A 72,089-nucleotide genomic window follows, 5' to 3' on the forward strand; every position below is an offset into this window, starting at 1 on the left:
TATATGTATGTGTATGTGTATATGTATACAGTATGTATAAGAATCCTGCTTTGTTTCAAATAAGCCTGAGGCTGCTAAACATTTTTGCCAACAATGTTTACTCCTCAGTTACTTCTAAAATCAAATCATAAACAACTTCACGTCTTTTCAATCCTAGACCAGATTGAAGTCTTCACTTTGGTTGATTCTATGAATTAACTGAAGGGATCCAATCCAAGTCGGTTCCTGGGATCAGAGGTTTATTCAGAGGTTTATTCTTCCAAGCTTCCAAGCTTCCAAACTTCTCCCTCTCCAGAATGAGTTGGGAAGACTAGATCTCCTGGTCCTGGTGACTATCTCCAGAAGCAGTAAATGCTCCAACACTGGACGTTTTTAAGAAGAGACTGGACAACCATTTGTCTGAAATGGTATAGGGTCTCCTGCCTGAGCAGAGGGTTGGACTAGATGACCTCCAAGGTCCCTTCCAACTTATTATTATTACTATTACTATTATTATTATTACTATTATTATTACTATTACTATTATTACTATTATTATTATTATTATTATTATTATTATTATTATTATTATTATTATTATTATTATTATTATTATTATTATCCAACAAAAGTGTGAATAGTCAAGGCCATGGTTTTCCCAGTTGCAATGTATGGCTGTGAAAGTTGAAGCATAAAAAAGGCTGATCGTCAAAGAATGGAGGCCTTTGAACTGTGGTGCTGGAGAAGACTCCTGCGAGTCCCTTGGACTGCAAGGCGATCAAACCGGTCAGTCCTAGAGGAGATCAACCCTGACTGCTCTTTAGAAGGCCAGATCCTGAAGTTGAAACTCAAATCCTTTGGCCACCTAATGAGAAGGAAGGACTCACTGGAGAAGAGCCTAATGCTGGGAAAGGTTGAGGGCAAGAGAAGAAGGGGACGACAGAGAACGAGGTGGCTGGATGGAGTCACTGAAGCAGTAGGCGTGAACTTAAATGGACTCCAGAAGATGGTAGTGGACGGGAAGGCCTGGAGGAACGTTGTCCATGGGGTTGCGATTATTATTATTATTATTAACTGAACACTCATTCTGAAGCTCATTCATAATTTCCTAAAAGCTTGGAAAAATCTCACGATTTCAGAAGACCTTTAAGGACTAAATAAAGGACAGACTGAGACCTTGTACCACCATGACTGCTTTGTACTGAGGCATGTTGTTCCTGCATTGTGATATTGTGACTGCTGGGTTTATTGCCAACTGTAAATGCCTGAAAGTCAGCTAGCTTGAAGCAGCAAGGATGTCATTCTAAATAAATGAATAAATAATGAGCCAGCAGATGCTTTGGAGAAACCACAGTAGGACAAGAGAACAAAAACTTTCTCAAGAACTGGTAGGGATGTGCAGAGAGATTCATTAATTTCACATTTTATTACAAAAGCATCTCCCTGGTCTTTCCACGAACCACCCTTATTTTTCTGCATTTTTAGCAATGCAGTTTGTGAAGCAGTTATTTGATTTTTTTATTATTATTTTTTTTAAAAAAAGCATCCTGAAGATTGCATACATTTTTTAAAAAAATGCAGGCAGGCGTTTTTGAATGCACAAGTTTCAATATCGGCATTTTATGATGCATGCCTCAAATTAGATATCTAAATTGAGATGTATTATCCTTTATATAGTTGTCCTCTTTCAAAACCTTTTAGCTTTGTAGATTAAAATGCCAGTTTATTTTTCAGACCCTGCTTATGACACATAAGAATATACTTTGCAGGTACGAAGCAAATTTCAGTTCAAATGAAAAAGAGTATCATGACGAAGTTCATGAGGACTAGAGTAAAATCAAGGGCTCTCGTCTAGATAACCTTCACTGCAGCAGATTTGACTTACATTTAGTGACTATTACAAGTTACAAGGGCACTGGAAAAAGTGATTTGTGACCGTTTTTCACACTTACGACCATTGCAGCCTCCCCATGGTGATATGATCTAAACTCAGATGCTTGGCAACTGACTCGTATTTATAATGGTTGTCCCCTTTTGCGACTTTCTGATCAGTAAAGTCAATGAGGGATACAGCTTCACTCAACAAGCATGTTACTAATTGAAACAAATGTAGGGATTCACAACAGTGGCAAGAAAGATCGTAAAAGAGCCTTGGTGGAGCAGTGGGCTAATGCCTCCTTAAGTAACACCAGCTGCCTGCAATTAGTGCAGGTTCGAGTCCCACCAGGCTCAAGGTTGACTCAGCCTTCCATCCTTCCCAGGTAGGTAAAATGAGGACCCAGATTGTTGGGGGCAATTAAGCTGACTTTGTAATAATGCCGCTTGGGGGTGTGTGAAAGCCCTAATAAGCAGGCATATACATAGAATGAAGGCTACTGCTAAGTTTGTAAGCTGCCCTGAGTCTTCGGAGAAGGGCGGGATATAAATGGAATTTTAAAAAAATGAGGCAAAACTCACTTAACAAATGTCTTGCTTAGCCACAGAAATTTTGGGCTCACTTGTGGCTGTAAGGCGAGGACTATCTGATTACAAAAGCTTACAAATATAAGTGTAAGCTGTAGCCGGAAATTTGTATTTTGGGAGGGGCTAAACAAGGCATACATTTATAATTAAATACACTAGCTGGACAGTAGTTCTCCTATCAGCACATCCACTCACTGCCTACTTCCTGAGTCAAAACTCTATTTTGAAACTTCAACTAAATAATCCAAGCTTTATATATGATGCTAGAAACATTTTTAATTTGGCTCGCGGGGCAAACCCATAAAAAAAAACACAACCACCACGCTACACGTACTGTTATTTCTTAGATTTATATCCTACCTAAGATGGGAGTAGAACGCACAGTCTCCTAGTGTCTGGTGCAAAATCGCCCAGCTGGCTTTCAATTCCTAAGGTGGAACTAGAACTTCCGAGTCTCCCGGTTTTTAGTCCGATGTGTTAACCAATAGACAAAACTGGCTCCTGTGGTGTTCAATAAACTAGTTCTGACATTTTGCACCATCGTCCATTTCTAGACCACTTTTGGAAGCAACCTGCATGGAACAGATTACCGTGGATGGGGCTTGTAGATCAGTGGTGAGTAACTCATTATGGGCAAGCTAGTCTCATTTCAGAACAGCCAAAGAAGCAAATTAGCTGGAATTTCTACTTATAGAAGTCACCCAGGCCTCCGCTGATAACTGTTCGGATAGGCTGACCTCTTGGTGGAATCATAAACATTACAATTAAAAATGAGCCACGGAATAGGAGAAAGCGTCCGCGCTCCTGTGGAAAAAGGCATTTAGCCAAAAATATAAGACAGGAGCTTCTTCTCCTTCCCAGCCAGATGCTAATTAAATATAGCTGAAGACTACACAGAAAAGAGGAAGGGGGAAAAAAAAGCCCAATTAATTAATTGGCAACCTGCTGACACTATAATTAAGTTATGAAAATGCAACTCCCTCTCTACTAGATGTTGAAAATTGGTCAATTACATTTATTGGGAAAGTTTATTTGGCATCTTTATTACAAACTATAAGGAACAAGATAGTTCCACGTGTTCTTCTTCCACTCTGCCTTTTTCCTTCTGATTATATATATATATATATATATATATATATATATATATATATATATATGATCATTTCAAACTTATTTGTTCTCATCAGTCAGCCATACCCTTCTGAGATTCGAACCTTTCTCAGAAGGGTATGGCTGACTGATGAGAACAAATAAGTTTGAAATGATCATATCGGTCTCCCTTTATTCTTTGTTAGCAAGCCAAAAAATTTAATGTGAGCTGCCACTGCTGTGGATATATATATGATGCCTGTGGATATATATATGATGCCTGTTTTGAAATTCAGTTCCCTGTAAGATTTTCATGTTCCTTGCCGTAGGTGATTCTGCATGTTTTTTTTGCCTCTCTTCTCAATAAGTGAGAACAAAACCCAGCTAGTTGCTGAATGTGCTATTAGTAATAAGGCAACACTTAGTTCTTCTGCAGAACCACTGAGGTCTAGTTGATCTCAGACAATTAGTTGATCTGAGATATTAAATCATATGGAAAAAACCTCCACACTGTCTTTAGACAAGACCTTCTGAGAAATTGGTACTGAGTTTAATTAGACTCTTAATATGCTTTAGATGCTTTTATTTGTCCATTATTGCTTTGTAACTGCTAGAATATATTCGGAGAGCCAGTTTGAGTTTAAGGCACCCAGGCTAGAATCTCTCGGTTCTAAGTTCACCCTAGCCACAAAGCCAGTGGGGTGGGCCAATCATGTCCCTCAGCCTAGGAAGCAGGCAATGGCAAATCATTTTCAAAAACTTGCCAAAAAAAGCCTGCAAAGGCTAGTCCAGGCAGTTGCCATTGAGTCAAGACTGGCCTGAGATTTGGGCACCTTGTGAGAAGAATCAACTCCCTTGATACGTCAGCAATGGTGAGCAAGGTAGAAAGAAAGAGATGAAAGTCAATACACTTTCAATAGACAGTGGCTGTGATGCAACTTTGGAAAATCTGAATGTTGGACAGATCATCCTTGAGAAGTTCTATCTGTATGGTTGCTAAGGGTCAACACTGATTTGAGGGCATTAGCAATCAATCAAAGCATACAAGAGTAGTGTGAATGCCTTCCAAACAAAATATTACTTGAAGGTCACTGTAACCTTAGCAATTTGATGAATATTTTTACCAAGAAACCTAATAATTAATATATATATATATCCTAGTAGAGTCAAGCATAATAAGGCTTCATGAAATCAATTAATGCTGGATGGATATTAATCTTTGATTATTTCAACACTAATATTCATAATTTCATTTGTTTTCCCTTTAGTCCTAGGGCTTCAAAATAGACTCAAAGTAATTAAAAAGACTCCAGCCGTGATGCTGTCTACATATTCAGTTAAACTAATAATATTTGTAATTACCACCACTAACAAAATAGATTCAGTGCCTTTTCTTCTCAATCTTTCAACTGCTTAGAGGAGAAGGATGAACAATGAAACAATTATAAACCTTTTGTAAATTACACAATTAAATAAACAACACTATTTCTCACACTGACACTACACAGAGAAGACTGACGGCAAGTCCAACTGAAAAAAGTTGGAAAGAACCAGCTCTTCCCATTACAGACTTGACAGAACCCGCCTCCTAAAACAAACTCTCATGATGACTATTTCAGCTGGTAAATATTTTCCATGAAGAAAACTTGAGAGAACAATCTCGGGTCATAACTGCAAGCAGCGTAAACAAAATAGAGCAAGGAAAGAATGACGTAATTCTTTGGAGAAAAGACAAAAGAGAAAATGGATGCAGCAAAGATGTCTAGTCACTTTTGTGCTTGAAACATCCAGCTAAAGGTCAAAACAAAGTGTTCAGTTCCCAAAGGTGGTGAGACAAGGATCGGAAGATATTAATGCTGAACCAAATTAGCTAAAGCAAGACTCAGAAGTGAACATTTGCCATTCTATTCCTGAACATATTTTGTAGTTGAATCTATTTTCTCTCTCTGGGTTGACCTTTTTTTAAAAAGAATCCCATTTATATCCCACCCTTCTCCGAAGACTCAGGGTGGCTTACAATTTAAAGCACAAATCAACCTACCTTTGTAGAAGTAGATTTTTTTTTCTTCTCGCAGACTTTTTAGGTTGAGTGAGTTTAATGAGTAATCCTATGATGACTTGGTTTTTCCCCCCTAAGGGTACATAATGTCCATCCCAGCTGACTCTTATGCCTAAAGCAAAATTAGATCTTCCTGTCTCCTGGTGATTGGCCCAAAGTCACTCATCTGGCTTTCATGCTAAGATGGGACTAGTATTCCCAGTCTCTCACTATCTAGCCTGGTGCCTTGATCATTTAGACCCAGACTGTCTCTTTGTGTAAACTGGGCTTTGTGTAAGAGATGGCCCTGCTGATTTTGTATCAAGTCCTCATTCAACACCATTCTTGTTCTCATCCAAATTATGAAAAGGCCCCAACTGGTAAAATGCCCTCTTCCCATGGTTGAAATTAATCTTGCTTTCAACTAAATTAGAATAGTTTGGCTGCCCTATAATGTGATGATTCCAGCAGACACATCCAATGCTGTTCTCCTGATCTTTTACTTCAGCCAAGCTTTCAACACCTCTGCACGAGACAACACTTAACATCTCATGAGTTCATACACATATGCTAATGATTGCTATCGCACACCTGTTTATACACCTCCCCTGCTGTTCAAGACCTCTCACAACTTTACCATGTCAAAGCTGTTTACATTTTTCACTGTGGCACTTAAAGACCTCATCAAAATTTGTTTTTCAGGGTTTTTTTTCCCCTTTGCTTTCAATATTTGGTCTTAGGTTCCACTGGCTCCATGGAAAATCAATGAGCAACACATCATTTAGGGATGAGATTCTACAAAAAGATTCAGGTGAATTCTTAAAAAAAAGCAATTCACCCAGAAAGCTAAACTCCTAGATGATTTTTTACAGGCATATTGTTTGACCAAGCACACTGATGCTGGCTGGCTGTCCACATAATTCAGAAGTGGGCAATTTTAGATGTTTGATCTTATTACAGCAATCCCATCCACTAGTGTCAAATGTCTCTTAGAGGAGAAAAAAAGAGAGATTAAAAGGAAGATTGGCATTACACCTATGTCAGCCTTATGAACTGGTCTGGACAAGAAGATATCCAGAAGTACTAACTAATTTTATTGTAAACTTACATTAATGGAATCTTGCAAGTCTGAAAGTGCCCATCTCTCCACTCGCCTTTACAGTCCAAGCAACCAGACTTTTGCCATGCCCCAATTCCTTCTGCAGACTCAGCATCCTCTTATCTAACCATTGTCTCCACCTCTTCCTTCAGTCTCCCAAGGTCATTCTCACATAACATTGCAACATCACACTTCTGCTGTATTAAGCAAGCTTGGTTTACTGTGCAAGTTCAGTCACTCATGATTTATTCAATAATCCCTAACTAAACAAACCATGGCTTACTATAATGTGCGCCCAAGGCCACATTGTAGTTGGGTTCTGTGAGATAGCTGTGTTTGATGGTGAACCTCTTTGTGCTCAAAAACCATCCATTCTGCCCATTTGAGATATTCAGAATATTTCTTTTTCTCTTCAGCACAACACCGAAGTATCTCATCTGACACCAGGTTTTTTTCCTATAAATGGGCCTCTGCACATGTGTAGAAATCCTAATCTAGAGAAATGACATGGATCGTTGCTGTGGAAAGCTGCTTCGAAGGAATGCTTCACGTGAACTAAGCTTGCAAGAAATGAGGAATTCTAAAGTTCAGTGCTCCTATTTTTTTTTTTTAAAAAAACAAACTTTATTTTTGATTCTTACACACACACACACACATACACACACACACACACACACACACAAACACAAACATATTCAGGCCTCAACAACAATTGACAGCCTCACCACTCCAAATCTGTCCTTGAAGGAACAAGCGAGCTCACCCTAGCATAAATATTGCGGGCCTTTGTCTGAAGCCACTCATTGTCTATGAGATATGTAAGGAGTTGTTTTCTCATCTTATTTCTGTTTTCTTTTATTCTCCCCACCACCCATTTTTTAATTGGCTCATCTTAATGCAACATCAGAGAGGAACCAGGGAGGGGGGTGGGGAAAGATGCTCTTTCATGATTTTGTAGAACTAGACAAATAAAGCCTGAAATCCTACTGTGCAGATAACTCAACAATCAATTGGAACCCAGCAGCTAATCGATGCAGTTTCAGCAGTGATTATTTTATGTACAGTCAGCCATCTGCAGCCTTTGATTTACAATCCTATTGTCAATAAGAAACAGTTGGATGTTGTCCAAATAGATCTGCAGGGAGAAGAGGTATGCGGCTTCCTTTTTTAGGCTGTGATCTGCCCTGAGGTTTGGAGGCCACCTTCTAAAAAGCAGATAGGACAGGAATAAAACTAAACTGAAGGTCATTTCACTTTGCCATTAATGTGACCCTCAACTTGTCCTTAACCATTTTTGCCTTCAGTTATATTGAAAATCAGGCTACGAAGATAACCTTTACAAAGATCTGAGAGATCAAACAATGGGTATTCAATTGTTTAGGTTATGAAGATATACATTACATGTGGTTTGCAGATGATATGGAGGTAGAAGACAATGGCAGAAGACCCAAGGACTCATGTATCAAAGGGATCTCTGGCTTTACAGAGGGAACATCCTCATCCTAGTTATCATTTGGTTTAGTCCCAAGTAGGTCAAACAAATATGCAGATCAGCACACCTACTTTGTCACAGAATCACGGAATCATGGACTCATAGATCTGGAAGGGACCTTGGAGGTCTTTTAGTCTTATCCCATCCCAGAGAAGTGGTTGTTCAATCTTTTCTTGAAAATCTCCAGCAATGGAGCACCCACAACTGTGGGAGGCAAGATGCTCCATTGATTAATCGTTCTCACCGTAATGAAATTCCTCCTTAGTTCTAGGTCAGATCGCCCTTTAATGAAATTCCATCCATTACTTCTTGTTCTCAATGCTTTGGACAATAGGTCAACCTCCTTTTCTCTGTTTGCAATGAATCATGGGAAAATGTTCATCATCATCATCATCACCATCTCATCATCATTAATCTAAGTTCTAAAAAAATGTTGAAAGTTGTATGTCTTTTATTATGAAGCTAGATTACAAGAATTCTCTGGCAGTGGGCACGAAGCTCATGTATTGACATTTAAAGCCATTGAGAAGATAGGATAGGATTGCTTATTTCAGGACAGTTTAGAAAGCATCGATGTGACAGGTATAGTGTGAATGAATCAGAATAATAAATAAAATAATTGTGGAAATACCTGCCAACTATTTCCTTAACAGCAAGGACATATGGAGCATCGTAACAGAGGGAGAGGCATCTTGTTCAACAACAAAACCACGTTGGCACTACAATATGAGCCACAGTAAAAACTGCTAATTTCCTAATGAGTTTCCCATAATTAACAAGATTTGTGCAGCATTTTTATAAACCTGGCAGATGGTAAAGTTTTGAAACATTTTGTCCTGTATCCCCCACCCCCTTTATGATTCTTCATTACAATCCAAATACCATGAAATGGAGAGAAAAAAAAAACAACCCTCAAATTAGAACCTCGGCCAAGTGTGATATCTAGATTTCACAAAGATTGAATTCTTTGAGAGATACATTCTCTCACCTTTCCACTGTTTGTTACTGCAATCCTTTTGTCGTTCTGAAAACTGTCACTTAAATAGAACGTAATAATCAGAAAAGGCATCATACCGTATTTCAGCTGGGACTGTGTCAGAAAGCTAACAAGAGATTTTTAAATGTTTGGGGGCTGTGTAGTTGTTGAGTGTAGCCATCTCTTCATCAACAAAGTTCAAAGAAGTAGTAGTTGCGTGGGCGTGTTGAGAGAAAAGATATTGACTCTAACCCTGAACTCTGGGGGGATTAATCTCATGCACCACTTTCTTTACTCACAGGAGAAATAAAAAGGTCCTTGTTTTTGTTGTTGGTGTTATGAGAAAGGGGAAAAAATAATAATGAATGTTTTGGAATATGCAAGGGATTGGGTGGGGAGTTGGGGAGTATGGCTTGAGATTTGCTGCTTTCTGGAAGAAGCTGCTCAAGATTTTTTTTATTTTTATTTTATTTTTTTTATTTTTTAATCCCATTTATATCCCGCCCTTCTCCGAAGACTCAGGGCGGCTACAATCTAAGCACAATCAATGTGCTTAGCAATAGCCTTCATTCTATGTATATGCCTGCTTATTAGGGCTTTCGGGGGCCCAAGCGGCATTATTACAAAGTCAGCTTATTGCCCCCAACAATCTGGGTCCTCATTTTACCTACCTCGGAAGGATGGAAGGCTGAGTCAACCTTGAGCCTGGTGGGACGCGAACCTGCACTAATTGCAGGCAGCTGGTGTTACTTAAGGAGGCATTAGCCCACTGCTCCACCAAGGCTCTTTTGCTCTTCACCCTCTTCACCTTTATATATATATAAAACTCCTTCAACCATTTTCTAGCAACTTCACAGATCTGCTGGCAGATATACTCTTCAGAAAGCCTACTGAAGGATGTTAACGTGCCTGAATGCCAAGGGAGTATGTCTGCTTGCCTATGATGCTGGACAGATTATTCTTATTTTTATCCTTATCACTGTCGCGTGCTGATATTTCCAGCAATTTATTTATTTGCTTGTTTGCTTCCTTACTCACTTTGCCAGTGGTGGAGTGGTGAGGTGTGAACAGAAATTGTTCTCGACATTTGGTGACAGGAGAAATTCAGATAAATTTATTTGGGAGCAGCCTAGAAGGGGGTGGGTGGGAGTTGGGGATGGGGTATTTCATCAGGGTGACCTTATGAAATTGCAAATGCTCCCATCCTCAGCGTATCTGGAGATCGCTTTTCCTGCTTGTTGCACCATTTTTAGCTTATATTAAACTAAATGGGGGGAAAAACATGCTATATGATATGATATAAAACTAAACGCTACTGTATCCTGCAGCATTGTCTGCAGATACAAGAATAAATAATCAAGCAACTGGTTTGCTGGTAGGCGAAGGCCATGGCTGCGGGGGCGGTGCAGGTAGGATCATTGTGTAGTTTTTGGCAGGTGTGCTTCGTGCATCCTTATCTGGATTGTGAAGATGGAACGATGGTAACTCACAGCCTTATCATCCATTCATCTGGATTACCTTAATGTGGTGCATATGGGCTTGCCTTGGAAAACTGTCAAAAAGCTTTAGTTGATCCAGAATGCAACTGTCAGCCTTACCAAGTAGACCAGACAGGAACAGCTATATTAATAAAATCTTGCAAGCCTGAAAGTATTCCATTCTCAATCCCACCCCATCTCCTGTACAGGCCCAAACCCAGGGAGAGAGTCCTTCCTGGGTCTCTGCTGTGGGCTTAGCCTTTTATCTGTCTGTTCCTTTGCCAAGGTCATTCTCGCATACCATAACTTCAGCAACCTGCTTGTTGACTAGTATAAGCCAGCATGGATGTTTGGGTGGGGATGCAGTGGCTTAGCCGTTAAAGATGCTGAGCTTTTCAGCTGGAAAGATGACAGCCCAGGTTCAAGGGCCACGTGATGGGATGAGCTCCCATTATTGGCCCAGCTCCTGCCCACCTCGCAGTATTAAAGCATGCAAATGCGAATAGATAAATAGATACCACTTCAGCGGGAAATTAATACAGTCTGTGCCCATTCTTGACATATAGTCTTGGTGGTCACATGACCACAGAAATTGTTTTTGGACAATGCTGGCTCCCTTGGCTAAGAAACAGAGAAGAGAGTTGCCCCCCCTAAAGTCAAAAATAATTGGACAGGGGAAACCTTTACTCTTATAAGCCAAGATAAGCATAAAACACCTGTTCTCTGAGCCTTGCCAATGGGTCCCATTGTGCTTCTAAATGTAATTTAAAGGGTTGTATTTAAACCCCAAATGGCTTGACCCCAAAGTATTTGTAGGTCCACCTTCTCTGACAGGTTTTGACTCCTCCAACTTATACATCTCAGGAGAATGTACTAGTAGTGACCACCCACTTTGCTAGCTTTACACAAGCTATTATTCTGGAGAGCATTGGAAGTATGACGTCTGGCCATTGATTTTATTGCTTCTGTAATTGTTTATACGTTAACGGCTGTCTTCTTATCTTCCTTTTGATTTAGCTGTGTATTATGGGTGTTTCACTACGCTACTTGTATTGTCATTTTTATTTTTATTTTTATTTATTATACCGTGGAAGTTTTATTGTATTGTTTATAGATGTATTATAAATTGCCAAGAGTCTCTTTGATTGTGGTGGACATAAATCAAACAAATAAATAAGAGTGTCTTGGAAATTCTGTGGACATTATTGGAGTGGGGAGGGATTTTTTTTTTTGGGGGGGGGGTCTGATTGTATTTTTTTTTTTTAGAATGTGTCTATGTGTTCTCCAAAGTAAAAGAAGAATTGGAAAATGATAGGAATTGTTGGAGTATTTGTGAATGATATTCAGGGATGCCCTCATTAGTCTGCCTACTAAATAGCATTGTATGAATACAACTGGACTCTGACTTACCAAATATGGGGATTTTTAGTCCATGGTCCTTCCTTCATCATCAATAGATACGTCAGAGTCTCAGTGGGATTTCTTTAGATGGTGATGTTGCAGAATGAACTTCCTCAGAATGGACCATAAATCCTAAAAACAGGGGGAAATGGAAGAGAGAGAAGTAAATTTGCATCTTAGAAGCCAAGTATAAAGTCATCTTAGAGAGACAACAGTCAAGGAACAGAAAAGTAGTGAATGCACCAATTTATCTCAGAGAGAAGAGAATCCAAATTTAGAGACTCTTTATCACAAAAATGATACAATCGCAGTTATACCTTATATAAGAATTGGATTGTTATGTACCTTAAAAAAAGACGGGTGCGGGGAAGAGCCTAATTTTAACTTCTTAGTTTCTTATTCTGATGTTCAAGGCAGGGTGTAATCTGATGATTAATCCAGGCCTAAAATTAATTACATGGGACATGTATAATTCTTTTTTTCCCCACTTAGAACTTTCCACTAAACTAAAAATCAAGAAAAGTAAATGGCAGGCCACCTTTCCTATTTCATTGCTTTGAATAATAATATTTCTGACTCTTCCACATTTGTTAACAAATGCTGTAACAAAATGTAAACATCAGAATTTTGTCACTAGCAGATAAAATATGCCAATGCAAACTGTAATGTGCACAAAGCCATTAAAATATATTTCACATGCAAAAAAACAAAAACTCAAACAACCCCAAAACTAACCCAACTTTCTGAAGTATGGTTTAACAATAAGAGATAAACTTGTCCTTCTATTCTGTTTTCCTGGGCTATCTTTTCTTGCTTTGCCCCCATCTCAAACCCCACCTAGATATTATTCCTGCTAAATTCCTGATATTATACTTAGCAATAACTTCGGAAAAGAATCTGACACTCTATGGTTAGGTCCTGCCAAGAAATTGACATTGACTGCAATTTCATCTCCTGTTTCTTCTCAGCTGGGCACTGAAATGGCTTCACCAAATGGAGGATGTTTAAAAGAGTAATTTGGAAGGAGATGTTGCTTTCCAAAAGACACATCTGAAGAAGGCAAATGGAAAACATTGGCAACATCCAAATACTTCACATGGTAGAGTATTTTTTCCCCAGTTGGCCTTCATTCTTTGATCAGTCATCAGAAGAGATGACATGTCTTGGCACATCTAGACCCCAAGGATTAGCTGATGGAAGTTAAAATATAAATCAGCTGTGATGAGCAAAGACATCTTCCTATCCTCTCCAAAATGTTATTGAACTATGGATAATATGAAGATGCTGGGTCATTTGCATGGAATGAAATGCAAGGTACTTTCTGTCTCCTCATGTATTCTGTTGGCTCTTACAGATGCCTTTCCACTTACGGGACCACCAAGTGCAAAAAAAGGAATTTGATTTTCTCTGTACTAGGTTCAGCACCACTGACTTAACAAGCGCCACGACACAAGAGACATTGTCATGAATCTGTACAAAATTCACAGCTATAAGATAGTTCTCTAAATGAGAAACCCAAACAACAATGGGCATAGTTAGCTTGACATTGCATGAAACTTTTTAAAGCCTGCAATCTAAACTAATAAGGTACCAAAGGCATTCAAGGAAGACTCTCACAAAGTTTTGCCAGATAAAATATCTTCTAGAACATTTGAAATGTGACAGACGCAGTTGTGTAGCTCTGCAGCCTGCCATTAACTTATCCAGATGCACAAATAAACTAAAAATAATAGGGAACAGAGAGGATTCTGGTTTCTAATCAGTTTAGCATGATGGATTTTTCTGCTGGTGGGTCACAAAGCTCCCATCATCCTCGACTGTCGAAAACCAAAAAGAAATCACAGCACCTATGCGCCCTCGTGTAATGGATGTTTTGCTGATTCAAAGCTCACTATGGAATGTTATGATCAACAATATAGGAGATGCTCGCATTTGACAGGGCAAAAATAATCAGAGTGTTTATGAAAAAAAAATAAACTTTGTGAACTAGACTGTGAAATGACAACCTTTCAAGATATCCGTGCAGAAATTTACTATGGACATAAGGCAACTGGGAGAATTATGCTACACTCACGTTGGTTGCAGCCTCTTCTGATATTGCACTGGGGTATAAAGAGTGGGCTTTGCAATTTCCCAGAAAAAAAATTCTTCTGTTCTTTTCCCTTGTGCTCAGGGGAACATACTTGAACATAATATGTGCTATTCTCCAAAGCACCTGAAAGCAGGACAAGAAGCAACGGATGGAAATTAGTCAAGGATAGAAGCAACCTAGAACTAAGGAGAAACTTCCTGACAGTTAGAACAATTAACCAGTGGAACAACCTGCCTCCAGAAGTGGTGAATGCTCCAACACTGGAGGTTTTTAAGAAGAGACTGGACAGCCATTTGCCTGAAATGGTATAAGGTTTCCTGCCTGAGCAGGGGGTTGGACTAGATGACCTCCAAGGTCCCTTCCAACATCATCATCATCATCATCATCATCATCATCATCATCATCATCATTATTATTATTATTATTATTATTATTATTATTATTATTATTATTATTTTCCAATTTATCCCTGTGGTGGGTTTTGAGCTGCATTATTATAGGAGGTGGCGGAGATGGTAACTGCTGGTCTCCTGTTTTGCTTCCTTTCATATTTCTATTATTCTGAAGACTCCCTGTCTGGATACAGAACCTAATTTGAAAGCGCCCAATGGAAGGAGTTCCCTCTTGATGGGTTCTTTTTGAGCATAACTACCTGGGAGGCCGTGGAAAGATGCAGTCCCTTGAAAAGAGGATTGCTCAGTAAAAGAAGGACGTTCACACCCAGTCTTTGGCTAGTCACAGCTAAATAAAGGCAAATGTAGCAGATATCTAGTCTAAGACATTTCCCCCTTTTTTTAGAAATAAATGTAAAAAGAAGACAAGTGCCTTTGCATCGGGAAATTAAACGGAAGACGGCATGAGAGAATGTTCACACATAGGATTATTCTACATAGGCTTTCCATCAAATCATTTGTCCCATTCCTTTCCCTGAAGATGTTACCTAGTTGGGTAATGAAAACTCTACAAGAAAACACCAAGCTCAGAGTTGTCGTTGTCCTCCTCCTCCTCCTCCTCCCAAAAAAGCTTAGACTCTGACTACTCATCCCCCTCCTCTTCTTCCTCTTCCTCCTTCTTCTGGGTTTCCACAAAGAAGAGGGAGTCAAACTCTTCTCCAAAGCACCTGAAGGCAGGACAAGAAGCAACGGATGGAAGCTAATCAAGGGTAGAAGTGACCTAGAACCAAGGAGAAACTTCCTGATAGTTAGAATCAGTGGAACAACCTGCCTCCAGAAGTGGTGAATGCTCCAACACTGGAAGTTTTTAAGAAGAGACTGGACAGCCATTTGTCCGAAATGATAAAGGGTTCTTGCCTAATCAGGGGATTGGACTAGAAGACCTTCAAAGTCCCTCCTAACTCTGTTATTCTATTCTGTTCTTTTCTGTTCTTCCTCCTGCTTCCCCCCACCCCCCCTACTCCCCCACCCCACCCTGTTGGGCCATGAAAGGTCTGTAAGAAAACAACCAAGCTCAGAGTTCATCAAGGATCCCATCACCTAACCCTTGAAAGAGCCCACAATCATTTAAAATTTAAAAAGTGGGCCATTACACCATACCCCAGCTTTGTGGGACAATCCATCCCCTAACACATCTGCAAGAAAACCTACAGGCAAAAGCTGAAATTGAGAAAGGAAGGAATTTTGGTAGACATTTGGTAGAAAGCACCTAACAGAAAATATCCTCTCCTACTGCTGAAATCTTCTTCTAGTCTGAATTCCCTTATGGAGTTGTTCATACATCAATTGTGCAGAATGCTGCAAAACCTTTTAAAAATAATAATAATTCACACTTCCTTTCTAAAATAGCAGCACCTCTTCAGATCTATTTTAAAACAGCTCACCTAAGTGAAAGCCTATTTAGGAACCCAAATATATATTTGCATGTGTGTACTTATTGTAGATATGGTTTGATTTTTTTTTTAAAAAAAACAAACCTCAACAACTAAATATTCAAATTGGGATTGCTTATTTTATTTATTTATTTTTATCCACAATGGGCCTCATTTTCTACCATTTGTGGGAAGCATTTTTTCTGTTGTTGTTGTTAAGATTTTAAAATATAGATTTATTCAAAAGGGACTGTAGCAGCGTGGAAGATGGAGGCCAATAAACACTAGCACAGTGTGAGTTTGATTTTTAATGCATAGCGACTTGGCAGCCTCTGAACATTTGCTGCAGAATATGGCTATGCTAATGCGTCTCCCATGTGACGGTATTCATAATGTGAAGATTTGCTTTTTATTTTAATTTTTTTTTGCATGGGAAGAACCTGAGTTCTGGAATTAAATCTTTATTTTCATCTTTAATAACTCTACCAACAGGAGTGATTTGAAAGGCTAATCAATTACCATCACCATTGCAAAGCCCAAATCGAGATTGGAGAAGAGCTTAAGGATCCACAGGGAATTAGAGAGAATTGGTAAGAGTAATAAATTTTCAAGGCCTATTTCTGTAGCCCTGTTTTGTTTTGTTTTTTTAAATTTTATTTATTTATTTATTTATTTTAATTCCATTTATATCCCGCCCTTCTCCGAAGACTCAGGGCGGCTTACAAGCTTAGCAGTAGCCTTCATTCTATGTATATGCCTGCTTATTAGGGCTTTCACACACACCCCAAGCGGCATTATTACAAAGTCAGCTTAATTGCCCCCAACAATCTGGGTCCTCATTTTACCTACCTTGGAAGGATGGAAGGCTGAGTCAACCTTGAGCCTGGTGGGATGCGAACCTGCAATAATTGCAGGCAGCTGGTATTACTTAAGGAGGCATTAGCCCACTGCTCCACCAAATGCCCTCCATAGAACCGATGGAGAAAAAACATAGATATTAAAGGCACTCTTTTTTTCATGTACACTTTGCATATTTTCTCCAACTTGAGAAGCAAATATCACTAAAAAAATATCTTCCAACCTTTTTGAATTTCCTCCCTTATTATTCCTGTTATTATTTAGCCATCTTATCTATCCACATTTGAAATAATGGCTAAATCCTCACCTGAGCTATGTGCTGCAAATATATATATATATATTCTGATTTGTACTTAGATCCAGGGTCGCTTTCCCATATCTTATTCCTCTGCTTATTTGAGCTGGGCACAATCAACCTTTTGAAATTCTGCATTATTCTTGTAAAAATTCTTCATGGAGAGAAGCTTCCCAATATTTCTCAATGACAGGCATAAGAGAAGATGCTTATGGATAGGAAAGTTACCCATCACTGGAGAAAGTCTGAATATATGAATGTATCTAAACCGTTCACTTTAATATGTGCTAATGCTGATTTGGTACATGCTGTTAGCAATTTGGGGGCTTGACTTAGAGCCTAAGGATCTTGTCTAAGGGTGTCTTCAAAATATGGTCTAAATAAAAAAAAAGTGAAGACAGTAACCACAATGGTAGGATCAAAGTTCTCCCCAGTTGTTTTCTTGTGTGCGGAATAGTTCAACCGATAGTGGTTCAAAGGATGTTGAAGGAAAAAGTTGAATTTACAATCCTTGTCACCCATTTCTGATCCCCCCCAGAGAGACAAACAACTCCCCCTCCCCATGTCAGAAAACCACAATAAAGAAAAAAGAGAAATGAGTCACTTCTTGTAACAAGGGCATCCAAACAAATAGACAATGGATGAGATGATTAAGATAGAGATAGATAGATAGATAGATAGATAGATAGATAGATAGATAGATAGATAGATAGATAATGTACACCAGTCTACTTTATTTTGAGAAAAACTGAACAACTAATCAATGAGATGGGTGGATTGCAATGAAATAAAGTTCTAGCCTGTAGGGCAGATTTGGTGAATATTCTGACATCCCTTCTTTGTTTCCACAGAGTTGCATATAAATGCTGAGTTAGTACTAAATTCAACATTTTTTCCGCAGCAACAAGGTGAATGGGAGGGAGAAAGCCCTACAGATTAGATTGTCTGCATGAGAGCTCAACCTGAAATCAACCCCATTTTCTTTTTTCCTCCTCTCGAACATCTGTCTAGCCTAATTATAATTAAGCATGTTTTGAATATTAATTGTTCTAATGTCATTGATATAGAGGGTAGGATACGATGAATTGTAACTCTTCCGAGGTCCTGCTTTATTTATGGTTTCCTCCAGATGTTCCAATCATTTCGTGGAGATTTTTCCACCAGGAAAACAGTTGCTGAGACTTGTGAAATGCTTCCCCTCACCAACTGTCATGGAAATAACGTTCTCCCCAAACAGTAGGTGAGATCTCCAAGAATATCACCCCACCCCTTCTGAATCAATCATAAAGTATCTAAAGCATTTGTGGAGCGGCTGAGCCCAAAGGATTTTGCTGAGAGTTTTGCAATTACTGCAATTATCGGTAACTCTGTGCATTGAGAGAGTTGCAAAGAAAACAAATATATACATATACCGGGGTACTTAACTAAATGCCTTTGATATGTATTACCTTGCGCTGAAAGGATCCAGTGCTTCACTAGGATAAAATTTTGTACCTTCAACATTTATTTGCTACAAATTGCACCAGTTGAGTCCTACAATATTATTTACAGCTAAGCTACATGTGTTACGAATTCATTGTTATATTTAGAAGATTTCTATGGCATCCCTGGACAGTGAGAAAAGCTGACCAATAGGAGTGCTGATTTACCACCAGCCTATCAAGTTCTTAGAAAGTGCGGGCACAGCAACACAAGGAAACTGTGTGGAATGCATAAGTGCCCATAGTAGGTGAACTCATTTCAATTATGACAGTGACAATGAAAAATAGCTTGAAAGAAGAAGAAAAAAAAAGATAAACAAGATCGAATACCTAATGTGGATAGATCACCAAATACCTTAGGTGGGAGATCATCAGTAAATATCAGGGTAGTAGGCGAAATGGGAAAGTGCCCAAATGAAACCAAAATCCTGGAAGAAGAGAGTAGAAAACCACTTCTATATTGCTGCTGAGAAAACAACATGGATATGTCCATCAAATCGGCAGGAATCAACTTAGGAAATAGCAGAAAAAAACCCAGTGGTTCTTGTATATTAAATCATACAAATGTTCAAAGTGCATTTTCTTTCTCTTTTGCAGGAAGTCTCCTTTTGTAAAAAAAAAGAGATGAATTACAAAAACATCAAAGAAGCATCCCAGGAATTTAGAGAAAACCAAACCAGGGTTTTTTATAGATTATCCTTGCTTATTCCTGATTCCCCTAGCTACATCAGATAGAAATGGGGCAGCAATAATGCCTCTCTGCAATTGATCAACTCTAATATTGGAAACCACATTTGGGGCAGGTATTTGAGATATGCCTTATGCACATCTTATGCTCTGTATTCCTCACCATCCACGGTTGATGGAGAAAAATCAGAAGCGGTGGTTGTATCCCTGTAAAATTGAAAATGCTTATACTGGGTTACATGATTGGGAGTATTGCATATCGTTCTGGTCACCATGATACAAAAAAGATGCTAAGATCCTAGAAAGTGTGCAGAGAAGAGCAGCAAAAATGATTAGGGGGTTGGAGGCTAAATCATAAGATGAACTATTGAGAGAGCTAGGCAGCGGTGGGATTCAGCCAGTTCGCACCTCTTTGGAAGAACCGGTAGCTACTTTTTTGTTGCCCAGGCCCAGAATGGACTTCTGGAAGCGGCATCCACACAGAGAACCAGTTGTTCATATATTTGAATCCCACCACTGAAGCTAGGTATATCTAGCCTATCTGAGAGAAGGATTATGATAGCAGTCTCCCAATATTTGTGGGGCTGTCACAGAGAAGAGGGGATTGACTTATTCTTCAAAACACCAGAAGGTAGGAAAAAGAGGAAATGGGTGGAAGCTTGTTAAAGACTGGTCCAAGCTAGAAGCAAGGGGGAATTTTTTTTTGGCAATGAGAACAACTGATCAATAGAATAGCTTGTCTCCCATAGTTGTAGGTCCTCCATCACTGGAGCTATTCAAAAATAGATTGGGCAATCATTTGACCAGTTTGGTATGAGGTCTCCTGCCTTGAGCAGGGTTTTGGGCTAGAAGACTATGATTCTAGTTCATCCTGAATCTTGAACTATCAAAGTTGCTGACTGCCCCAAAACACAAAAACTGTTGTTCTGTTCCAGCCTATGACCAGCCCTGTTTGAATGTCAGGGACAATCTCTTTTTATAGTCAACAGGCTGGAAAAAACTCATCCAAATTTATTGACAAAGAAATCAAAAGTTCAAACAAGAGTTAAACCAAAAGTTCAAACAAGAGTTAAACAGGAATCAACAGACCAGGACTCTAGCAGAAGATCTTCAAATGGTTGCCTTCAGCAAGCAGCACCTCCCACACCTTCCCCTTTTATCAACAGTCCCAAGGCATGGCTTCTCATTGCCTTCTCCTGAGTTGCCTCATTGCCTTCCTCTGTTCTGCTCTGCTAGATTGCCTCCTGCTCCTAGCGTCCCTGAACAGAGCCAGCTGTGGATCATCTTCTTCCACTACCTCGTGCTCACACGGCTGAGTCTGATGGGGAACAAGATGGGAGGGGCCAGGCTGAGAGTCCTGCAGTGCATCAGAACCTCCCTCTGACACCAAAGGCTCTCCAAACCCCTCCTCCTCCTCCTTTTCAGAATCATCAGGCCCAGCTGCCAGAACCACAGGCTGACGCTGAATCACAACAACTGTGCTCTGATGAATGCCAATGAAGGATCTCTTCCAATCTTCTGGTTTATCTCAGAAAGGTCCACGTGGCACAACACCAGGGAACCTGCAGTCTCATTTTCCTTCTCCAACTGCAGGTGTTAAACGCTTGAAGAGGATATGTGAGAGTGAATTGCTCCACAGGAGTACATCCTCTGTCCAGTGACACAATGCCAAATTCAAATAGCCTCCTTTACAATGGAAGAGGAGCAGAGAGATTAGATGCAAAGAGATTGGTTTCACATCCCTATAAAGGAGAGGCAATGTCTGATCAAAGCTTTGAAGTGGCTGATTTTTCTAAGCATAGATATTTCTTCACAGAACAAGCATCGTTAGTCATAAAGATTCCCCAGGGTTACTTTCTTGCTCTTTCCTGACCAGCTAATTTTGATTTGGCTGGTAATGCATGAGCTACTGGGTATAATCCAGCTCCAACTTTTACTTTTCCATCCTATTACTAGGCACTTTTAATTAAAAGTAGAGGACTTGGCAGAAGTTATCACCAGTTCAGGAACTGTAATGTCCTTGTGCAATTTGATAAAACCAAATAGAAAGCTGAGGTACATAGGTATGAAGAGAAATTCTGGCTCATTTTTTTCTTCTTTGCCCTTTTGGCCCTTACTTATTTAATTATAAAAAATAATCTGCCATTGAGAACTTGCCAGCTTAGAAGCAGTTGGGCCTCCAGACAGGAATAAGAAAAAGAAAATCACCACCACCACCACCCCAAATGAAAAGAAAATATAATTAAGCAGTGCCCCTCTTCAGATGTTCAACTGCAACAGCAATAAGAAAAGAAAACATAAATTATCAAGGCATGGGCATGTCTAGTTTAATGAAGACAAGGATGAGGGGTGAAATGATAGCAGTGTTCCAATATCTCAGGGGCTGCCACAAAGAAGAGGGAGCCAAGCTATTCTCCAAAGCACCTGAAGGCAGGAGAAGAAGCAACGGATGGAAACTAATCAAAGACAGAAGCAACCTAGAACTAAGGAGGAATTTCCTGACAGTTAGAACAATTAACCAGTGGAATAACCTGCCTCCAGAAGCTGTGAGAGCTTCAAACACTGGAAGAAGAAGAAGAAGAAGAAGAAGAAGAAGAAGAAGAAGAAGAAGAAGAAGAAGAAGAAGAAGGAGAAGGAGAAGGAGAAGGAGAAGGAGAAGGAGAAGGAGAAGGAGAAGGAGAAGGAGAAGGAGAAGGAGAAGGAGAAGGAGGAGAAGCAGAAGGAGGAGGAGGAGGAGGAGAAGGAGAAGAAGAAGGAGAAGAAGAAGAAGAAGAAGAAGAAGAAGAAGGAGAAGGAGAAGGAGAAGGAGAAGGAGAAGGAGAAGGAGAAGGAGAAGGAGAAGGAGAAGGAGAAGGAGAAGGAGAAGAAGAAGAAGAAGAAGAAGAAGAAGAAGAAGAAGAAGAAGAAGAAGAAGAAGAAGAAGAAGAAGAATCAGTGTGACCCACATTCTCCAACTAGAAGGAGGCCAGAAAATGAGAAGTTCCCCATTTTCATGAGACAAGGGACTGAAGCCAAAAAAAATATTGCTTTTCAATGTTGGCACCAACACATAAAAAAAGTTTCCTCCCAGAAGTGAGATTGAAACCAAGTTCTTTTTTTCAGAAAGGACAACCAGAGAGACTGTATACCAATTGGTGGTTATTTTAATTGGTTTCTGTATTTTGTGTTATGATTTGAGGATTAAGCTAGGTTGGCCGGCTGGTAGGGCTCCAGATGTGCTCATTTTTATTGTATGTTTCCATTCTTGTAAGTCACTCAAGACTTTGGCAGCATACAAATCCAAACTGATTAATTGGATTCTTGCTCTTTTGTGTTCAGTCCATCTTTGACCTTTTAACAAGGAAGATCTTCTCAAAGAAGGTTGAAACGCTACATCCTCAGCCTTCGACTGGACTATGAATAAACCAAACAATCGATCAAATTCTTGCTATTTCTGCCAACACAATCTTTGGTCTTTTGGCAAGGCAGATCTAGAAGAAGGGTAAAACTCTGCTTCTTCAGCCTTCCACTAGACTATGAATCATGGGCCATGCATTAAGAGACGGTTAAAACAACATTCTACCAAAAGTGTCATCCTTTCTAGTGCATCCTCAAAAGGCCAAAGTTTGATTCATCCAACTTCCTGCAGTCCTATTCATACATTCAGAAACAAAATGTGAGTTCTGCTATAATTTTAAATCCATCTGGAATGCATCCACAAACCTGGGTTGTTAGTCTGTATTGCCAGAACAGACGTATGTGGGTGTTTAACTCTTTGTACTATAAGCTGCTATGATCTCCGAGGAATTCATAGACAAAGACATCTTTCTTTTAATGGTGAGCTAGAATAGACGTAGCATGTGCAGTTGAAAGGTAAGCTACAAATCAGCCAATCTATCAATTGCCTTAATGCCCTTTAAAGAAATACCCAACATATCTCATTTCTGACATCAAAACTAAAATGGTGCTAGCTCAACCAGCCACCAAAGTTTCATTTCATTTCCTCTCTCTCTCTCTCTCTCTCTCTCTCTCTCTCTCTCTCTCTCTCTCTCTCTCTGTGTGTGTGTGTGTGTGTGTGTGTGTGTATGCTACATCTCATATTATTATGTTATCCGCAAATATACCATGACTATCTTCCTATGGGAAGAAGAAATGTCAAATATTTGAACAAGATGCTTTCTGCTTAGGTCTTCTCAAGTCATTTTAGATGTTATGACCAGAGCAAAATATCTACCAACATGTTGAAATTATGAATATCCATCTGGGCAGCAAAACTTAAAACAATGTTGTTTTCCTCTAACAGATGGAATTCCTTTTGCCCATAGGATTTTAGAGAGATGTCTCCTGGGAAGACAAGCTGCAGATCCCTAATGAATATATCACTTCATAAGCTCTGCTAGATTTTCAGAAAACAAGGAAAAGATGGAGAGATGTTTCACTTTCTTCCCTCTCCGCCCAGTTTTGTGCACGCACTGATGTTCTTTTTTTTAATATTTTCCTTTTCACTGTTGTCAATTTAGCATTGTCAACTTGCAGGAGAAGGAATGGCAGAATCTGGGAATGGAGTTAAAAGAGGAATCAGCCTAGAATTCCAAAATAGCTACAAACTAAATCCACCCCACCTTGATTGCTCTTAACCCTTATCTAACTCTAACCCAAATGCCAACCATTAGTTGAGAAGATTCCTATGCATCCAAACAGTTTAATTGGACTTTCACATATGTACTTTATCTTTAATGCCTAACACATGTCCAACTAGGGGCAAGAGTAAAGCTTTCTATGATCACTACTAGCTTTAAGGACTTCCAATTCTTCTTGAATCATGGCAGCATGCTTAATATTATGGCTGCTGAGGAATAGCAGTAAAAGGAGACTTTCTGTCTATGCTTATTAACTTCTTAGAGGTATCTGACTGAATAATCTCTGCCTAGTATCTTAGACTTAATGAGCCCTTGGTTTGAATCAGCTCTTTTTTGAGGCACCCAACATCCCGTTTCTCCTACTTCGACACAAAAAACACCCGGGGAACTTGACCGCATGTTCCACATGTTCCTCTGGGCTGTTTCCAGAGGAGGCAGAGGAGGAGAGGACCTGGAGCTTATGGAGCGAAGGAACTGGATGAGGCTGTTGGCAAACCCAGAGGAAGAGAGAGAGGCTTTTGGAGGAGTTGGTGGCGGCAGCAGCGTGCTCCAGGGGTGAAAAGAAGCAAGGCCTCTTTAAGGAAAGGGTGGAAGAGTCAGGATCAGAAAAAGGAAAGAAGGCGAGGTTGTCAGAATACAAGCTAACTTGAGGGCTAATCCACATGGAGCCCCATTTCCATCTGTCCTGTGTGCCATCGTTCACTCCCTAGAGACTAAAATGGACAATGTGAAATTTGAGCGGGCCACAAACAAGGAGTATATATCGGAGGTGGTGACCCTTTGAGAGCTGTATGCAACGAAATTTCATTTGGATGTATGCCGATTGGTGTACATTCAAAGTGAAAATAAAGTTATCATCATTATATGCAAATTAAATGAAATAGTACAATTTATTTTTACGCTATTTTACATTTTTTTCCACTCTTCTAATAGCTTTTCCCTGCTGCTGTTGTCCAGCAGTTGCTGAGCAATTTTATGCTGTGCTCAGCAACTCTGGGATAACTAAAATCAGAAAGCTGGAAAGGAAGCCAGGGGTTCAAAGGGTTAAAATTCTATTTTCAACCTAGCACTGGTAAATGTGGTATCGATGACTTATTAGTAGGTAAAGGAATACTGGTTTGGCTATCCGAAGACCACTCCAACTGGAGTGAAGAAGTGCTGCACTACAATTGTACCTGAGCAGTGGCAGAACATACTCTTTCCTTATATCCAGATAGTCAAGCTGGATGTTCTTTTTTCGGAAGTTTTTTCAAACTGTGTTTTCAAAGGCAGGGAGGGAATGGTTTGCAGAAAATGGGTTTTATGCAGATGAAGAATGTCTACGGAGATTCTCAGTCCTCCAGCTCATGGTTGTCTCAAACGTCCTTTTTCAAAAGGCAACTGGTCTTTCTTTGTTTTGGCTTGAAGACGTTTTGCTTCTCATCCAAGAAGCTTCTTCAGTTCTGACTGAAGGATGGAGAATGACCCACCCTCCCCCATCCTTCCCCACCATTCAGTCAGAACTGAAGAAGCCTCCTCGATGAGAAGCGAAACGTCTTCAAGCCAAAACAAAGGAAGTCCACTTGTCATTTCAAGAAGGACGTTTGGGAAGTGACGACGGAGACTGTTCAATTTAGCAAGGCTATGAAAGGGAAAAAAAAACAAAAAAAAACCAAGACAAGCCAAAAGACATAATCTAGGCTTGCAAACAAAAGACCTTCAGGGGTGAATCACAAATATAAAGTGACAAATACCTAGATAGCAACACTGACAGCATGAGGGTGTAAATATCGCAGGTAATACCAAATGAAAATAGCATTTTTCAATCTTTTTGTGCCCTAGAGCAGGTGTTTCCAATCTCAGTAGCTTTAAGACATGGTGGCTGGGGAATTCTGGGAGTTGAAGTCCACACTTCTTAAAGTTGCCAAGGTTGGAGAACCCCACCTTAGACGCCCCGAGATATTATTTGGTTATGATCACCCAATGATTTACTTTTTAGACAGTTTCACTGTTCTAGCCCCTTCCTGCTCCTTACCCCCTATATCTGTTTTAAATATTAGACTCTAAAATCTGGAAGTATAGCAAAAGGAATCTAGGTTTCAGAACTTGGATATGCCCTTGAGCAGTTTTGCTTCTTGAGCTTCAGTGTCACCAAACGTCCTGGAAAGCCAGGCTGTCAAAACAAAAAAAAAACAAAAAGGATTAATAATTATCAAAATTATTATGTTTCATGACACCTGTCTCCAGCAGGTCTGGAAAAGAAAAACAAATTGCTCTTCTAACCATTGATTATGTAGAGAAAGCTTCAAGACAAATCGACTTTTCACGCGCTTTCTTTCCCCCAGCCTGTGCTGAATGTATTTGTCTTTCAGATCAAGCCTTTTGTAAAAGTGACACCCACCGAGTAGCTTCAGCTAAAATCTTGGACTTCAGCCAAGCATGGCCAGTAAATGTCCAGAACCTAGAGAGCCAGAGGGCAAAAGGACGACTATGGCTTTTTTTTATTTTTTTTTATTTTTTAAAATATATATATTGTACCTATCAACAACCTGTTTAGGGTTCTGCTTCCAATAAGGTCAACAGAGCAGGCTAAGCTGTATTGGTGAACAAAGAATATGGAGACAGCAAGTCATTCATTTTATAATAATAAGTTGGAAGTGACCTTGGAGGTCATCTAGTCCAACCCCCTGCTCAGGCAGGAAACCCTATATACCATTTCAGGCAAATGGCTGGCCAGTCTCTTCTTAAAAACTTACAGTGTTGGAGCATTCGCCACTTCTGGAGGCAGGTTGTTCCACTGGTTAATTGTTCTAACAGTCAGGAAATTTCTCCTTAGTTCCAGGTTGCTTCTCTCCTTGACTAGTTTCCATCCGTTGCTTCTTGTCCTGCCTTCAGGTGCTTTGGAGAATAGCTTGGCTCCCTCTTCTTTGGGGGCAGCCCCTGAGATATTGGAACACTGCTATCATTTTATTTATTTATTTTATTTATTTATTAAATTTGTATACCGCCCTTCTCCCGAAGGACTCAGGGCGGTGAACAGGGCAATACATATCAAAAACAAGATACAAAAATTAAAAACGATTAAACAAGATGCCCACAAATAAGTTAAAACACATTAAAAGTAGGTTAAAACAGATTAATAAAACCCAACCCCATCCCATCAGGCCAGGCCAGCTTGTTCGAAAAGGTAGGTTTTGAGATCGCGCCGGAAGGAGCGGAGGTCAGGCGCCATCCGGAGCTCGACCGGAAGATGGTTCCATAAATCTGGCATGCCCACAGAGAACGCCCTCCCCCTGGGGGCCACCAGTCGGCATTCTTTGACCGGTGGCATCCTGAGGAGGCCCTCTCTGTGGGAGCGCACTGGGCGGAGGGAAGTTTTAACTTTTAGAACTGGTTTTGGTTTTATTCCTTCCTCTTCCTGCAGCTTTTTTTCTGTTTATATCAGTCTCTTAGTTAACTTGCAGAAGGGAGAAATATTCAAAGATGCGGAATGCAAAAGACTGTTTTTCCCCCTGATCAACTAAGAGAGGTGGCAGAGCTGCAGGCTACTAAACAATACACAGTTGTGTTGCTCTGACCAGGCCAGGAGGGATCAGGGATCAGGGCATAAAGTTCCTTTCAAAATTCTCCACTAAATGTAAGACTAGAGAAACTGGATGGAACTCTGTTGTTGTTTTTCCTTCCCACAGCAAGGAAGAATTTTCCAACAAGTGCTTAAGGCATCAGTCTAGAAACCTGAGTTCTAATCTCACCTTAGGTATGAAAGCTGGCTGGGTGACTTTGGGCCAATCACCAAGAGATGGTGAGTTCTTGACCCACCTTAGGCACAAAAGATGGCTGAGTGACTTTGGGCTAATCACTCTCTCCCAGACCATCCACCTCCCAAGGTTAAGTTATGGGGGGCTGGGGGGAGAAGAAGGAGGAGGGAGTATTATGTATGTTCACCCCCTTGAGATACTTAAAGGTAAAGGTTTCCCCGCACATGTGTGCTAGTCGTTTCCAACTCTAGGGGCCGGTGCTCATCTCCGTTTCAAAGCCGAAGAGCCAGCGCTTGTCCGAGGACGTCTCTGTGGTCATGTGGCCGGCATGACTAGACGCCAAAGGCGCATGGAACGCTGTTACCTTCCCACCGGAGTCGTTCCTATTTTTTGACTTGCATTTTTACGTGCTTTCGAACTGCTAGGTTGGCAGAAGCTGGGACGAGTAACAGGCGCTCACTCTGTTGCGCGGCACTCGGGATTCGACCCGCCAAACTGCCGACCTTCTGATCGACAAGCTCAGCGTCCTAACCCACTGAGCCACCGTGTCCCCCTGAGATACCTACAGAGTGATAAAGGCGGGATAAAAAAAAATCTTAAAAATAAATTTCTCATGGATAGGATTTCACATCAGCAGTGACAGAAGCCACAGTAGAAAAAGGCTGCAAGAAAAAGTTGCATCTTGACATTCCACCCTGGAATTAAAAGAAAGGGGGAGAAAGGAAGAGCAAGAGCGAGCAGATGTTTTATTAACCTCTCCTCTCTTTTTTGCTCCTGCTTTTTCTGCCTGTCCCTCCTTTCTTTTTTCTTTTTGCGTGGGACTGTGTAAGGGAGCCTGCAGAACACTGGAGATTAGATTTTTATAATGAAGACAGGATATTAACCTGTATACATATACCCCTTGGCTCCAGGAACTACAGGAACACCGCACTCTTTTCCATGAGAATTTTATCAAAACTCCATTTTCCTTTAAAGAAATGTAATACACAAATTATCTTTTATTAAACTGAATGAGAAGTGAAGTTAGGAGGGGAAAAATGCAGGAGAATTTCTCCGCCTGGTATGAATTATCTTCTGTATTATTACTCTGGCCTTTCCGATCAAAATCAACTTGGCCTATTAAAATTTCAGAGCTATACCTGTTGCCACCTATCACGTTAGATCAGAGATTGGCCTTTTACATTCCCCACTCTTGAATATTTCTTCTACCTGCATGGAAGGCAGCCAGGCCAGTGCTTCTCTCCTTCTGAGTAGTTGCGTGCCTTGCTGAATATTTTATGTGGCCAAGCTGCAAGGAGACAGAATCATGCAGGGTATTTATGATTATAGATGCAGAGAAATAGAGTCACAAAATAAGAGATTCTCAAAAAAATGTATTGGACCTGGCAGCTTTTAGAATGTCAGACATAAATCCTGCTTATATAAATGAGATATTAAAGAAGCTACCAGTGTTATATACAGTGACCATTCTAATAGTCAGAAATAAAGACTCAGAACACTTCCTTCCTTCTTTCCTTCCTTCCTTCCTTCCTTCCTTCCTTCCTTCCTTCCTTCCTTCCTTCCTTCCTTCCTCTTCCCCAAGTCTACACTAACCTCACCAAAGTAAAATGATGTTTGATATTGAATGTTTCAAAGCTGAGCTGATTACTAATTGATTACTGATTATTTCCCCCATGGTTATGCAAGATTATATCTCATATAATGTCAAGGAGAGTTAGATCTGTAGTATTAGCCAAAGGGGGAATTCAATGCTGTCCCAAGTGACACACCCAGATCTGTCATTTCTCAAACAGCTGTCAAGTGTCTAGAATATTAGATATGTTTTAAGATCCTCCCCCAATCTTTCCACCCTTTTCTTTCTCCATCACGATGTTACAAGCGAGAACCCTGCAGACGGTTTTTATGACTTGCACAGATTCATATAACTACAACTGTTTACCATCTAAATTCACAAGCCATTTCCTAAGAGTGAACCTTGAAAAACAGCGGAAAGTTGCAAAGTCCTATGGTACAGATTGAATTTGATTGTGTTCCTTCTTCGGGTACACTTGCCTAACACTGTTTATATATAAATAACAGCATCTTTCCCCTCTCCATTCTCATTCAGTTTGATGAAACAGAATGACCTTGCTTTCGCAGAAGACTTCCACATTCGTATGTAAACCACACTTGTGTGCATGTAAATCACATTTACATACCATTCAAAGAGACAATATTAAATCTGGGAAGGAAGCAAAAAGACTACATAGAACCCATCTCCTCCAGGAATCAATGCTCAGATAAGCAGGGATCAACACCAGAGAAACAATCAGGATGAAAACAATGATTCATCAAGGAACCACCAAGGAGTAAAAAACTAAACTCTCATCAAAACCAGCAGAGGAAGCTGCTGTACATAGACAGGCTGCAACCCACACATTTATTTGCATTGATGATGTTATCTAGTTGGGTAATGAAACATCTGCAAACAAACAATTAAGCTCAGAGAGCACCAAGAACTTCCTAGTTCAACCCTGAGCTAGAGAGGTCCCATTTTATTGGATATTACATCAAAAGGATGGGAGGGGAGGGGAAGGGAGAGGAGGAGAGGAGAGGAACCATATGGTCCAAGAGGTATATGTGAATAGTCTGTCTTTTGTTGAAAAATACTCTCTTCATCTTGCTTGGCTTTGCTTGCTTCTTATTTACAAAAAGGTGAGAGATGAGAGAATGTGGAAGAGGCAGGGGGCTTCAGAAACTGGTAGCACACATAAAAGTCATGACCCCTTTCAGTTGCCTTCTACAATAAAGTCAGCTCAAAATCTCCACCAAGAATAATTCAAAAGAAAGCCTCAATGACCCTGAAAATCTCATTTTGTGGAGGAAGAAGAGAAAAAAAAAGAGGAATTTCAGAGGCATTTTTATAGCATTATGCAAAACTGACCACAGTGATAGGTAAAACCTGGAGATTAGATTCTGGGTCGAAAGAGAATCCACTTCCCATCAGTCTGCTCAACAGAAAATGGAGGATATTGGTGGTGGATTGTAAACACTTTGCAATGAAATGAAAATTAAGTCTGAGAAATCAATCATCTCCAAACAAGAGTCAGTTGGAATTCCACTATTTGTAGGGGGAAAGAAGAAAATATTTGGGGGAATTCTTTGTCTCTCCCTCGTGTGACTTATATCTGCCAATCACTCCTTTAAAATCTCTGCAGTGATTAGCTATTTTATCTGGGGATGTTAGATAAATATGTTAGATTGTCATTATTCAATGCTTCTGAAAGTAATTCTGAATCCTGCAATTGCTCTACAGATTTATTAGAGCACTACTTAGCATTGCTAATTTGCAACTGGCTATTTTTTTTTTTTTAATGACAAGCCGATAAAGCGATCTGTTAAGCGTGAGGGGGGAAATTCGGTGAATGCAATGTGTTCACTACTGCGGGGAGTGTTTGCAAAAACATTTGGTAGTACAAAATGGGTCCTGGGGCAGTTCTAAGCACATTCCATTTGACAGGATTTGAACAGGGGTTTTGCAATTTGAGCTATTTCTGTCGTGATACTTACACTCAAAAGTTCCAACAGAGATCTAGAGCATGCCTGGCAGGTAGTGTATAAGGAGAATCATCTTATGCTTTAGTAAATATTATGAGACACATCATGACTCTGTTTTCACAGCATGTTTAACCCCAGTTAGCAACCGACTTAGATAGATCATATGATTGCTAGAGAGATCTGTCTAGCAGCACAAAAATCATGCTTTAATAAAAAAGAAGAAAACACGTTCTAGATTGAGAAGATTAGAAGAAAAGAGAAGAGGATGACCCACCAGCAACGTGGATTTACTCAGTTATAGTGGTGATGGGTACAACTTTAGAAGACCTGAAAGATCAGGTTAGGGGCAGATCAATATGAAGAAAATATAGTGCTCAAAAAAATAAAGGGAACACAAGATAAGACATTCTACTATTAAATACAGTACATTGTGTTGTTTAAGTGTTCCCTTTATTTATTTTTTTTGAGCAGTATACTGTATATCTACCTGATCTCTAAGAGTTGAGCTGAAGACACGTTATCATCAATCAATCAGTTTTGGGGATTTGGAGAGTACAGCTGCATTCTCTGGGAACTGCCTGGTGTCTGTTATTAACTGTGTGCTCTCACTATTAGCAGAAATTCTAACCCATGTTAATAAAAATAAGACCTTGAGGTTCTGCCCACTTAAACAGCATTCATGATGGAGTATAATAAATGTTGATAAGTAATGATGTCAAAGGCCAACCATATTTTTCTTAACATGGGTTAGAATTTCTGCTCAAAGTGAGAAAACACAGTTGATAAAATGGAGGTTGAGCAAATAAATAGGGACTAAGATGCATAGAGAGGTAATCTGAGGTAATGGTTAGAAAGCGGGAGACAATGAGGTCTCATCCCACCTCAGACACACAGCCAGCTGGATGACCTTGGGGCCCATTTCTCTCTCTCTCTCTCTCTCTCTCTCTCTCTCTCTCTCCTAGGACAGGGGTAGGCAACCTTGGCTCTTTTATGATTCGTGGACTTCAACTCCCAGAATTCCTGAGCCAGCTCCCAGGAATTCTGGGAGTTGAAATCCACGAGTCATAAAAGAGCCAAGGTTGCCTACCCCTGTCCTAGGACAAAGGCAAACCACTTCCAAAATCTACCAAGAAAACTGCCAAGACCTACCTAAATAGTCGCCAACAGTCAGGACTAACTTGAAGGCACAGAGACACACACATCAAGATCCATCTTGGATTTCCCTGCTCCCATCACAGCATTCCATTCTCTGATATTGGTTTACTTGTGATTCATTCCGGAACAGCCCCTCTTCCCCTCCAGAGAGAAGGAGAGAGGGAGGGAGGGAGGGGAGAGAGAGAGAGAGAGAGAGAGAGAGAGAGAGAGAGAGAGAGAGAGAGAGAGAGAGAGAGAGAGAGAGATACAAATCCATAGGAGACATTCTTGCTTGCTTATGTACTTGGTTCCAACTTTGGGGGGAAGGGCAGAGGGAAACTGTCACAAAGGAGGAGAAGAAGTGGCTGATGATGGTGCTGGACCACCAAATGCATCCCTTCTTTTCAAGATAACTCTGCAGAAACTTTCGTTGAAACTTTTGAATGTTCCCATTACACTTTCAAGAAGTTTTATTACTGGCACGATTGGATAGCAATGGATAGAAGAAGACAGCCTACATTTATGTATAAAGATATGGAACAAAGATGATCACAATTTACCTATAAATCAGATTAAACAGTTCTTGGCAAAGACATCTTAATTTTCTAGCCTTATTGATCGGGCAATGAAATTCTAAAGACTTCTCTCGTTCTTTCTTGCAATTGATTTTTTTATTCATTTGACATGACCTAACACTCTACAGCAGCTTTATCAATCTAAACAATACTTTCCTTGACATTTTTAATAAGAAAGAAAGCTAATTAAATAATTTCCTAAAAACATACTTCAGAAAAATCAATGAATGGATGTTTCCTTCTGAAAACATTTTGAGATTCTCATTAATAGAAATGGTATACAAATTTTCACTATTGCAACTACCATTAGATTTGCACCAGAATTTTTAAAAGCCGAATATTGTTTTTTTAATACTTGTATTTATTACTAACAGCTGTTCATTGCTCAGTTTCATCAAGTAGTTTCAAGCTGAGGTGAGTGAGGATATTCAAGTATCTGTTTAATGAGTAATTGTACATTAGTCTCCCTCCTGAAATCACCTCTGCCCTTTTCTTTATCTTGCATATTCAATTGTAATGCATAATTTACCTGCATAACTGACACATTTTTACATTTTTTGGTGTCTTCCATGCAGGATTTTATAAAGTTGTTTAGTTTAGTTTTTGTTTTTGTTTTTCTTTTGCAATTTATCAAATACTCTATAAATCAACTAGAATCTAGTCTTTGGGCCAAGAGTTCATGGTATAGACCAGGGGCATCAAACTGCAGTCCATGGGCTGGATGTGTCACAGGCCATGCCCACCCCAGCTCCACAAAGGGAAAAAAAGTCATGATATGTCACGTGACATGATTGAGTTTGACAACTGTGCTATAGACACATTTACTTCGTGACACATGGTCCTGTCTTAGGCATGAAAACCAGCTGGGCACCAATCACCAGGAGCCTGTAAATTCTAGTCCTGCCTTAGGTATAATTGTTAACCAGGTGACATTGGGCCAATCCCCAAGAAACTGTGAGTTACGGACATGCCTTAGACATGAAAGTCAATTGGGTGACTTTGGGCCAGTCTGTCTGTCTGTCTGTCTGTCTGTCTGTCTGTCTGTCTGTCTGTCTGTCTGTCTCTCTCTCTCTCTCTCTCTCTCTCTGTGGAACTCACCTGTTGTTGTGGGGAAAGTAAGAGGAGGAAGGAATATATGTTTGCTACCTTGAGTTATTTATAAAAATGAAGGTAGGATAAAAACAAACATGCCATCTCCTTTGTTACACTCTACTTATTTATTTCTCCATCTCCACTTTCACGTTTATCACACACACCCTCTCTCTCCCTACCTCTACCTGTATTATCTCTATCATCTCTATCTCTGTAGAACATTGGTAAAGAATTGTTTTGCAACAGGTAAAGAATACAACTGGGGGTACACAGGAATCTGAAAGTTCTTGCATACAGAAAGAAAGACTTGAGAAGATTGAGAAACAGGAATGCTAATTGAGCTGATTGGTATTCCAGCAGTTTGATTCTGCATCACATTTAAATGGCTAGAGCTGTAAATACACCCATTTTCAGCATCCTTGAGAATGTTGCAGTTTATGGAGACATAAAATTCATGAATCAAGCAACATTCATTGATGTAACAAAGGTTATAACTCCAAGAGGATGTATATCCTGGAGAAGTAATTGTGGCATCGATAAACAGGAAAGATGGTTTGCATCTGTTGTGGCTAGATGCTCATTGACTTAACATTAACCAGCCAAGCAAAAGTAGGCATATTCAGACCAAACCAATGATGACCCAGGTATGACCAAATAGGAGGCAAACAGAATGATAATACCTTTTCACAGACTTTATACTGCCACAATGGTGCACAATTCAGCACTCCAGGGAAATATCCTGATTCAGCTGAGTGTAAATCAGAGCTTGTCCAATCTGACTTGGGCTCAAATCCAAAATGAGAGTGGGAACATCAACTAGCGTGGAAAATATACAACCTTTTTTTTTACTTTAAAAGAATAGTGTAATAAAAAGGAACAAAATTTGCAAGCAGGACAGGATTGAGGTATGTTTTCACCAAGATGTCTGCCAAACTTCAAAAGGGTAAGTTTGGTAATTTCAAGCCCAGGATCCTTCTCAAACGACAAAAAAGCTGTTGCAAATTAGGATGTTAAAGTTTTTTTATTTATGTTTTTGTATACCAAATGACTGCCATATAGAATCTGGCACTTCTTATACAACATCAGTTAAAAAGAGTATTTATTTGTAAATAAAGCAATACCCAAAGACATAAGAATTGAGACAAGAAATTGGAAAAGAAATTACAGAAGGTAGAACTCTAATTACTGAAGTGGGTTGGTTGTAGAAAAAGCTTTCCAAAGCATTCCTATAGTTATTGATACTGTGGGACTACAGCATTTTCACTATATCAATTGCAGATTTTTTTTAAAAAACCCACCTTGTTGGGAACATTTTATATCTTACAACATTACTTGGATAATTCCTTGGTTTTTAGATGAAACATGGATTTTTCAGAATTTGCCAACCAACAATGTCACCCTTTTGTTTTTCTGGTATGATATTTTTATTTGGGACAAAAATAAATGGTCTCTAGGAAGAAAGAACTATGTGGGTCTCCCCTAAGACCTAATGATTAGATGTTCCTCAAAATTAGAAGGCAAAGAGTAAGTCACTCCATTTCTGCTCATCTCTCTATCCCCATCCTGGTGCTTTTACGGAGAAACAAAAATTGAAAGCAGCAGGGTTTCTTCCATGGATGAGAACCGCCATTCTGCATGTGTAGGAGCATCAAATTGTTTGTGAACCTTGTAATGGCCTATATTGCATTCTAGTATACCTTGTAGAGTCACAAGAATTAATCCAAATCATTATCCAGTTTTAAGTTTGGCTGAATCCTGTGTGCATCACTGACACATACATAAGGTAAAGGTTCCCCCGCACATGCGTGCTAGTCATTTCTGACTCTAGGGGATGGTGCTCATCTCCGTTTCAAAGCTGAAGAGCCAGCGCTTGTCCAAGGATGTCTCCGTGGTCATGTGGCCGGCATGACTAGATGCCAAAGGCACACGGAACGCTGTTACCTTCCCACTGTTGTGGTCCCTATTTTTCTACTTGCATTTTTACGTGCTTTCGAACTGCTAGGTTGGCAAAAGCTGGGACGAGTAACAGGTGCTCACTCTGTTACGCGGCACCCGGGATTCGACCCACCAAACTGCCGACCTTCTGATTGACAAGCTCAGCGTCCTAACCCACTGACCCACCACATACATACCGATATGCATACAAATGAACTTGCTGCTCTTAGGATGCAAGCATTTTGTCCATAGCTTTAGTTAGGTCTAAAGGTCAACATTAATTAATTTATTTATTAATGCACTGATCAACTAAAAGAGTAGGCTCTCTTAAATCAAGCTTGACTTCTGGACACTGCATGTACAACTCTTAATAGTTTTCTTGGCTGCTCTACAGAGCTGGTTTGCAATTGCTCTTGTCCAGGGTTTTTATTTTATCATTCATTTATTTTACCTGTGTAGCCTATAGCCTTGATGTTTCCTATAGGGCTGTCATTCGTATCCTAAAGAAATCTGAGCCTGCTTAGCATTTTCAGCCTCAGATAAACTCAGTGCTTTTTTTGTAAAAGAAAAAAGGTGCTGGAACTCACACATGTCATACAACCTACCTTGCCTACCCTACAAGGTTCCATCCAAAAAAGGTGCCGGAACTCCGTTCTGAGCGTTCTATGAGAAAAAAAAAGCCCTGGATAAACTTAATCACATGCTATGGGCACTGACCAAGTATGAAACTCAAAATGAGAACTTTGTTCTCTCTCCTACCCTTTTGGCGATATACCAGTTAGAAGCTAATATATTCCTGCCACATAACATAATCTTATTACTCCTATAGCTGTACTCCCTAGCTTGTTCAAACAACAACACTCGCACTAATTCAAAATTCACAGTCCTTGTCAAATAGTTTGCTCTCAGCCATCTTTGCTGTTGTAAAAATGTCCATGTTGCATTTAATGCTGTTTGAATTATCCCATTAACCAGTGGTGAGTCTTTGGGGCATTTCAAAATTGTTTGGTCATAAATAGTGAATGTTTTGGACTTTACTAATTAGCAAGAACCGTCACTGCTGCATCTGATGCAAACAAAGAAATCGTCTGAACTTGTCAGTAGCTTAGTAATAAATCAGTTGGAAACAGCTAATTAACTGAGTTTAAGAATAGCTAATGGACATTATGAAAGCAAGCCCAAGAATCATAGAAATAAGTATGTCGGATGGGATGTTGCCCTGACTTAAATCCTGAAAATACTACTCCCTCCCTTCTCTCCTTACATAGTAAAGTTATCTTGCCAGCTGACAATCTTAATTAACATTAGCATTAGTGGAATGTTAGTATGTGTGGCAAGATGACCTTTCTTAACAATGAAAGCTGTTCAACATTGCAGAAAATAAATAAGAACATATTTAAGTTTTCTGGCATCCTTTCTGCAAGCAGCAGGGTAAGTAGGTTGATAGAAAACTCAAGCCTATCATTTTAAAGAGAAAGAAATTCATTTTTAAATACACAAAGTCTCCTCCTTAAAATCTGGAAAGCAAGGAGCAAAGCGAGCTACCCTTGTTTTTGTTACAGGCTAGATTTTTTTTCCCCATGCCAAAAGCTGGTTTCACAAAGTTGAAATTAGAAATTGCATTGTCTACCTGTGTTGTGTTTGTAGGAAGAGAGCCGTGTTAGTCTACGATAGCAAAAGATCAGAGGTCTGGAGAGCATAACACCAGATATGTCCCTGGAAGGCAAAATCACACAACTGCATCTCACTTACTTTGGCCATGTCATGCAGGGGAATTCACTGGAAAAAGCAATTATGCTCGGAAGAGTTAGTGGCAAAAGGAAACCAGGCCACCAAAGAACATAGTGGCTGGGTACCATCAAAGCTGACACCAGCCAGTGCATAGAACAACTAAAAGAAGTAGTGCAAGATTGGAAGATGTGGAGAAACCTGGCCCACAGAATCGCTAGAACACAACTAGTCGGATATCAGGAGCAGCAGCAGCAGTAGCAGCATCTGTAACCAATGCATTTTATTGAACAATTCAGCTTTGGTGTGCTGTAGCTTTCCTTCCAGAAATGTTATAGAGCAGCTAGCTAGACTGATATAGGATTTCAATGGGAGAGAAGCAAGAGAAATAAGCTAAAGGGATCTTGGTTATGCAGATGCATATATTATACTGTATATGAGGCAGATGACAAGAACCTTATCAAAGGGGGCCGCACCGAAAAACACACAGCAATATTCTGAAATGTTGATCACCAAATCTGAATTCTATTATTGCTGGCTGCAGTACTTAGCTGGGAACAAGTTTTAAAATCTCTCAAGATGATATCCAAGTATGATTTAGCAAAGCAGCATCTGGAGGCTCAACATAAATAAGGAGGAAGAATATTTTCATGGCAGCTGCAAGCCTATCTGGTAAGCAATTTCTCTACTGCAGCTTCAAGTGGCTCGTTCAAACTCTGTTGATAATTCCAGTATTGATCAGAAAAGTCTGAAGATCATTTTATTAAAACGCCAGACCATTGTTGATGCTGGACAGACATAGGAAGTGCAGAATGATGGAGAAATATATTCCAGGTTGCTTCCAAATAATGGCTATTTATCAAAACTTTATCATACCTCTCTCCATGTTCCCTTCTGCAGTCTTTTGTGCAGTCTTCTTGCTGCACACTTCACAAGCTGTAATAGAAAGCAATGTGTATAAACTTATATACATAATCTGCAGTTGTAGAATACTCTATATCTCATGTTTATACATTTATTTCATTCATCTGCTGTTTCAGTTGCTGTTTCACAACTCAGATCTCTCTCTCGCTCTCTCAATTGTCAATATTTTATTGTTTCTAGACACATTGGCTTTCAGCCTATATTTCCTTTTGTCCCACCAATATCTTTTGATTTTATTATCTAGCACGGGAGAGGGAGAAGTCCTTCCTTCCTTCCTTCCTTCCTTCCTTCCTTCCTTCCTTCCTTCCTTCCTTCCTTCCTTCCTTCCTTCCTTATGGTATTTTGGAGTTGCACCTATTCAGAGTGTACTCCTTAATCTTATAGCTCATATTTTACATTGTACATTGTACAACTGTTGGAGAAAAACGTGCCAGTTCTTTGTTCAAAAAAAAAGTTAAGAAATGTAAAGGTGTGTTACAACATATAAATGTACTTATTTGTCTTTCCTCAGCAGTTTGCTCCAAAGAAGTGTCCAGAATTTTGGAATTTTGGAAAAAGTTTGTAAGAGATGGATAACTTCCCCAAAGCATATCAGACGTTTAAGGCTGGGTGGTCAAGATCGAAGATCAATCACGTTCTAGGAAAACCTGGATGAATCTTAACCAGTGAAGAAGACTAGAGAACATAAAAAGGCATACTACAATTCGCCGAGAAGTGATAGCTGAAGCAAAAGATCCACTGAGGCAGGAAGTCTTCTTGCCAAGCACGGCTGAAGTTCCTTACTGAGACAGTATTGTGATGTGGATATTGACCCATGATGAAGATCAACACTCCATTACATAAATTATTTCTCACTTTAAAAATTAGGATGAGTCAGTAAAAGAGAGCCACTCTCTGTTCAGATAATAATCCACTTTAATGGCAGAATCAATAACAGGTAGAATTCACACATTTCATCAACAGGATGCCTAGTTGCTCGAAAATTAAGAAAGGTGTTTCAAAGTTCTCAGCATGTTTCCTCCTAATGTAACAAGCGGACAGATTTTAAAAGGCTCCAGAAGAAAATGAACATTAAGACCCAACATTACCTGAGTAAACCCAATTTTCTAAATCCCATTTAGTCGCCTAGGAGCAGCTTTCTGCCAACTTCAGCTGTTTGGCTTTCAGTCCATAATGAGATTACCAAATCAGATAATGGTGGTAACTTCTTCTATTAAGATGCATGGAGCATTAGAATGGCTGCAGATAAGTTCCATAAATAAAATGGGACTTAGGTAGATTGAGAGAGGTTTTGATCCTTGAGCAGAAAAAAAAGGATTGGGATAGACAATTAGGAATAACTGAAGTATGTTTCTGTCTATTTTTACAAATTAATTTAACAGAATAAAAGAGCTGGAAGGGATCTTGAAGGTCCTCTAGTCCAACCACCTGCTCAGGCAGGAAACCCTACCATTTCAAACAAATGGCTGTCCAGTCTCTTCCTAAAAACTCCCATTATTGGAGCATCCACAACTTCTGGAGACAAACCATTCCACTGATTAATGGTTCTAACTGTCAGGAAATTTCTCCTTAATTCTAGGGAGAAATTTAATCTATCATAGTTCTGAATCATTGCCCCAGGCACGCTGGCTGAGGAATTCTGGGAGTTGAAGTCCACAAGTCATAAAAGGGCCAAGTTTGAAGACCCCTGGTTTATGAAGTAGGTTTAGGAAGTAGCTTTTCCTTGCCAACATCTGGGAACTACATTTCCCATCAGAGTAAACAACCTGGATTACATTGATCACAGGAAAAAAGTGAATGAAACCGGACGTACTTTACATCTTGTCTCAGAGTTAAGTATGGCGAACAATTCTGCCACTAAAAGCCATATAAATTCTGCTCAATTCTGCCTTCCAAAGCTGCTCCGGTGGTTACAGAATTTCATCTGGGGATGAGTTTGTGCTGTGAGCTGTAGGTTCTGCTCTCTCCAAACTGACAAGGAAATAGGCTTTGGATTCACAGTTATTTCATAAGCATAAGCCAAGCCTGCAGTTACACTGGCAGTACCAGGTATTTTCTACCTATATCAATAATTCCAAACGTAGATGTCCAAGTTATTTCTGTGCAAAACAACTTGATGGAATGTTCACAAGATAGTAATATATTGTATCTGGAAGGAAAGATGCTAAGTTGGAAACTGAGGGCCTTGAATATATCATCTTTATGTATTTGAAAGTTGACATGAAGCATGATGGATATGATGTTCTGGAAATGATAACAGATGTAAAGTGCAGCGTACTGTTCAAAGTGTAAATATCACCCAACAGAGTCAATACTCGTGTTTCTGCCATAATTTAAATAGACCTTGGAATGTGACAACACAGGGAAGATATAATTAATGCTTCCCCCCCAACGCACAGACAAAAGTTTTGAGTTATATCAGAAATGCATTTGAAAACGTAATTGTGAAAATCATTGCCACTTTCCAAGCCAAACGTACTGCTGATTTGTTGCCCTATGGTGCAGTGTTTTCCCTAGGTAAAAGTCATGGCAACAAAAGTTTTAGCAGTGTATGAATTAAGATACATGTGTTATTTACTACCTGTAAGGTAAAGGTAAAGGTAAAGGTTCCCCCGCACATGCGTGCTAGTCGATTCCGACTCTAGGGGCCGGTGCTCATCTCCGTTTCAAAGCTGAAGAGCCAGCGCTTGTCCGAGGACGTCTCCGCGGTCATGTGGCCGGCATGACTAGACACCAAAGGCGCACGGAACGCTGTTACCTTCCCACCGGAGTGGTCCCTATTTTTCTACTTGCATTTTTATGTGCTTTCGAACTGCTAGTTTGGCAGAAGCTGGGACGAGTAACAGGCGCTCACTCTGCTACGCGGCACTCGGGATTCGACCCGCCAAACTGCCAACCTTCCGATCGACAAGTTCAGCGTCCCAACCCACTGAGCCACCGCTTCCCTTTTACTACCTGTAGAATGAGACAATCAGCAGTTACTTGAATGCATTGCTTTCAGCATGACATTGCAATGAAACAGACAATCCAATTTGACTATGTGTCACTTTTCTAAGGTCAGTTGAGAAAATGAGAAACTCTCTCACCCAAACCTCAAAAGAACAGAAGAACCAAAACACCACCCTTTCTGGATATGCAATGGTTTGCAACCAACTTCTCAAGCAAGCTGACAAAAGAAGTCATTTTTTTACAGCTAACCAATGAAGAGAAAGCCCAACTCATTCCTAAACAAAACCACAAATCCTTCCATCAGTTCTCCCCTGCAGCAGCTGATTTTTGCATACTGTCTATCTGCACAGTTGGGTATTCAGAGAGTTGAAAGAGAATTTTTAATACTTGATATTGGCCGTTAATGACCATTTCTAAGTGTCTCAGGCATTCAGTGCATCCAAATTAAGAAAATCCTTCACGCTTCACTTTTTACATGTATACTGCAAGCCAGCAGTTATTCTCTGTAGACTTGCTGCAGTGACTGCTTAATGAAGAGAGCACCTACATGTATCCTCAAGTAGAATATTGATAGTGGGCTGAAAAGGGAGAGGAGAGTGCCTATAAGCCTAAATAAGGCAACTTTTTTTTTAAAAAAAAAGTCTTTTTACCACTTTTCAGGATTTGGGATTGGAAGCAAGTAGGGTCACCTTCGTTCTCCCTTTGATCTTCATGAAGTTGCTTTTTGAATAAGCAAGCTGGCTAATCTGGTATCATATCAAACTTTTTCCTCTATCTTTTCTTGGGAGGAGTTGAGGATTGTGAGAATTAGAGAATTACAGATCCTGAGAAAGTCACCTCTAATCCCTACCTGCTTCTTGCAGAAATCTGAAGTAAATTGGGCATTTAGGAAAGAAAGACACCCCTCCCCGCCCCACAACTCCATTTGTAGCAAAAGTTATACTTTTACTAAGGCCAAACGGTTACAGCATAAGCAAAGCCAGATCTGAATGTTGTTGTTAGCTGCAAAGTCGTGTCTGACCCATCGCAACCCCATGGACAACGTTCCTCCAGGCCTTCCTGTCCTCTACCGTCTTCTGGAGTCCATTTAAGCTCACGCCTACTGCTTCAGTGACTCCATCCACCCACCTTATTCTCTGTCGTCCCCTTCTTCTCTTGCCCTCAACCTTTCCCAGCATTAGGCTCTGAATATTCCCGCATAAATCCAGTGACTTTTCCTTGTTCCAGCCCTCCCTCCCAGTCATCTTGTTAATGTCCAATGATATTTAAACTGGGTGTTTTAGTAACACTTTTAAAGCTTGGGACCTCTTTGGTGGGTGCTTTCATTCCTTTCCCATTCTCATGCCTGTGTCCTTGGATCTCTCAACCGTTGTGTTTTGTTTTTTTATTATATTTATATCCCGCCCTTCTCCAAAGACTCAGGGCAGCTTACAAGCTTAGCAGTAGCCTTCATTCTATGTATATGCCTGCTTGTTAGGGCTTTCACACACCCCCAAGTGGCATTATTACAAAGTCAGCTTAATTGCCCCCAACAATCTGGGTCCTCATTTTACCTACCTCGGAAGGATGGAAGGCTGAGTCAACCTTGAGCCTGGTGGGATGCGAACCTGCACTAATTGCAGGCAGCTGGTGTTACTTAAGGAGGCATCAGCCCACTGCTCCACCAAGGCTCTATTTTTTGAATGTTTGAATGGCACTTCTGATTCCTGTCATTCCCCCCTTCCTATATCCCTCCCATTCCCCATCTCCCCATTTTTATGGCAGGATGCCATCAAAGCAAGGCAAGGTTGAAGCAGTGTGATGGTAGATCTGACCGATGACTGTCTATCCTCCATTTGAACACTTCTAGCAATGGGGAGTCCATCAAGGCTCTGGTTCCATTACTTTAAAGCTGGGGTTGGATGCATCATGGCGAAACCACACCCACTCCATTGCTGGCAATGGGGAAAAAAAAGTTGTGATATGTCATGACATATCACGTGACGTTGCGAGTTTGACACCCCTGCTCTAAAGGGTCATTCATAAGAAAACACATCTTTTAGAACTGATATTCCATAACTGAGTTCACATTCACACCAAGTCAAGATTGGCTTGCTCGGTCTGACAGCTTGTCTACAGAAGTTGTGGCTGCTTCTTCACTGGAGGTTTTTAAGAAGAGACTGAACATTCACTTCTCTGAAATGGCGTAGGGTCTCCTGCTTGAGCAGGGGGTTGAACTAGAAGACATCCAAGGTCCCTTCCAGCTCTATTCTGATAGTTTATTAACTTAATTATGATATGTTAAAAAAAGACAAGGAAGGACATCTATGGAAAGTTTGTTCATCACTTTTGAGTTGTCAGTTTCTAGCAAATGTCTATTACGAGAGCTTATAGGGAATGGTTGCTGGAATTGGGTATGTGTAGTTTAATGAAGAGAAGGGTGACGGGTGACATGATAGCAGTGTTCCAATATCTCAGGGGCTGCCACAAAGAAGAGGGAGTCAAGCTATTCTCCAAAGCACCTGAAAGCAGGACAAGAAGCAACGGATGGAAACTAGTCAAGGAGAGAAGCAACCTAGAACTAAGGAGAAACTTCCTGACAGTTAGAACAATTAACCAGTGGAACAACCTTCCTCCAGAAGTGGTGAATGCTCCAACACTGGAAGTTTTTAAGAAGAGACTGGACAGCCATTTATCTGAAATGGTATAGGGTTTCCTGCCTTAGCAGGGGGTTGGACTAGATGACCTCCAAGGTCCCTTCCAACTTCTTCTTCTTCTTCTTCTTCTTCTTCTTCTTCTTCTTCTTCTTCTTCTTCTTCTTCTTCTTCTTCTTCTTATTATTATTATTATTATTATTATTATTATTATTATTATTATTATTATTATTATTCAGCAAATAAAAGACAACACGGAATCCTTAGATGATCTTTTTTTTCCCCTACAAGAGATGGATATCTTTTTCGAAGGGTTACTAAGGGAAAGAATTTATAATATAAATGTAGTTTGGTCTCTTGTTCTACTCTTCCACTTATGTAAAATGTGCTGTCTAGATAAACATTTCAGGCACTTGCTACTAGAAATGCTTAGTTCCTATTATCCTATTATATGAACCTAACATATTATGTTAATTTGAACAAAACTGAACAGGTTGGATATATTCATCGAGGGTATATATCTTAGAATGGATTCGGACTTGGTACACGGTCGCTTTTCCAGGGAGCGTTCCTGCCCGCTCCTGATTTTGGCGGCGGTGATGATGGTGCTGAGATACATTAGGATAATTGAAATAGCTCTCACCCAAGGCTGCCTCTAATTTTCAAGTTATCCGGATGGTAATCTACTAAGAACGTATTTGGCAGCTCTCCAAGATCTATCAAACAAAGTTAAAATTAGATGATATCTTCAAAACCCAGAAAGCTAACCTAATCTGCAGCAAATAAGACAACCTTGTAAAAAAAATGGAAACATATTTAGACAAACTGTAAATAATGTTTGCATCCTGTGTTCCTTGATCATTTTTTTCCCCTTCCTGATTTGTTTTCCCTTACTTAACACTTTTCATGTATTGTAGTACTGGGCTGATCAGAACCAGATGGAGTCTGTTCAAACGTTCATGACTTGCATTCATTGTGAACATATGTTCTTTGAATAAATGGGCTGGATTCTTAGTAAACAGCCACCCTGCTTAAAAACAAATAAAACTGGAACGACGAGGATGCTTTTATCACAAGAGAGATAAGATCTCTTTATCACAAGAGGAAGATCTGCACATGAGAAGAAGAGATGGACATGGAGAATGTGTATACTTGGGCCTATAATAGGATATGATAAGTAATTAGCACTCTATGTATCACACAACTGGGGGGGAAAAAAGCAAAACTGATTTTTGATTCATCCCAGCAGGTTTGGAAACCATGCATAGCCCCCCAAAGCAAGTAATTTCCCACAAATCCTATTTAACCATACAGTATGACACGGTGGCTCAGTGGGTTAGGACGCTGAACTTGTCGATCGGAAGGTCGGCAGTTTGGCGGGTCGAATCCCGAGTGCCGCGTAGCAGAGTGGAGCGCCTGTTACTCGTCCCAGCTTCTGCCCACCTAGCAGTTCGAAAGCATGTAAAAAGGCAAGTAGAAAAATAGGGACCACTCCGGTGGGAAGGTAACAGCGTTCCGTGTGCCTTTGGCGTCTAGTCATGCCGGCCACATGACCACGGAGACGTCCTCGGACAAGCGCTGGCTCTTCGGCTTTGAAATGGAGATGAGCACCGGCCCCTAGAGTCGGAAACGACTAGCACGCATGTGCGGGGGAACCTTTACCTTTACCTTTTTATGATAGTTTCTTTGCCATGTTCAGCATTAGAGAAAGAGAGAGACACAGCAAAGCAATAAGCCTCTTTTGTATAAAAACTTTCAGCACTCGTTATTTTTGCACTAACATAAGGTGCTAGCAACGTTCAGAGAATGAGAAGTTCATATTGCGTTCAGTCTTCTGATAAGTTCAGTGCACCCTATTGTGTATCCTAATAATAGCATTAGAGCTGTCAAGAAGACGACGATGGCGATGCCCTGAAAAACCTCCACACAAGCTTTAACATAGCCACAAGAAAATAAATAACATTCGAACATGTCACAAACATTGTTTGTTTCCACATGCTTCGGGTTACTTGGCTATTTTTATCATCACAAAACAGGTGTGTGTGTCTTACCCCATATGCTGTGTTCTAATTCCAGCAGTGCATCATTGGTTTTTCACATTTTATTTCATTCAATCATTATTGTTGACGTTTACATTCATCGGCAACTTTGCCTTATGCATGTTTTCCCCCCCCCCCTAAACTGTGGCACATTTCTGAGGCAGCGTTCTTGAGTTCCAAATACAAGCCCCCTTTTTAAAAAAATAAATAAATAAATACATCTTTCTAAAGCTTGACTTTTTTTGGCATTTTAAGAGGATGATTGATCATCTTTGAATGAGAACGAAAATGAAGCGATGCTGACTATACCCCATTTCACTCTGTCCTCTGTATTTTACAGGCTATTAGTACCATCTCTCTCTTTTATATTCAAGCACTATTTGTCTCACTTTCTGGGGGAAATGCAACACAATCAGCCAATCCAAATATTGGGATGGATGTATCAACCTTGGCTGATACAACCTGAAAGTGATAGAGGCTTTATAAAGAAAAAGAGTGAATGATGAGACAGATGGAATGAAGAATAAGAAAATAACATAGCAACGAAGATGGAAGGGACCTTAGAGGTCTTCCAGATCTGGTAGGAAACCTTGAACCATTTCAGACAAATAGCTATCAAATCTTTTCTTAAAAATCTGCAGTGATGGAGCAGCCACAACTTCTGGAACCAATGAAAAAAGTGGCTCTTTGTAATTCCCTTCTGGAGTTTTTCACCGTTTGCTTTTGACAATAATCAGGAAGCAATTCTGCATTTTTATTTTATTTTTTGATCTTGCAAGGTAATTTGGAAAAGAATAGTGAAGATATTGCATATGCTACTGTGTGTGCTATTATGCTTTTCATTCCCCAAATCTATGGAAATATGCTTGAAAAGCTGACAATATTTTCAACCTGACTGTAAGATGCAGACTGATTAAAGGGCATTTCACAGCTTCTAGCATAGCAACTATTTTCTCTCTGGTTTTTGTCTGCTTGCAAATCGTCAAAGATTAACTATACTATCACGAAATGGCCCGCTATCACAATTGGAATAGAAATTTTGGGCAGGGCACTTACAGCTGTTATCTGATCTGAAAGGATTCATTTTGAGCCAAACATTGGCTGGTTGCTTTTTAAACAGATTGGTTATCAGGCTAAAGGGGCTAACAGGATGATTCTGCTTAATACAACCTAAAAGTCTTTTCTTATGCAAATTTTATACGTGTGGAAGAGATTAATGGATAGAATAGTTTGGAAAATGTGCCCTTTCAAAATGGTTTGTGGTTGTTTTCACCATTTAGTCCTGTCCGACTCGTGGCGACTTTACAGACAAAGTGCTCTCCATGCAACCTTGTCAAGCACAGCTTCTCCCAGCTGTTTAATGTTCAGGTTAGCTTCAGCTTTGATAGCATTAAGCCACTGAGTTCTTTTGCTTCTCCTTTCTTCTTGTTCCACTAACCATTCCTAGCATCACTGACGTCTCCAATGAATTTGCCCTAATAACATGTCCAAAGTAAATCAGACGTAGTCTTATGATTTTGGCTTCCAGTGATATGTCTGGTTTTAGGCGATTTAACACCTCTTCTGTTAGTTATTCTGGCTTTCCATGGTATATGCAATAATTTATGACAGCGCCACAGTTCGAAGGCACCAATTCTTCTTTGATCAGCCATTCTTAGTGTCCAACTCTCACACCCATACATCATTATTTAATGTATAAGGATGCATGTCTGACAGTATTTAATGTATAATAATGTATTTAAATGGTTTACAAAAGTTGATTTGTAGTAGGTTTCAAAAATGCCGTTACAATATTAATGGCTTGGCTTCTCTAGTAAATTACTATCACTGAGAACCTGTCTTCCTATAGACCAACAACCAGGTAAACAATATCCCAAACAAGGAACTACTGAAGATGCTACATAGTTTGCTAATGAAACATCTTCAAGAAAACCACCAAGCTCAGAAAGCATTTTGCTATAGCTACTGTGAGTAACAAGGTCAACAATGATGGCAATTAAAGAATCAAGAAAGGGTATCAGTCTGAAGAGGGGAGAAGGAACAGCTTCAACTAATCAGAGAAGGAAAAAAAAAACCCACAGTTATAGAGAGGTGAGACAGGGACCCTCAAAATCCCCTTTTCTGCTGTAGTCCTTTGGAGAGACATTGTTATTCTATGATTCAGATCATTTTTCCATAAGCAATTAACTTTTTGATTTTTTTTCCTGGCTCTACAAAGCTTATCAGCAGAAAAGGGAACATATGACTTTATCTGTAGGCATTGCTAAGTGCTGTGAATTCCATTCTGGCTGAACATCTTACAGAAAGAAAGACATTACAACAGCACTGAAAGCTAGGTGAGCCCATGATGGTGCTCAAGTCATCAGATAGAATATCTCCTGGAATAGCTTATGTGGTTGTAGCACCTTCACACCACTGCACCACCGATGTTGTATTTGTCAGCACAACAGCATTTTGAAGAGGACTGATGAAGGCCTATTCTATTCCATTCCATTCCATTCCATTCCATTCCATTCCATTCCATTGCATTCCATTCCATTCCATTCCATTCCATTCCATTCCATTCCATTCCATTCTATTCTATTCTATTCTATTCTATTCTATTCTATTCTATTCTATTCTATTCTATTCTATTCTATTCTATTCTATTCTATTCTATTTGTCCTTGATACAGCTAGAACTGCCATCTTTGAGTAAGGGTATGATACTCAATACACAGAGATGCAAGTCAGAGCTTGTAGGTAATTCTGGATTTTTATGTCAGTGATTTATTTTCCCTTAATGTTGTGGATGCTAATGAAGAAAGAAAATGAGCTATTTAATTATATTATTTATTTCCTGGAATAAAATAGGGATTGATTTTTAATATTTGGTTCCATTACATTTCACAGCCAATGAGTTTAAGGAGATATATGTCACTTAATTTCAGGTGTCCAACTGAATGATTTAGTTTCTTGTAACTCTAACGATCAATTTAGTAAATCAATAATGCTGTAAAGTATAAAGATAAATTATTACAAATGAGGGCAATAAAGAAAAGATTCCTCTTTAATAGAAACAAAAATAAGACTGAAGATAAATTGGACAATTCTGGGCTTCCATGAGAAAGAGCAGAGAAAGATAGGTAACATTTAGAGAACAATTTATTTTTTTTCACTTCTCACATTTTCCAGATCTTCCTGATTAAGTTGGAAAGTTAAGATATTGGAAGAAGTATAAATGTAAAGCAGATTTGGTAACAGGAAGTCCAGATTTAAGCATGTTTGCATAATAATGTGCTTAATAATAGCCCAATCGTACTCATGTTTATTTAATTTATTTAGAAAACTTATAGACTGCCCATCTCACAAAGTGATCCTAGTAGCTCATGATAAAACGTACTATATTATTGACCTTCTGAGACAGTTGTAGAAAAATAAATAAATTTCCTAGGTAAATATTTAAGAGAGCACAGCCTAACTAGAGTAAATTAGTAACTAGTATTTCTTTGAAAGTTGGAACTAGTTGATATTAAAGATGATATAGGTAAGAAAGTTATGACAAGCCATCAAAATAATACGTTCATTGACCAACAGATGTTTCAAACCCAGTTGGAAAGGACAAGATAGAGAAACAGGATAGACTATAAATAAACTGAAACCAAACTTTTGACAGGCTTAAGACAGCTGAACTCCCCCCCCCAAAAAGAAAATATGGTGTCCCAACTAAAATCTACCCATATACTTATATGACCTATGGAACCGTTTACCGGTTGAGCTCCGGATGGCTCCCGACCTTCGCTCCTTCCGATGCGACCTAAAAACACATCTGTTTAAGCAATCCGGTCTGGTCTGATGGGTTCTTTTGTAATTATTATCTTAAGGTAACTATCTTCTACATTTGGGCTAAATTAGGGTTTAATTTATTTTCAATATCTATATTTGTGCATTCTATTATTTATGTCACTGTTCACCGCCCTGAGTCCTTAGGGAGAAGGGCGGTATACAAATCAAATAAATAAATAAATATGAACAACCATCAAGCATTCTCAATGCATTTGAAACTTCACAATATTTAAGTCTATTTCCATAGGCATTGTATTTTGTTTTTGACATTTTAGACTCTAATACTAGATCATAATCATTTCTTGTTAGAGAAAAAAAGTCTGGTTTATAATCCAAGTTATAATCCTGCAATATGATTTGACTAGCTGACGTTTATTTCTGTCTTTAAATATGTGAAAAAGATGTTTTATGCATTCTTAAGACTAAAAGAAACCATATAGACCTCCAATTTTACTAAAAAAAATAAGAAGATTTGTATGATATTTACAAATACTACAAATTCACTAAGGTCAACACCTTTATTTCTAGGATTAATAAAAAAATATATCAGAAAGAACTGTTTGCTTGTAAAATCTAGCCATAATGGTAGAAGAACTTCATAAAGTTATCTAACCTCTCTTATACCATTAATTTATCATAATTTCCAACAAAGCATTAATTGAAAATCAAAATTCTATTTTGCATAAAGGTCAGGGGCAACAGATTGCTTCAGTAAAGGTGAAAAATTACTTCTGAAACTTGTTATAATATTCTAGCTATATTTTCTAATATAACTAGAAAAATGAATTATTTAGCTTTCTGTAATTTATTTTTATTTTTTTTAAAAAGAATCATATGTGCATTGGGTGTATATGTGCGTGTGTAGAGATTTACTTTTTAATAAATCTAGAGGCTAAGATAATAAGATTGTACTTCATAATGTTCTAGAAGGAAGAGAGTTATTAAGGATGACAAACAGGTCAATGATAAATGTGAAGAAGGAGACTGAAATAATTTAGTTAGGATATCATTTATCCTTCATTTATTTTGTCATTAATTTATCATGGCAGCTCTGACAGCTGAACTAATTACGGAAAAGCTCATTTCAGTGGGAAATATTCAGAGTCCTCTATGAAACTGTTCTCCATCGTAAAAGGCTTGTGCGTGTAAACAGGATAAAGCTGTGGTTTAAAAGCTCGACCTTTGAAATTGGACCATGAAAAGATATTTTCCTGCCTAAATGGAAAAGTAACATAGTTTGAAGAACCCAATGAAAGAAATATCTGTAGTTCAGGTTTGAACCATGTTATTATCTGAGGTTGGCTGTTTGTTATCAGCTAAGGTGGCTCAGTGGGTTAGGACGCTGAGCTTGTCGATCAGATGGTCAGCAGTTTGGCGGGTCGAATCCTGAGTGCCGCGTAACAGAGTGAGCGCCTGTTACTTGTCCCAGCTTCTGCCAACCTAGCAGTTCGAAAGCACGTAAAAATGCAAGTAGAAAAATAGGAACCACTACGGTGGGAAGGTAACAGCGTTCCGTGCGCCTTTGGCGTCTAGTCATGCCAGCCACATGACCACGGAGACGTCCTGGGACAAGCGCTGGTTCTTCGGCTTTGAAACGGAGATGAGCACCGTCCCCTAGAGTCGGAAACGACGAGCACGCATGTGCGGGGGAACCTTTACCTTTACCTTTAAGGTTGTCTACGAATTTGTAGATGTTTTAAGTTTTTTATCACCCAATACATGAAGATCACACAAACCAAAATGCAAAGCAATCAGATTAAGCCTCAGAGACAGTTTTGTAGATTTAGAGGTCATCCTCAATTTACAACAGTTCATTTAGTGACCGCTCAAAGTTACAACGGGCACTGGAAAAAGTGAGTGATGATTTTTTTTTCAGAGTTACAACCTAAGCGGCATCCCTAGGGTCATGTGTTCAAAATTCAGATGTTTGGCAACTGACTCATATTTATGACGGTTGCTGTGTCCCAAAGTCATGTGATCCCTTTGGCAGACTTCTGACAAGCAAAGTCAATGGGGGAAGCCAGAGTCACTTAACAAGCAAGTTACCAACTTATCAACAGCAATGATTCATTTAGGAAGTGATGCAATAAAGGTCGTAAAAGGGAGCAAAACTCAATTAACAAATGTCTCACTTAACAACAGAAATATGGGGCTCTATTGTGGTCATAAGTCAGGGACTTCTTGTATTTATTTTTATTGATTTGTTCCCACCTTTATTATTTTTACAAGCAACTCAGAATGTGGCTGCAATGACATAGAAAGTCAATGAAAGATCTGGAAAGCTCTAATCTTGATAAAAAAGTCCTTGAGAAAAGTATTGATCAATTATTATTATTATTATTATTATTATTATTATTATTATTATTATTATTATTATTATTATTATTATTATTATTATTATTATTATTATTATTATTATTATTTAAAAAAGGTATTACTCCCTTTGAATTATTTACCCATGCTACTCTTAAACATCTGCAGGCACAAGGATCCTCTGATTAAACAGGATAATGTTGACTGATTTATAACACGTTCCATTATGATGTCACAGCTAATGCTCCTTATTCCCTACTTAGACCAATCTTCTCTTCATTATCTCCTTAAAAAAAACAAGGTGTTTTCATCAGATGCTGAAAAAAAAGGTTCCTTTATAGATCAGAGCACGTCTTTTCTTGAACTGTTAAAACATCAGACTCTTTTTTCAAGTATACACAGCTGCTTGGGAAATTCTTCCTGGCTGTCTCCATATGTGGGTGTGTAAAGACTAACCTTGTTTAAGCTATAATGCTTCCCCCAAAACCTGTTATTCATACTTATGCAGCAAATCCTGCAAAAGTAATATGTATTCTCTGCAGTATGAAAATAACAACAATAACAACAAAACAACAACAACAACAATAATAATAATAATAAAGTTGGAAGGGACCTTGGAGGTCCTCTAGTCCAACCCCCTGCTCAGGCAGGAAACCCTATATACCATTTCAGACAAATGGCTGTCCAGTCTCTTCTTAAAAACTTCTAGTGTTGGAGCATTCACAGCTTCTGGAGGCAGGTTGTTCCATTGGTTAATTGTTCCCCTTGCCAGGAAGTTTCTCCTTAGGGTTCTAGGTTGCTTCTCTCCTTGATTAGTTTCCATCCGTTGCTTCTTGTCCTGTCTTCAGGTGCTTTGGAGAATAGCTTGACTCTCTCTTCTTTGGGGCAGCCCCTGAGATATTGGAACACTGCTATCATATCCCCACTCATCCTTCTCTTCATTAGATTAGACATTTCCAATTCCAGCAATCGTTCCTTCTATATTTTAGCCTCTAGTCTCCTGATCATCTAGGTCATAGGATTGTGCATGTGTGAGAGTATGTGTGTGTGTGCATGCATAAATATATGTACATGTGCACAAACATACAATACTGTTCATAAAATACAAGGAAACCTCCATTGCTGTTTGTGGCCCAGCAGAATCAACATTGTTCATCGTCAAGGGCTTTGGGGTTTTTCATGTTTTGAAAACTTTTTTTTTAAGAGAGCATGTTCCCTTGAACCAACCTTGAATTCTGTCAAAGTCAATTAAAAGAATTTTGTTCCTGCCTTGCATTTCTACTACTACATTATGTATCATTTGCATGCGGAAAGAACTTATCTCTGTATATCATTAACACACGGCGTCTACAAAAAAGCTGCTGTACACAGAGGGACCTAGAAGGAAATTTCATTTGATTCTACCAAGGCTAGTCTTGCCACAAAATTCAAAATTAACTTTAGATAAAATTTCAGATATTTACATCTGAAAACTAATAAGAGGGCTTTCTTTCACTCAGTTTTCAGGTTTTGTCCTTTTTTGTCCTGAGAGATCTTTTATTGCCATTCTATGCCACCTTGTTTTCAAGAGCTTTATTTTGGGATACGTATGCTCAGCTTCACACCCAGAGAAAGACTTCAGGTGAAAGAAAAAGTGGTTTGAAATATCACAGATACATTTGTTATGGGGAGTGGGGAGAAAGCTGATTCCTATTTTCCTACAATTGAATATGGAGTTCCTTCTGAACCAAGCATTTTAGATATTGCTGTTTAAATGTATAAGGCAATCAGCTTCAGAAAAAGCAAAATCTATCTTAGGGTGTAGGAACTGACATTTAGAGTCCAAACCATGGGAAGATATACCACTTTACTCCCCCAGGAACAGAGCCCTTTGAAGTCTCAGATATTGTCCTCTCTAGATCTCCAGAAGATAAGGAGAGAGAGAAAAAAAAAAGAGAGGTGATTTCAGACTTGCAAGGCTGATGTCGGCTCCTCAAAGTACATCAGCCTAGGAAACCAAATAAGAAGAAGCTTCATTTTCAACCAAATTGACAAAGTAATTTTATATGGATAATGTATATTTGTTGGTGAGGTTTTCTTTGCTATATGCTTAGCAAACTGCACGAATATCATCGACATGACCTGGCTAACAGAGTGAGCTGTTTAGTACTAAAAGCTGTGTGCTGGCAAACTCCATTCTCATTGATAATCCACCACCAGTGACATCCTTCCAGGATGTGACGTGTGGCGTAAATGCCATCACTGTTAGCTCAGTGATGAAGCCATCATTCTTCCGAGCAACACATAGAAAGTGCCATGCACAAAGGACCACAGGCGGGGAAACACTGGGAAGAAACAAGAAGGAATATCAAGCAAATTCTTCAGATATTCACTGGCTTGCAATGCTGAATAGATGCGCACAACGAAATCTTCTCCCCAAAGGAATTTGTCAACACTGGCATTCAAACAACCGCAACAAAATTTTGGAGTGCTATGGTAACATATGTTACCAGATCTTCCTATTTCTCAAGATTTCAATTGCCTTTTGGTAATAAGGAAGGAAGGAAGGAAGGAAGGAAGGAAGGAAGGAAGGAAGGAAGGAAGGAAAGAGAAGGAAGGAAGGAAGGAAGGAAGGAAGGAAGGAAGGAAGGAAGGAAGGAAGTTCTCAATAAGTAAACGCTACTCCGAGATCAAATCAAATCATATAGGAAGGAAGGAAGGAAGGAAGGAAGGAAGGAAGGAGAAGGAAGGAAGGAAGGAAGGAAGGAAGGAAGGAAGGAAGGAAGGAAGGAAGTTCTCAATAAGTAAACGCTACTCCGAGATCAAATCAAATCATATAGGAAGGAAGGAAGGAAGGAAGGAAGGAAGGAAGGAAGGAAGGAAGGAAGGAAGGAAGGAAGGAAGTTCTCAATAAGTAAACGCTACTCCGAGATCAAATCATATAGCCAGATCAACTCTGAGTTGATCCTTTCCTTTCCTTTCCCTCTCCCTCTCCCTCATAAATTTGGATTCCCAGTTCATTTTATGCATATCTCCATACAGAACAATAAAACAAGTAGATGTAATAGATCCTGTCTAAAAAGGGAAGATCTTCATGTAATAAGATTGTCCTTACAATATGTTAATTCATCTTGCCAACAGAGGACAGTGTCTTTGCCAAAAGAAAGGGCATCCCCTTGACAATCTGCTTCTCTTTATGCTAGAAGTGCTTATTTAATATGAAGAAATGTCTAGATACTTAATTTAGGCAACCCTTCAAAGCTTTCTCTTAGATTACTCCTACTGCAGCCAAGACTCTAAGGACTACAGAAGACTAAACAGCTTATTCTCCTTTCTGGTTGTAGTCCTAATTATTCCTGAATTTCAAGTTTCAAGTTTCAAGTTTATTTGATTTCTATGCCGCCCTTCTCCCTAGGGACTCAGGGCGGTTCACAGGGCATATATAAGTAACAATACAAAAGTTAAAAGGAAATTAAACCAGTGCCCAGTTAAAACAACAATAATAAATACTAAAAATCAATTTAAAAACCCATATTCCCCCATATTTCAGGGAATTTCTGAAAGATCTCATGTATCAGAAGGAACTGCAAGTCAAAAGAGAATATGCACTTCCACAACAAAGAGGAAGAGAGAAATAAATCGGTTCACATTAAATATAAAATCACGTGGCTTCATAAATGTATAGTCTAATGCAGGAAGTGTAGCATAGTTCATCTCTGAAAGCCAGAGTTTTACAAATGTTGCAATTAAATGTCACAGCTTCCCAGTTTTTTTTAAAAAGTAGCAAATGTGTACATTTGGGGAAATAGTGCATATATTTCACAAAATAAGGCAACCTAGTTTAATAGGAGAATAGGAGGGACAATTGCTTGGGGAAAATGTGAATCATCAGCAAAATTGGTTATGGTGTGCATTAGTTGTGCATATATTTTCAAGCCTTTTCTTTCTTTCATTCAATCATATCTGACCCTGCAGTTTTCTTGGCATGGTTTTTCCGAAGTGGTTTGCCAATGCTTCCTTCTAAGGGCTGAAAGAAAGTGACTGGCCCAAAGTCACCTTGCGGGTTTTGTGCCTAAGACTGGACTAGAACTCACTGTCTCCTGGTTTCTAGCCTTAACCACTACACAAAACCCGCCCTCCAGTCTCCAACTTACTTTATCTAAAAAAGACAAAAGTCACTGGCATTTAACTAAACTCTATATTTAACTATGAGTTGTAAGTATAGTTTTCCACCCAAAAGAAGCAAGACGATAAAATTCAGTTGGAAACAACTGAGAACACAGACAGTCCTGTAGTCCTGTTTAGAGACCACTGCTGGGACCAGCAAACAAAGTGGTTGTTAAATGAAATGCTAACTCATTATGCCCCATCTCACTTATGGGGGGGGCGGGAAATGCAAGAAGTATTTCATGGAGATTTAAACTGAATATATTATAACATACAACATCTGCTTGATGTTCAGTAACAGTCAGACTGCCTAATAATTATAAATTTTAAAAGCTGACCTACTGTTCTTGTTTCCCATCCAAATCTCTCATCTCCTGACATGCCCCAGCTAAAGATGAGTCCTTTCTCAAGGGGACTGTAGATTAAAACTGAAATTAAAATAAAGCTCTGCTCTCTAAATTGTGCTCTTTTCGGTATGCCTCTGAATTTGGACGAGGTCCTTTTGCCGGGCCTAATAAGTTTGTCAGGTTGCCGGCTTTATTTTCTGCAAACGATTGTTTTACTTGGCTTCCCTTGCTGAATCCAGTTGGAAAAGCCAAAGCTGCTGGATGGTGCTGATGAGTCTCTAAGTGAGAAAGGGAGAAGCTGATTGTGTCATTTTCAGAATGTGTGCAAAGCAAGCTGGGCTGCCCAACGCAAGCGTCCATTAGAACTAAGCGCAAACATGTGTCCATGTGTCCACAAGGGAGAGCAACAAACTCAAAGGAGCAGGTGTGAGTATCGGGATCCAGCAGTTGCTAATCTAGGACAACTGGAATGAGGTTGGTTTCCAACTCTCTTTCCAAAAACTCTCATCTCATCCACAGAATGGCCGAGAAGGTTTTAACATAAAACTCACAGATTACCAATCACCCCTTTCTCATTATGTCTGTTCTCCAGAAAAGAGACCAACAGGACCAACCAAACATTTTTTACAACAACTTGGAATTTCTCCCATTGGCTCCACACACAAGGTTAACGCTGAGGTCTACAGACTGGTGAAAGCTTTGAGTTTTTCTAAATATAAATTAGAATGTAATATATTCTGTACAAATTAAAAAGAAGAAGAAGAAGAAGAAGAAGAAAAATAAGGGGGAGCTAGGAGTTCTCTCCATACATTGGCCTGAAAATGTCATGTTTAAAGTAAAGCCAGATGAGAGAAAATTCTATATAATTCAGCCATAACTGAAAGGTGCAAACGCAGGTGAGGATTACAGCAACGGAAAAGGCTGCATTTTTAATGTGTTGGAAACGGGTTACATTTTGCAAAGGAGAGGATGAAAAAGAGTCACGGCTTTGCAATGTAAGATTTTTCTAAACTCTTGTAAATCTTCTATAAGAAGGAGCACTTTTATTTTTTTTAAAAAAGAGAGCCTCTTCCTCTGTTTATTAGCCTATTTATTGGCACCCACAACTTCTGAAAGCAAGCTATTCCACTGCTTAATTAAATTTCTCCTTAGTTCTAGGTTGTTAATCCAGGACAAAAGGGGAGGAACGAATCTTAAAAGGGGAAAGAGGCAGATCATGTCATACAAACAGGATGCTGTGTTTCATCATTTTTTTTTCCTTTTTGAAATCAGAAAGAGCTGAATTGCTTGTCATGCCATGAATGTTATCAGCTCTCATTCCACTGGTTAATTGTTCTCACTGTTAGGAAATTTCTTCGAGTTTGGTTCTCTCCTTGATTCGTTTCCATCCATTGCTTCTTGTCAGTGATCTTGGGAATTCATCTTTTTTTTTATTGTTTAAATGGCCTATAACGCAGAGCTGATGCACTAACTTTCAAATACTCTGGATCTCACTATAGGAGAAAAAGAAACACAATAAACATGTTTACAGGCTCAGAAGTGTTCTATAAGTGGTAGGAGCCAGCCCAGAGAAACCTAAGTGATTTAAGGCTAAAATGAATTCTATCGTAGAAATGAATTTCGACTGGGTGGCTAGCAAAATACAGCTGCTGCAAAGCAGATGCTTGATGGAGGGCAAGCCTCATTGTATTCCAATCCATAAATTCCAGGTTGGAAGCAACATTTCACAGCTGGCAATTGAAGAGAGCAAAAAGCACATTTGGTTGTGCTGGCATATCACCCTGTGTTATATTTGTCAACAAATGTGTTTCATGATCCATCATTAACATTCTGATTGATTGGCCTGCTAGCCTGGCACACTGCTCTTTTTTTCCTTCTCTTCTTCTCTATAATCTGCAATGCTGTTCTCTCTCCGAAATGTGTTTGAAGAATGACTGGCACTGGGAGGTCACTGGCAAAATAATAACAAACCAGTAATGTTCATTGTAAGGAAACATGAGTCTTGTTCTACACACCTGGCTTAGAGAACCAAAGGTGCTTTGTTCTTGTTTGTTTCCCTTGAAGATGTTTCACATCGCATCCAAGAAGCTTTCTCAATTCACTTCAGTTCCCAAACTGAAGAAGCTTCTTGGATGAGAAGCAGAATGTCTTCAAGGGAGAAAATCAACACAGTCCAGTTGCCTTTTTTAAAAAAGCACCTTTGTGACAGCCATGACCTGGATGACTGAGAATCTCCGTAGACATTTGACTTAGAGAACCTTATGGTGTTGTGTTTTTTCCCCTCAGTATTTATTCCAAATCTTTCTGAAACCTCCTAAATCTGACTGTGAAAATAATCATGTTCTTATAACATGTGAATGGTCAGTACTACACTCACACTCTCTTCAAACATCCAGCTTTCATGCTTTAATATTATAAGTTACTTCAACTCATTCTTCTACAGCAGACATGTCAAACACAAGGCCCGGGGGCCGGATCTGGCCCGCGAAGTGGTTTCATGCGGCCCGCGAAGCCAAACCCCGAAACAGTGAGGGAACAGCTCCCACTGCCTTGGCCCTGGCCCAGAGACCCTCCTCCTGCCAGAGACCCTCAGATCTGTCCCACTCCTGCCCAGGCCCCCATAGGCACCCTTGATGCTAATGATGTAGAGCTGGCCACGCCCACCCAGTAGGCCACACGCACTCTAGCCACGCCCACCCAGTAGGCCATGCCCACCCAGGCCACACCCACCCAGCCCCTTGAGGGCAACCGCAATGCTGATGCGGCCCTCAGTGAAATTGAGTTTGACACCCCTGTTCTACAGTATATCCTTCAGGATAATCATACTGAAAAGCAAGCAAAGTACACTCATATGCAAGAACCTGAGATACAGCTGAATTTTTTTTTCAATTGTTGAAGACCTCCAAGGTTCCTTCTAATTCTGTTATCCTTGTAATTATTGTCACCCTTGTCTTAATTTTTATGGTCCTCCTTTCTTTCTGCCTTTTCCTCCTTCCCTTTCTTTCGACTGGCTCCTTCCTCTCATTTGCTTCTATTTCAAAGACCTATTTGAGATCAGCTCTCTTTTAGCAGGGATCTGGGGTGTATATTTATTAGACTACGACGGCCAGGATCCCTGGCCAGTGGGTTGTCAGGTGCAGTGATGTTGAAAAGAACCTGGGATGGAGCAGTGAGCTCCAGGCAAACTGGGTTTTTCCACTACAATTGTCCGTGGCAACCAATTGAGCATTCCATCCACGTGTGGATCTCTGATGTGACAGTACAAATTAACTCCCTTCTAAAATATTATATTGGTACTTAGTCAGCAAATTGCAGTAATGACAAGTGTCTAACCGTTCCCAAGAGTAGGTCTACAAGAGGTCGTATACATCATTGTTGTTTATCACTGGTACAGAGACACTTAGCTGTCTCATTTCCCTTATTTTGGAATACTAATTTGAGGTGACCAAACTAACAACACAGGGGCAGAGATGCCACTTATTTACAAGAAGAAATGCAACGATTCTCCTCGTCCTCCTCCCCCTCCTCCTCTCTTCCCCCTTTCCTCCTCATCCTCCTTTCCTTCTGCCCTTCCTCCTCCTCCCTTTCACCTCCTTAATAGATCTTCTTCTCCACCCACCTCCTCCTCCTCCTCCTCCTCCTCCTCCTCCTCCTCCTCCTCCTCCTCCTTCCTGTTTGTTTAACTGCAGTTCTAACCAAGAAGGCTGTAGAGGTGGGCTAGGCCAGCTGTAAAATAAAATTGCAAATATTCTCTTCCTCTCTGGAAGCCTGATAAGAAACTAACACCACAACAGGAATCACGACCGTAATTGGTCTTTAGTGTCAGCGTGCGCCAATTAACTTCATGCTGAAAAGCAAAATTTAATTTAGCAAGGCACGATGTGCCTAGCTGGAAAGGCTCACCCATCGTTGACACTTTGTGTAAAAGAGAGAGAGAGAGAGAGAGAGAGAGAGAGAGAGAGAGAGAGAGAGAGAGAGACGAGATGCAAATTTTAAGGAGCTTAGCTTGGGACAAAAAAACATTCCCGTGAATTGCAAGGAGAATCAGACACATCATTATTAAATACACCACAGAGAAGTTTACTCCTGTAATCACTTCTAACAGACAGGCCTAGCTGGGTGGAAAAGACACAGTTCACAATTTGCAGACAACAAGAGGAAAAAAAAAAACAAAAGAAAAACTGACAGTGGAGGGAGATGAGAGAGTGTGGGGGGGGAAGTCTACAAAACGAACACAACTCATTTAAAAATACATTATGCAGCAAATACCGGCATTCTCTTCCAGGATCTGTTGCTATATTTTCTGATTATACATGACAAACCTGCTCATTATAGAAAACCTTTCGGATGATGAAGGGAACTCGGTCACCTTCACTTTCTGTTTTTTGAACATTTCAGTCTCAGATTGATCCCATTTCCAGATCGCTTCAGACTTTCAAAACAAAACAAAACAAAAAGCATACGCAAATGTGCAAATATCCAGGCTCCCCCTTTCCCCCCCCCCAATTTTTGTACGCTACTTTCATCACTATTTGCCATTATTTAAATGAAGAATGGCATTTGAGGATATCAAAATCTCAGGCATGATTGAACTGCAGTTCGTCTTTAGCTCAAAACAAAGGCAAAAAAAAGAAGGAAAAATACACACGTTTAAGGGCAAACTTTAGAAAGAAAAACGACTCTCATTTTCACAACTAGAAATGAACTGGGGGGAAAAACAGCCCTTCAAGAAGTAGAAATACAATATGTTGGTTTTTTTTAAAATATATCTACTAATTTTACCTACGTAGATGCCATTTGGATAGGTAAACTTACAAAGTTTATAAAAAAAGCATCTAAAGCATTTAAAGAGCTTATAAAAGGTATATAAACACACTCAATCACACTGATATTATCTAGTTACGTAATGAAATATCTATAAGGGACGCGGTGGCTCAGTGGGTTAGGACGCTGAGCCTGTCGATCAGAAGGTTGGCAGTTTGGCGGGTCGAATCCCGGGTGCTGCGTAGCAGAGTGAGCGCCTGTTACTCGTCCCGGCTTCTGCCAACCTAGCAGTTCGAAAGCACGTAAAACTGCAAGTAGAAAAATAGGGACCACTCCGGTGGGAAGGTAACAGCGTTCCGTGCGCCTTTGGCGTCTAGTCATGCCGGCCACATGACCATGGAGACGTCCTCGGATAAGCGCTGGCTCTTCGGCTTTGAAACGGAGATGAGCACCGGCCCCTAGAGTCGGAAACGACTAGCACGCATGTGCGGGGGAACCTTTACCTTTACCTAATGAAATATTTACAAGCAAAAGAACCAGCTTGGAAAGCACCAAGGACTCGACAAATTAATTTTCTCTGCGTTAGTTCTTTTGTTCTTAAAAAAAAAAGCACGTAGATTTGATTCACGGATCCACTCATAACAAAGGTCAAAAATGTGTTTTCCTTTTGCAAAAATCAGGCAACGTGTATTTCTTCTGTCTGGATCCCAAAATAAGTCATCCCCTCCTGTTTTCTTTTTTTTTTAACAGGACATTTCAACACTTAATGATATATCCATCTGGTGAAAGAACAGAAAATTCTAGCAGGATTATACATTTTAACCAATTCCCCAAAATGCCAAAAAGAAAAAAAAAAACACACGTTCATAAACGTAAAAGCTGTAATACAGTAAGCCACTAGCATTATAGACTTTAAGTATTAGGAAGAAGACTTTAGGTGAGCTCTAGGTGGTATTTAATGTAAATAACAGGGGAAAATAATTAAAAATAACATAGGATTGATCAGTGAACAAGCAGTGGAGTATCCTCCAGTCTCTGATGGAAGCCTCCCCCGTTAGGAAGTGGGAGGGAACTTTAAAGTACTTTAACTAGGCAAAAGTGATGCTAAATTTTGGGACGATATCTTAGTCCATTCCAACAGAACTCTTAACACTTTAATCATTGTTGAATTATTACAATATTTGCTTCAGGCTTTTCTCTTTTTTTGCATTATCCCAAAGTCTCCAAATATACTCAAATCCCATATTTAATTTAATTAGAGAAAGCCAAGGATGCTGCAGATCAGTGGTGCAATGCGAATAAAGAAAGACGGGAGACTAAACAGCTAAGGATCTCCAGATAATCTCATTTCCAGCACTCACACATAGGACCTGCAACCATATTTTCTTTCGTTTGGGAGGTGGGAAGTAGACAAAAATTGAAACTCACTCTTCTGCAGATGCTCAAAGAGGTCTTCTTCTAATGTGGAACCCTGAGTTTTGTGTTTATAGGAGAAGGAGTGGTCGAACCTAGGGTGGAGTTAAAAGAGCAATCACCCTAGAATCCCGGTGTAGCCACAAGTGGAGTAAGTCCAATCTCTCTTGAATTCTGTGGACCCTTATCTAACTCCTAAAAGTGCTAACTTTCATTTGAGAAGATCCCCATCCATAGGTTCTTTAGCAATAAATCAATTTAATTGGACCTTCTTGTGTAGACCTGGTCTTTTGTGCCTGTCAATGATTTACAGAAAAATACATGTTAACTGGGTAGTATTTGAATCTTGGTTGGCATATCTCCTAGCAGAAAACACCGCAGCTAACATAGTTCCCTGCACTGGAGTATCCCAAGCATCAGTTAGAAATGGACATTTACTCTGGCTTCCCAGAATTTTCTAATGTCAACAAACTTCCCTTTCATTAAAGGAATTCTTAATAATAATAATAATAAGAAGAAGAAGAAGATAATGAAACGATTTGTTAAAAACTGGAAAAGTGGGGTGGGGGGAGGGAAGATACCATGGATAAATAATTATAAGAAATGAAGCAGGGACCCTGTAAACTGACTAATAACAGAGCTGTTGTAAAATTAATAAGTAGAGCAGCTGTAACATCAGCACACGCCAAAATATTTTGCCAGTCAAATTTGCTCACAGGTATCTGCAGTAATAACATGTGTTTGGCTGAGTATCTTCAGAGTTGGAATAGATCTTGCGTCCATTCAAAATTAATACATCACATTTTGGGGGGAAAATACATCTAATAAATATACAAATGGATTGGATGATCCATCAGGCACTAACTAGAAGCCAAACCATTAGTGATCTATTCCAAAATAGATTGCTGGAAATGGCTATTAAAATGTGCAATCCAATTTCAGTGCCTTCCCATTTCCTTCCTTCTCTCCCTCCCTCCCTTTCTTGTTTGCTTGCTGAAAGAAAATGGATTTTCTTTAAAAATTCTCATTTTAAAGGCTATAGGTCTATGACTATATATATAGACTTTATAGTCTATGTGGGTTTATAACATGGATATATATATATATATATATATATATATATATATATATATATATATATATATATAGTCTATAGGAGTTTATAACATGGTTCACGATGAATGCAACTCTCACTTTGTCTACCTAGTCAACCCTTACTCAAGAAATATAATGCATTTTTGTAATGATAATAATGATAATAATACATGATGCTTGGATGTCTCATAAATGGAAAAAAATGTGTCTTGAATTAATATTACACGGTGCATCTGGAAGAAAACCCACTAATTCTGCAGTAATACAGAATTCAAAGAAGGTAACTTGGCATTTTTCATAGGATTTAGATTCTAATCCCATTGGCTCCTAACACTGTGACCAATAGCAAAAAAAGCTTTATTTAATATCGTCTGACAGTTCCTTTTTTAGAATGCAACTTCAGACTTAAAAAAGATGTAGACAGAGGGCCAAGGAAATGAAGTGGACAGCCCTGCAGAAAGAAAACATTACTCAAACCTTTACATCTCAGATCAGCTTTTCAAATCCTATCTACCATACTTGAAAGGGGTTGGTGGTGGTCTGCATTACAACAAAGTGACCCACCATCAGACTAGTCAGCACTTTCCTGGGCATATACAATTTCATCTAATATTTCACCCAATCCTGGTTTGTTCACAAGTTTCAGGAAACTAGGAAGGAAGTGATCAGTTGCTTTGAAAAAATATAGAGCGGATCCAGTCTCATATGTTATCCAAGTTCTATTGACTCTATAAAAGCAACATAAAGCATTTGCATGAGTTCAGGAAGACAGGCTCTTAGGAAATCATAGTATCAATTAATGTTCACTTCTCAATCCAAGAATTCAGTTCTGTTTTGGCACCAGTTAAGCTGTCATCCAACTAGCAGTTCTTGATCTTCCTTCTTTGTATCAATAGAGGAAGAGCATTTTAGAATGTTAAACAGGCAGGAGGTCTTGCAGCCTCAGAATTTCTCTGCTGTTTTTCTTTTTTTGAATTAGTCAATGAATGCAATAAAGTTGATTAATTGATTGACTGACCAAAGCACAGGTTTACAGCAGTTGTAATCCAAAACAGTGTGTAGTGTGTAGAGGGGTGCCCCAGGGCTCTGTTCTAGGCCCAGTGCCCTTCAACATCTTCATCAATGATTTGGACGAGGGGATAGATGGGGAACTCATCAAATTTGCAGACAATACCAAGCTGGCAGGAATAGCCAACATTCCAGAAGATAGGCTTAAGGTACAGGAGGATCTGGACAGACTTGAACAATGGGTGCTATCTAACAAAATGAAATTCAATGGTGAAAAAAGTAAGGTTCTACATTTAGGCAAGAAAAAACAAATCTACAGGCATAGTATAGGTGGTACCTTGCTCAATAGTAGTAACTGTGAGAGGGATCTCGGAGTCCTATTGGACAATCACTTAAATATTGTGTGCTGCAGTGTGCTGCAGCTGCCAAAAAAGCCAACACAGTGCTAGGCTGCATTAACAGAGGGATAGAATCAAGGTCATGTGAAGTATTAATATTACTTTTCAATGCCTTGGTAAGGCCACACTTGGAATACTGCCTCCAGTTTTGGTCACCATGATGTAAAAAAGATGTTGAGACTCTAGAAAGAGTACAGAGAAAAGCAACAAAGATGATCAGCGGGCTGGAGGCTAAAACATATAAGGAACAGTTACTAGAATTGGGTATGTCTAGTTTAATGAGGAGAAGGACTAGGGGTGACATGATAGCAGTATTCCAATATCTCAGCGATTGCCACAAAGAAGACGGAGTCAAGCTATTCTCTAAAGTGCCTGAAGACAAGACAAGAAGCAACAAATGGAAACTAATCAAGGAGAGAAGCAACCTAGAACTAAGGAGAAACTTCCTGGCAAGGGGAACAATTAACCAGTGGAACTACCTGCCTCTAGAAGCTGTGAATGCTCCAACACTGGAAGTTTTTAAGAAGAGACTAGACAGCCATTTGTCTGAAATGGTATAGAGTTTCCTGCCTGAGCAGGGAGTTGGACTAGATGTCGTCCAAGGTCCCTTCCAACTTCATTATCATCATCATCATCATCATCATCATCATCATCATCATTATCATATCTAGAGGTCACCAAGTGACTTCTGCTGCTCCAGATAGTGTGAGAACAAATCTTTGTTATATTTAGAGGCTAAAATCCCAGCATAAAATCTGTCACAATTAATATACATGTCTCTATATTATACTAAAATCCTCTTTTTTACTAGAGTGTCCTAATATGTCTTCATTAGATATATATATATATATATATTTGTCCCAGGAGACTGAGAATTTTTACTGTTATGAAGAAGCCAGCTTTTTGAAGTCATTTATTAGCATGTCACGCGAGGAGAAAATTCACATACTGTAGCTTTCCTGTAGAAGCTATCTCTTATAGCCACATCTGCCACTGAACATTTCAAAACTCATTTTTTTTCACTCTTTAACTCCTTCCCTCTTCTCAAATTTTGTCAGGTCTCCTGCCAGGTCAATTAATATTTTAGAAGGAATGCAAATAACCTCTGCCTAACCAGCCCTATCAATGTTTTCATTATATTTTATTTAGCCCCAATGTTCTGCATCAATTAAAGCTTCAGTCCAGATTTATAACAGGGACGCCAACAAGAATTTATCAAATCAAAGGCACTGATTTGTTTCATTGTTTTACCCTGGTGGCATAAGTATTTTTAAAAATGCCGTGCAGATATTTAAAAAGAAAAAGATTATTAGTTCATTACTGTATTTTAAATGGCAAAGTCTGAAATCAATAAGCAAACCTTTTTTGTACTCAGGTAAGAAAATCTTTGATAGGATCATTTATGTCTGCGTTCCAAATTTGGGAAGTTTATAGTGGGGGGGGGAGGAAAGAGCTGTTGCAATCTGCATATGATTTTTCAAAAATACATATTTGGTTGCTTCAAATTTAAAAAAATGTTAAAATTCTCCTCCTGACAGATGACTTACCTGATGGTTTAGGCATGTTTTTGGCTATTTCCAGGTGTGTGGACTTCAAATCCCAGAATTCCAAAGCCAGCATTGTCATTAATGAGAGCTTGTTTCCCTGTATCTTAGAAATGTAATTCTGCAGAAGGCCATCTTCAGAAGATGTCCTTCAGACAATCAGTCCCAAATCCAATCACAACCTCAAGACAAACATCTTGAATTGAACCCTTAACACATTTGCTCTTGCTTGCATAATGTGATATGAAAAAATACACTGTAATGTAAATCTGTAAATCTAGTTTTTCACTAGATGTTCCACTCTTTTGTCAATTGGCAGGTGATTATCAGGAAAAAGAGCTTTCCAGTGATGATTCTCAATCATTGGAAATTCTCCCTAGACCTGCACACCCACTATCTTTTTCATGAGTCCTTACGCTCTAGGCAACGACAATCCAGTTCTTCAATCCATTTATGGATTTTAGTGATGCCCAAGACTCTTTAAATTACCTTTTGTGGTTTAATGATGCCTTCACTGTTTTTTACCAGCTGGTCTCATTGTATATTCGTTTGCTCGTTTGTTTTGCTCTGCTATTTTCAAGGTGGGTATGGTTGCTATGGAGGTCTATATTTTGTTTTGATTTTGTTATTGCAGTGTTGCCTTGAGGCCATCAGCAATAAGGCAGGATAGCAATCTGATAAATAAACAATCACAACAAAAGCAAAGGCAGAACAATGGCAAAAAAAAGCAAAATAAATTGATAGTTATTTTGAAATCTAAGGGTTCGTCATGCAGCACTGTCCCAATATATTCTCAACAGCTCCAGGGGACAGTGCTGGAATCAATGGATGCCAACTTCAGAAAAGCAGATTAAGAGGAAAACAGATTTGAAGACAAGAAGAGACTTCCTAGGACTGAGGTCCATTCAGTAGTACCATGGGATGCTTTGAGACACCAGGGATTCTTTGTGAAATTATTTCAACAAGGCTTTACAGTCAATGAACTGAGGTGCTGTGATTCAGATTCTGCCCAGAACAAGAGACTTAAGTAGGAAACTATATTCTGAGTCTATCTATTTAATGTTATTGATATTGTGGCTCTCAACAGAAATTCTTCAGCATGGCAGTCAGATTGTAGTTCCCCCAGTCCTATCTGAAATTGGCTGAATCTGAAGACTTCTTGAAACAAAGTAAGTTCTGTGTCACTGACCTATGGTCTTTTCCATCAGGAGGGGGGAGGAGGAGGAGGAGGAGGAGGAGGAGGAGGAGAAGAAGAAGAAGAAGAAGAAGAAGAAGAAGAAGAAGAAGAAGAAGAAGAAGAAGAAGAAGAAGGAGAAGGAGAAGGAGAAGGAGAAGGAGAAGGAGAAGGAGAAGGAGAAGGAGAAGGAGAAGGAGAAGGAGAAGGAGAAGGAGAAGGAGAAGAAGAAGAAGAAGAAGAAGAAGAAGAAGAAGAAGAAGAAGAAGAAGAAGAAGGAGAAGGAGAAGGAGAAGGAGAAGGAGAAGGAGAAGGAGAAGGAGAAGGAGAAGGAGAAGGAGAAGGAGAAGGAGAAGGAGAAGGAGAAGGAGAAGGAGAAGGAGAAGGAGAAGAAGAAGAAGAAGAAAATGTTATTTGGGATCCCTCTTCATTTTTTCAGTTAGCTGGCTGATCCTCCATGAACTTGTGGGGTATTTGGAAGTTTAGCCATTTGTGGGTGTGGGTGTGTGCCTTTGTGTACATGTTTGTGTATCAATAATTTCCTCTGAGGTAGAAGATATTCAAATGAAAACAGAACAATAATAATCATGAAGCAGATTAGAAAGCTTACACACCTCCTGAAGTATGAGAACATGTACAAGCTGAAATACGTATGGGTAAATCTAACTACACAGAAGAAAATGACACAACTAGAGAATGGGTCCTTTATAATTCTGTGCATACGCTTTATTCCTCCTTCCGTATTACAAAAAGACCATTGAGTTCATTCTACCCTAAGTAATATCCACGGTAGACAATCAGAAGATATTCCTATATTATCAGGCATTATCATTCCTGCAAATTAGCCTCTTTGATCACAAAAGAACATTCTTCAATTAGTGTCTAATTCCATTTTATTAGCAACACAATGTTTCATATGTCTTTGCAGATTGATTTTTCCCTTTAGTAACGAACAGCGAAAGGTTTTTAAAAGCATTACCAAGGTGTCTGAAAGTGTTCTCAGGGTTTCCCAAGATAGAGAACAGTGGCATGTAACTGATTCCTGCTGTAATTTCTCCAGTACAATCAAATGAATTTAGTGGGAATGAAAAAAAAAGAAAAGAAAATGCTCTAAAACCTTGCAGAGCCACCAATGATCAGGGGAGACTACAAACTATATTGAATTAGGTAGAAGGCATCTATCTGGACCTCAGAAATTCAAATGATGCGTTCACTCAGTTAACCCATTTTCTAAGTTTGAGTGGCACACGATCTAAACATATAAGTAAGGTCTGAAGGGATCCTTGGTGCTCTCTGAGCTTGGCTGTTTTCTTGTGGATGTTTCATTACCCAAACCAGGTAACATCCTCGGCGACCATGTGGTGATGTTATCTAGTTTGGGTAATGAAACATCCGCAAGAAAACAACCAAGCTCAGAGAGCACCAAGGATCTCCTTATTTCAACCCTGAGCTACAGATATTCTCCTTTGTTGGTAAGTAAGACCTGCATAAGAGCTTGTCGATCAGAAGGTCGGCAGTTTGGCGGGTCGAATCCCGAGTGCCACGTAACAGAGTGAGCGCCTGTTACTCGTCCCAGCTTCTGCCCACCTAGCAGTTCGAAAGCACGTAAAAATGCGAGTAGAAAAATAGGGACCACCACGGTGGGAAGGTAACAGTGTTCCGTGCGCCTTTGGTGTCTAGTCATGCCAGCCACATGACCACGGAGAAGTCCTCGGACAAGCGCTGGCTCTTCGGCTTTGAAACAGAGATGAGCAGTGCCCCCTAGAGCTGAAAACGGGGGAAACTTTACCTTTTTAAGACCTGCATAAATAGGAGGTTCAAATGTAATCTCCTGTAATGCTGACCCTCTTTGTTTCCATCCCATAGAGGAAATTCAGTTGGCCCTGAGCAGAGCCAACCATAACTACTTTCTCTTGAATCTCTCTCGTTAGTAAGTTTAAGGAAAGCAAGAATGAAAGACAGATAAGATGGCGAGGCAGTCATTGGTCCATAAAGTCACTAAGAATCAGATGAAACTCAATGGCTGTAAACAATCTAAGGACCTCTCGCCAGCAAAAACAAAACAATATTAGTGTAGATTAATACTACTGTGTAAAAGAACACAGTCCATAAACTAAAAACATTTTTCACCAGACCTCCCATGGAAATTCATATATGTCTGCTCCAGTGAGAAAAAACTAAGGGCAGAGAACACAAGAGATTAAAATATAACACAAACTACCTGTCTATCCCTAACAGACTTAGTCTTCCTCCCAGGGACATAGGGTTGGGGAGAAAAGCATATATACATAATTTGAATTTGGAGATCAAATTAATTTACAGCACAGGAAAGTTGAGTTGAGTTGATTTGCTACGATTAATTGATTACTAAGAAAATCAAAACTAACATTCAAGTTGAATTATATTAATTTACATGGATAATTAGTACTGGATCAAGGCTGACTTGCAAATACATAATCCAAATCATCCCAAATTGCCTGAAAGATGTTTAAATCTTGAATGCATGCTGATTTAATTGTAGGGGAAAAAAATTGGGGATGCAAGTGGATGACCAAAGGAACTGAACATGTATATTGGGAATCACAATTTGCAGGATTTTGTATCAGTTACCATTAATGGATACATTCTGCTGCATCAATTTCTATTTATTGATGATTGGATAAACCTATGATGCATAAATATACATACATCAATTTACAATATATTACAAATGCTATACATTACAGCAACTCTGAAGTTAGAAGTCACTAAAATAGGGATGGCATAAATTCATAAGTTTAATTTACTGTTGACAAAATAAAGATAAGAGTAAAGTCTACCTCCCATAAAGTTGTTTTGGATAGCGAGACAGGTGGCAGATAAATTTAATAAGTGAATTATTTAAAATAATTAAAACTCAACTCCTGGTAATTATACAGTCATATTCTTTTAGGTTTTCTTGAATGAATACAGAAATAACTTGCTATTATCTTCTTCGGGTTTTTTTTTAAAAAAAAACTGTCCAGTCTTCTTTACAGCCCTATCATTAAAGCTGTAAGATGCTCACTGGGCAGGACATTCTTACAATAGGCAATGTGCCTTTATTATACTGGATTTGCTCCAGTATGGAGCAACTTTCTTGAAGAGCAATAACAGAACTATGCTTTGACAGGCACTTGTTTAAGAAGCTATGTTCACACACTTTCAACAAGATTGGACTATAAAAGAATTCACAATGAGGTCCCCTCCCTCCAATTTCATCCCCACAATATCCACTGATCAACTGCTTTTGTGCTGGAAATCTCTGGACTTCTTATTTCTCTGGAAAACCCATTTTTGCTGCTGCATCAAATGACTTAGCCGCAAATCCTAAGCGAGAAGGCACAAATTGAATCCTTTGAAAAAAAAAACAACTAAGCACGTTAGGAGTACTAGTTGTTCAACAAAGGGTATTGCTATGGCCATTCTGGGATTTAAAGGACCAAGAATAGGTCACAGAAAGCAACAAAGACAATGAAAGTATCTAGAAGAAAAGAGGTGGTAAAGTCGCACTCGTTAGTGAGATCCCGCGGGAAAGATCAATTCTGGTTTTGGGATACTGCTTTAAGTCTCAAGTGATCTAGGACAAAGGGAAGTACTTCATTACTTAGCACAGAACTAGCTTAGGGAACTCAGAAAAAAGATTTGACAATGGTTACTTGCCTTAGAGATCTTTAAGAAATTCACAGAGGATTTAACTGGATCAATAGTTCACTGATCATGAGGGCTACTTACAATAGCTTTGATTGGCTTCATGCTTCTAGCTAAGAGAGACTTTTAAAACCACAATTGATGGGCTTCAAGTGTTATACTAAGTCAGAAATCAAGGTTTCCAATTTGTAGTAGCTTGGTTCAACTATATGGGCCACAAAACATAGTGGCCGTGGGTG

This window comes from Vipera ursinii, assembly GCF_947247035.1.
Source record: "Vipera ursinii genome assembly, chromosome: 12".
In the NCBI taxonomy this organism is placed as follows: Eukaryota; Metazoa; Chordata; class Lepidosauria; order Squamata; family Viperidae; genus Vipera; species Vipera ursinii.